This window comes from Apteryx rowi, unplaced genomic scaffold (assembly GCF_003343035.1).
Source record: "Apteryx rowi isolate R43461 unplaced genomic scaffold, aptRow1 scaffold_77, whole genome shotgun sequence".
Classification (NCBI taxonomy): Eukaryota; Metazoa; Chordata; class Aves; order Apterygiformes; family Apterygidae; genus Apteryx; species Apteryx rowi.
This window is the reverse complement of record NW_020451060.1, coordinates 1178608-1250696: the sequence shown is the minus strand read 5'-3', so window position 1 is coordinate 1250696 and position 72089 is coordinate 1178608. Positions and strand designations below refer to the sequence as shown.

Below are 72089 nucleotides of genomic sequence, written 5' to 3'. Positions count from 1 at the left end.
AAGATTTATGGAGTTAAATATAAAAGTATGACTCTTGAAAGCCATGTGCTCATAATTAGCTCGTGTTTTACCCCTGGATACTGTAAAATCACAACATGCTGTCAGAGCCCATTTTCTGATCCTGTTATCAGCATGGAATAAAGTTTTCCATTAAATGCAAAACAGATTTACAGGTGCTAAAACAGCTATTTTATCAGTGGGAAACAGACTACCTTTTGTTCTCTGGAAAGGAATTTCACAATTTTACATTGCTCAACTGATCATACAACAAAGGGAAACAATACAATTTTGGTCATCTACTGAAACAGAAGATGATATAATTTCAAAATAAATGCAAAGAAAGTGAATGCTTCTCTGAATGCGGGAAATATGGTTTGCATATTGTCACCTACTGTAAAAGAAAAAGAAAAGCAACACCCTCCCCTCCTTATTACTAAAAATGCTACATAAATCATCAGCCTTCCTACAGGCAAACTGTAGGAAGTGTAGGAAGGATGAAATGGGATAGAGTGAATGTCCTGAGCGGTTCCACTGTACAAGATGCAAACAGTGTGCCAGGTGGTGCTGAATGAATATTGAAAATGATTTTTCTTTCTGTTAAAAAGATGGTCTGCGAGGATAGCAGGCTTTCCTGTGTATTAGTTATTGCCATGGACTGCCATGCAAAGAGACCCCTCTATGCCCACCCCTCAGGAGAGTCATTTCTGCCCTGCTATTGCATTCCCACCCCGTGAGAAGGCGCCTGCTCCACCAGCCACTGGGTGCACGTCCTTCCCATGGGAAGGGTCTAACACGTAGCTCGTATCCCGGCAGCTGAAACACAGCTGAGCGGCCTCTTCCTTGCTCACTACCCCAGCAGCAAGCGAGGAGGGACCTGGCTGTGCAGAGAGCTGCTCCACTGGGAAGCCCCATTCCCAGGTGCTAGCAGCAGCAGGCCTGGAAGCGGGTGGCACGCAGGGAGCCAGCAGCGCGGGTGGGCAAGGAGGGACAATTCTCAGCCCCAGGGGATGACGACGTGAGGAAGGACAACCGACGAGGCAGGAAACCCTCTGAGGAGCACAGCAGGTGGTTTGGAAGCTGGGACTCGCTTAAAAAACATATTGGTGGTGGTGGAGCGCAACTCTCTGCTCAAGAAGAAGCAGCATCCCTTGGCTTCCTGTGGCACATACGGTTCAATACAATGGTTGATGCAAACTTTATTTTAGGGAGGGTGTCTAAATGTTAGGCCTAGACATACACAAACCTGAACTCTGGACTGTAGCAAGGCAGCCATTTGTTAACCAGAAGAAGCCTTCATATTGCAAGAAGTTTGTAAGTGTTTTTAACTCTGAAGCTTTTTGATGGAGGTTTTCAAAGTGCTGTAAGGGCTTCCATACATTTCTTTCTCTAAAATATCCTAGGCAACTTTGAAAAATCATGACCCAACTTTGTATCCAAGACTAAGAGTTTGAAAGTACAGAAAGCAGGAGCCTAGTGCAGAAACAATACAAAGCATTATATAAACATTCAGTCTTGCCCTACAGCCTTGGCAAAACCAGAAAAAAACAAGAATATAAGAACAGCTATGCTGAACCACAGGGATGCTCCATCAGACCCAGTAGCTTATTTCCCGGTATCCTGAGTAACAAATCATGAGGAAAAAATGTAAGGACCTGTAGAAGGTGATCCTTCCTTCTTCATAGCCACAAAGCTTCCAAGACCCAGTGATTAATTCTGAGCTGGAGATTGTATAGTAGCCACCAATTCGTTTATCCTCTATGTTTATCCATTTTAACTCTCTACTTTTAAAAAGTCTTTACTTTTAAAAAGTCTCTTTACTTTTAAAAAGTATTGTAATGCCTCTGCCCTCCACAATATCCTGTGAAAATGAGTTCCTGGTTATGCATTGGCTGAAAAACTACCTTCTGTTTGAAACTTGCTGTGTGATAATTCCTCTAGGTGCCCCTCAGTTATATTATTATAATAAACAGTACGTAGGCATTTTCTTCTTTTTTTTCATATTGGAAAAAGGGGGAAGAGAAGCAAAAAGTAAAGGGCCTAGCAGCCTTTTCTTATGCAGAAGATGGGACATTTCAAACTTGCCAGGCATATCGGTTCAAGGGCAATTCCATCTTCTAAACAGGGACTACTATAGAAGGACTTCAGAGACCACTAAGGCCTCCACTGATGCCATCTGGGATGGTTAAAATTAGGTATACAACATGGGCCTTTCCTTGTCAAATGGAGGATAATGCAATGAATATAATACACCATTCCTACATGGTCTTCCAGATCTGAGAACAAACTTTTCTTGGTAGCATTTATAYGAGCACAGTGCTGTGATGGGGTCTGTCAGCACCTCCACTCTAAAATATCTGACCAGAGGAAGAAAAGAGTTATAGAGCATTGTATTGATCAGGGGTCCAGCACAGTTAGGAGAAAATATTTCTGTTAAAAAATTGGCACAGATCTCATTTACAGATGAACTTGCAGGTTCATATATGTAAGTGGAGGGAACCGTGAGATCCTGAGACCTCTGAAATGGCTAAAAGTTGTGCTGTTATAAAATGAGCTACGGTTTTCAAAATTTCAAACAACTTTTTCTTTTTTTTTTCTTGAAGGGGCCAGAAAACAAGAACCAAAGCCTTTGACCTGACTGGCAAAAGAAAGATACTTGGAGCTGACACTGTCTCCTTCTTCACTGACCAGAGAGCAGATATATAAGGCCTCAGGCTCAACGGAAATCTTGCATCCTCCTGAATTTAATGCCTTATCATACTTCTTTTGGGTTGATCCAGAATCAACAGAATTTCGATCTCTTTGTGTCCCCCAACCCAAGAAACCATTTCTGAAGACTGAACTTCAAAGTGTTTGGCCATTTGTCAGAAATTACCACAAAATTACAAAGAAATAACCCAACAGTAAATCAAAAATCTGAGAGAGAAGCCTCTTGTAAGGACTACAAAGGAAGAAAAAAACAAATGGCATGGCAAGTTGATTATAGCACCAGCAGTTTGCCACGGCGAAGGAGAAACTGATACCAGATGCTGCTGGGAGCCCTTTCATTACCTTGTGCGGGACCTGCCGAGCCGTGGAGGGGCCCCATGCAGCACTACCTCTCTAGCTGGGATAAACGTGCGGTGCTCGGGCACAACAGTTCATGCTCAGAAGAGATCTGCAGAGCCAATTATTGTTTTATTTGAATGATGTACTCAGAGCCTGACTCCTCGTAAGTTTGCCGCATCCTTTCATCACCTCCCAGCAAGTCTTTTGAAGTTAGCCTGTCTTGAAAAATTACACTATGTCAGTGCTTTTAATGTCAGTAGCATTACTATTTAAACAAGTGAAAGTAAAAGATGAAAATTTAATCAAAATTTGTTTAAAATTGGATGCAAGGGTTGCCAGATCCTGTGGCCCTTGGCATGTACTTTCTAACTTTTAAAATCCTCAGATGTTCTTGTCTGGCTCCTTAAAACTTGTTATGATTCTACTGGCTATTCAGAAATTTCTGAATAACAGCAAGCAACACAGCCTTTTTTCCTCCACTCTTCTAGAAAGGAAGGCCAGCTAAAAACTTGATGGTTTATGTTTAGGCATTATTTTCCATCATGTTATTCACTTACATAGTTAGATTGCATCAGATGAAGAAAATGTACAGTTCAGCAAGGGAGGGAGGGATTTTTATTCTGATCTGATTTTTCTGATTAACATAATTACAGAGGGTTGGACGCAGCATCAGCTCAAAGCTCTAAGTGTGCTGCATACCAAAGACATGAGGGAGGGCTGGAAAAAAACACCATGATATTGTCTTAAAAGTCATAAGTTTGGGGGATACTTTTTAATTGTCTTTTTACTTGCCTTGTGGTTTCTGAGTTTTTCAGGTTCATTTGCATTGTGTTTCCAAGGTTTTCTCTGCAACCATGAGGGACACAAATGTTCTTTTACAAACAAGTGAAAGCAGAGACAATATGTAATCACTAGAGTCCAGCAGCTGAGGTTTTTAGCAAAAGCATATCAGATGTAACAACTGCTGTAATAAAACTGTTAGAACTGTYAATACTGCGGTTGAGAATCAGATGGAAGAAGCAGGTGCAAAGAGACAGCAGAAGCAAGCAGCAAACCTGGGGAGAAATGGTAGGAAGGGCACAAAAAATGCCAGCATGGCAACGCAAAAAGGAAGGGCGCAGAACTGTGCAGCAGCACCAAAGGCAGAGCAAGACGTGGCATATGGCTGGGAGAGCGCGCAAGATCCCTGGAGGGGGCGAGGGGGCAATGGTGGCCAACACCTTGGTTGCTGCCAGCAGACCATGGTGAAGCTTAATGATTTGGGGCCACGTGCAGAAAAGGCCGGAGCAGGGAGTAGATGGGCTGCGAGCACCCATGGGGAAGGGRCAGGACTGGTAGGCAAGGCAGGGTGGCACCCAGCAGCACTGCTGACCTGCTAGGTCATCTCCTGTCCAGTTACACTTGTGTCTTGGTGTAAGTGATGGCAGGGCACTCGTCCGAGCTTGGGCTCTGCATTGCAGAGAGGTATAGCAAATCATGGGGCATTTCTGAGCAGAACCGGCAATTCTAAGAGGCAAATGTTATCAGTGTTAATGATCTGTATAATTTTGAGAGACACTCAGCAGTGTTTGTAGAAACGTGAAGCATTAGCAGCTTACTCTAGGACACAGCCAGATTTCCTCCCCTGAATGCGTACCTTATATGTAGCGCTCTTCCGAAAACATCATCTCAGTAACGGCTGCTGAACATATCCAGAACTCCTGAATCTTATGCTATTAACTCACTGAGTGAATAGGGACAAGGACAGGACAACATCAGTAATGCCAGTGCCACCATATACCAGGAATGCTCTGACCCTTGCCAGACTCCCAAATAGGTTCAGTTGTACTGAGTGGCTGGCTGGATGTGGTACAGTATCATAATTTAACTGGTTTTGACAATGAAAACTTCATCTCCAAGTCTGTAAGGGAGGGAGAGATTACGTTATTCATCAGAAAGTAGCATATTGACTAGCGCTAGGTCAAGGAACCTGATTTAAGAACTCGAAACCTGTAGAATATATTATTGAATGATAATTCGTATTGGAGTGAGGAAAAGAGAAAATAAACAAGAATATTTTTTAAGCTTACTGCAGTTTCTGTCTTACCTTGGTCATTGTTTCTGAATAACAGCTCCTCAGGAAACCAAAAGACATCACAGCAACACTGGACTTGTCAACTATAATACTACTAACATACAGTATAGTGAATGTCTCCTATATTGTCTTTCTAAATTATTTTATTATCATACTTCTCATGTTCATCCTCTTGCTGATTAAATAAATAGAAACAAAAAGAAAATGTTTGCCATTTTCCCACTTCGGTTGCCAAGCCATCCTCCTGTCAATTCATACACATTACAATGGTTGTCTTAACACAACACTCAATTTGGATAAACTCACACAGACCAAGCCAGAATGGGTTGTAAATGGTGCTATAAATGTGACCAAAAGCCAGAGGAAAGAAATATAACACTCAGGTTTTCTGCAGTACTACTCAAGTAAATATATGCTCATTCCTTCTGAGGCAGCAAATATGTCTTACTGCTCTTTGTACAGTACCTAACACGTGGTACTTGTGTTGGGTACCCAGTCTTAGTCATGCTTTAGATACCACCATAACACAAATGTTGAATAACAATTAACTTCTGTGGCTGCTTTCCTGAGCCAGTGTGATGTGAAAACAAATCAAAAGTCTCAGAAATAGCTAAGAGGAATTTGTTCTCTTGGCCAAAACAGAAAGCAAACCCCAAGCAAATATTAGCTTTCCATTACAAACCTAAAGCAAGCTATAGAAAAAGATTTTTCATTTTTCTTCTGGGGACTTGTTTACAATGCTTATGAAAAACAATGTCTGAAATGTGCTTTAGCCTTCTGTAGGGTTTTTACTGCTGCTGAAAAACTGTGAGTCTCTTTCTGGGCCCTTCCATTATTTCAGCAAGGATCTAGGCCCAGAAGTCTTCGCCTGTTGAGAGCTGAACCACTTGCCCCAGTGCAATGCAGAACAATAGCACTGAAGGCTATGGAGTCTGTCTGGATTTCTACTGGTGGAACTGACAGCAAAATTTGGCCTTCTTGAAGATGTATCTTCAAAGTTAGGAATCATACAAATTTCATAACTGCTGTAAATGAAGATCTCAGGACTCTTTTTTAAAAGGAGGGGAAGTAATAGTGAAAATGTGGTAGCAAAGTGTAATTTAAAAAACCCTGAGGATTTTTTTTTTTTTTTTTTTTTGTGGAACAATGTCTCTTCAGCAGTGTTCAAAAAAATGGTTGCTTGAGTCCATTAAAGCTGGCTTGCCTGTTAGAGATGAGAAGAAAATTTTGCACTGACAAAAAAATGTGTGACAGGATACTATGATCTCAAAGTGAGGGGTTTATTACGCCAGGCAGCAGGAGGTATTGTGTTTATACAGCTTGCTAATAGACAAATCTGTCTGAGCAATGAGCAGGGGAGGGAGTAGCTGGAGACAAACTCTATGACAAAACCTAATAAATATTGAGAATAAAAAGGAAGAAACACCTATGTGTGACATAAAGCACAGCAGGACATCCTGAAAGATGGGCACATGGGCTCTTGAACGCAATTGTGCCACCACTGTAGAGCAACTCAGAAAAGTCCCACGGTCTAGTCCAGCGCTGCTGGCACCTTGCAATGCATTGGGGAATGGGGTGCACAGTAAACTCGATAATAGTGATTGTTGTTTTACTAGTAAAGATTAAGCCCCTAACCATAATGAAAAGGACCACAGCGGTTGCACGAGCCTGAAGGCCTCAGTATTACAGCACTGAGCGTGAGCATTGCCGCGTTACGCACGACGGGCTCAGCAGCTTCGCTGCTCCTGCGTACCCCAGTGGGCTGACGGCAGCTGTTTAGCATTTGGGCTGCACGGCTAGGTCTGCCTCCCCGCTCGCCCTCCCCGGGGCCCTGCAGGCAATGCTTCAGCAATGGCGCGAGGGCAAGGCGGGTGGACAGCAATATTTCCATGGGTGGAAGCACCTAGCTCCCGGCTTCCCAGGGATCAGGGCCTTCCTGAGCCTGAGGTTTAACAGCTCGCGATGGATTTTTGTCCATGAACCTGTCTAGTTACTTTCTGAACCCACTGAAACGTCTTGGCGTCCCCATCGCCCTGCGGCAATGAGTTCTACAGATAAATTATGTCTTGTCTGTGGAAGGACTTCCTTTAGGCTGTTTCGAAACTCCTCTCTTAAAATTTCTTTCAGTTCTTCCTCTGTGAGAGTTAAAGAACAGCATTTCGTTATTTTCTTCCTCTGTCTCACTCATAATGTTTTTAAAACTTGGTCATATTGCCGCTTCAACAAGGTCAATTTTTACTCTTTTTTCATGGAATTTGTTTCATACTTCCTTCAACCATGTTGCTCTTTTCTTTGCCTTTGTCAATGGGGGGATTTTTTTAAAGAGGGGGGAACCAGAACTGAAGGCAGTATTCAAGAGGTGGATGTACCAGGCCTGTGTTTAGAAACATAATGATGTTTTCCATTATACTTCCTATTCTCTTCCTAATAATTCCTAATATTCTCCTTACTGTTTTGGACCAGACATGAACACATTTATTTTAAGACATCTCGTCCAAGCACAAACATGACTCAGCATTATAAAAGAGGACCAATTTAATTAACACAACTGCAGACAAGGATAACCAGGGGTTAACATTTTATAGTGTGAATTTCAAAAATTCAGATGATTAAGGAGTGGTAGGAAAAAATGCTGTAAACAAGTGCAGGAAATATTTACAATACATATATAAAAGATATACTATAGCGAAAAGGTTTTCTTCTAAAAATAATGCTTACTACATTCTACCAATGGATATCCATGGATAAAACATCCAATGATATCTGAACACAATATTAATAGAAGAGAAATAGGAAGGAAGGAAAGAACATAAACAAAATACAAACATTTGGGGAAAATATTTGAAATATTTGAAAATATTTTTTGCAGTGACACTTGAATCAACCAGGTACTTTGAGGGCCATATTTGTTAGAAAAGCATCGTACTAAAAATATCCAAAGGCTAACAGTGAAAAAAAAGAGAGAAATATTGAATACTGTGATAAAAAAAAAAAAAGCTTTCTACATCAAACACACAGGAACAATACCACAAAAGGAGGAAGCGTCTTGACAAGAAATGAAACTAATCAGTAAATGGGGGGTGGGGGAGGAAATTTTGTTGTGCAGATTTGAGCATGGCTTTAGAGAGCTGATGGAGGTTTGGGTGCTTCAGACAAAAGACTGCAGCCCCTGACAGGCTGGGAACCAGGAGTTTCCATAGCATCTGTAGCAGCTGTTACAGGGTATTTTGGGAAACTAAGGAGCACTATCAGACACATTGACTCAGATATTGAAAGCAGATACAAGGCGAGCCCCATCTCCAATGGAAATTACAGTACATAACCTGTGGGGACACCACAGAGATGGGGTTATGGCTTGCTCCATCTGTGAATCCCAGTGTAATGTTGGGCAACTCATTCAGTTGTCCTGGATCTCAGGTCTTCACCAACAAAGTTGGCATAAGGTCCCTGCCTCCAGAGGAGTAGGTGTTTATTGTGATAAGGGCTGTACTGTACCTATTCTGGTATTTGTAGTGGAAGGTTCTTCGGTCCAACTTTTGTACCTATTCAAACTGGGCTGTGACTCTCCCACTGCCTGGTACATATAAAATGAAAACTGGCAGAAGAATAAAGCAAAATCGGTCCACGAGGCAAAGAAGCCAAATAACCATTTGGCTGTACACTGAAAGTTAAAACACACCTAATGTCCTCAAGTTTTCACAACAAATTATCTGTTCTTTCCCATGAGCAGCTGCCTAGTTAACTCAGTACAATTGAAAAATGAGGCTTTAACAGCGACTCACCAAGCACAAAGCAACACTATAGAAGAGTAGAAAATGGAGTAACAGTGGGAAAATCCCCTTCACGTAGTGAAGTGGTGAGAGAATCAAAACAAAACAGTTTTTCATACTCAAAAATCAAAGAAAAACATGTTTGGTGAAACAGACCTTCCAGTAATAGATTTCAAAGTAGTCAGCTGCTGTGACAGTGTATAACACTGAATTCTCTTCTTGCACAGATACCCTCGCTTCCTCTTCAGTCCGTGTTGTGGAAGCAAAGATGTCTCAGAGTAAAGGTTTCATTATCAACCCACTGGGCTACCAAGCACTGCTGAGCTCTAGCTTCTTCTGCTGACCTTGTCTGAATCCTGTAACTCAAACTGTCTCAAAGCAAATTCTCTGAAATCCTCTACACATTGAAACAAGCACTTTTTTCATATCACTGTCTTTGCCCTGTACTGTTTTACAGTCATATGTTTATATGCTCCAAGGAAATTTCTACTTCATCAGAATACAACCGTATCTGGGGGCAGTTTTATCCTTTTTTTTGTGTGTGTCCATGCAGCCATAAACTGTGAGATTAAAAGAAGAGAACAAGATGTCAGTTTTGAGAATTGGACCTGGATCATTTTCATTAAAAAAATTATCATTTTAATATGAGAGAGAGCTGCTGCTGAGCTTAGTGGAAACTTTGTACTGGGATGAAATAGGACATAAGGATGCTTTGCTAGGGCAGAATCACATCCTGATGCTCAAAATAAAGCTAAGCTGTAAAACTGGTTACTGCCTTTGTTAGGGTGGATGAATTTATGATGGAGACACCACAAAGTACACAAGGGATGCAACACACAGGGAAAACTCCCACACAGTGCTCTTTGGCGTCTCGTCAGACCACAGGTCAGCAAGCTTACAGCTTGCATTGATCACTAGAATGATGATAAGGAAATATGAAGACACATTTTAATATGGATAAATGCAGCTCCAGTGTTTTTTGAAATTTGAAGAAGCAGCAGTGCAAAGACAGGATGGGAAAGGACTAGCCAAGTAGCAACAGAGCAGGAAAGAACCTGCGGATGATGGTGAATGGGAGTCAGGAAAGTCATGAACTCTGGAAAGAGGAATATCAGATGTATGTACTAATAGTGCCCTAATGCACGTCTGTGAAATAATCCACTCCCACTCTTCCCAGTACTGAAAAGACATCAGCTGGAGGGCTCTGCCCAGTTTTGGAAATTGCAATCCAGACACGGTGAAGATCACAAAGAGATAGTCCAAAGGAGAACAATCAGAAGTCAAGAAAAAATGAACTACAAAGGAAGACTGAAGCAAATGGGAGTTTTTACTCTAAAGAAGAGGAGACTACACCAGCTAATATTCTTCAATTATGTAAAAGGCAGCTATAATCAGGAAGGGGATACATCTCTTCCACATCCACTGAACCTAAGTTACCCCAAGAGTGTATTAGGCTGGATCGCAGGAGATGCTTTCTAAAGTAAGGACATGAAATACTGCAGTAGAGGTATGGAGACACCATCATCGAGTTTAGCAAGCGTCTGACTGCAGTACTAGTGAGCATTGCAGCTCCTGGCTTGAGGCAAGGGCACAGACTAGCTGACCTCTCAGGATCCCTCCATAGAAATCCCTTCTCTGATTTTTTTTTTTAAGGAGCAGCAAGATTTTTCCCACCTTACTTTCTCTTTTCTCCAAATGAAGTGCACAAAATATCCTTTTAAAAACTGTTATAGTGAGGGTACCAAGGACACAGGCAGGGCAAGGCACAGGGGACAACTACTTTTGTTGAAGAGCAGTGATTGACTGCAGCCAAAGCCCCTTGAGCATGTTTGGCAACAGCCTGAGCACAAATTTCGTGTTATGTTATAGCAGACGCTATTCACATGTATCTTCTCTAGGAAAATCCTCCTTGAACTTCAGGTGTGGGCCCAGGTCTCAACTGGTAAAAGTTAGTGCAAGTCCCTAACTTTAAAAAGAGGCAGGTTTATTCACACGCTCTGAAGGTCCGGCTCCATAATTTTATCTCAGCAATTGAGAAAAATCATTTTACTTGGTCTTGTCAGAGGCATTTGATGAATTACTGTTGGTAAATAAGTGTTATTTCTGAAAGTTAGTGTGTTAACAAGGCATGAAAGCCTCTGGAGATGGGAAACACTAACACCATGAGCTGTTTCTAGTTCTTAATGGCTCCCTGAGGCTTCACCTGAAAATCTGGCCCCAAAATAACTTGTTCCAGTACAGAGTGATGCAGGCTACTTCTGAAGGAGCTGAACTAAATCCTCCAGGGCTGCAAGGAGAGCTGAGAATAAAAAAATTATCATTCCAAGGAAAAGCTCAGCAAAACAAGCATTAGGTCTTCAGGAGTATTTTAATCACCTTTTCTATTTAATGAAGTTGGGAACATAATGCTGTTTTATGAGCTTTTCTCCCCCCACAGTGTCATTTATTGCTTTGGGGGCTTTTTGTCCCTCTTTTTTTCAAGTGTACTTTATATGACTGCCAATAAAGGGGGAATATTATTCCCTGGCATCCTCTTGCATATGTTAAAACAGAGCGTTTGGCAAAATGGTACTGGAACACAAGCAATACCTTTCTTAAGAGAGGACCAATCGATTCCAGGGGAGGCTATTTGGTAGATTATATACAGTACTCTTGGAAAAAGAAAAACTCTTGAGTGCTCTCAATATGACAAACACTTTTTCCATCATCTGGTTAGGATTTTTGTGCCAGTTAGCTTGCAGCCCTGCTATTTCCTCTGCATGTGTTCTGCAAGGCGTGGGGAGGATACGTTCGTTACTTTGCAGGAGTCAGGAGTGAGATGCAATTACGGGGGCCTAAGTGCAAGACAGATAAAATCTCCTTCCCGCCAGCCAGCATAGAGGGCAGTCTGTCTGGGCTTGGAGGCAGCTGATCAGATCTGAGCCTGGGTATTTGAAAAAAGCCTTAGCAGCCCATGAACCCCCATTTGTTTATTTAGAAAGAAGCCATTGTATCTTTTGGTTATTCTAACGAGGGCTGCAGAGCAAGTACTGGCTTCGATATGATGAATTTCAAACACATCCAGCCTGTGTTCAAGTGAAGTGGCTTCATATTGTGCTGCCTCTTAACACGTATAAAATCCTGTGCGAGCTTGCCAAGGTCTTTCAAATGTACTTTTGACATTGCAGTGCAGCTTATACCTAGACTTCAAATGAGAGGTATGTTTGAATGAGGGCAATTTTTGTTAATTTGCCTGAATTCTGCATTTATACTTTCTTTGGCCTAATCTGTTAAATTGAGATCTGTTCCCTGGCTGGCTGCCAGTATTAACAGAGCATGTGGGTAGCAGATTGGTTTACCTATCTGCTGCAGAAGGGTTTTTCTTTTCACACTCTTAGAGTTGGACTTGCATGTTAAGCTACCATCAGTTCAACAAAAAGTCCCCCAAACCAAGTATTTACCATTTAACTCTTAATAGATTTCATTTTTCAACATGTGAATGTGGCTGATATAACATGTTTTAATGATTTATTCAATAAAGCCAAGTTCAGCGTCTGACTTTAACAGAGTTGTTGGTGTCTGTACTTAAGACCAGAGAAATCAACAGTGACATTTTGTTTTACTAGGGTATTGAAAAGCTAAGAGTCCAGTGTGAAAAGTATGGAGCACTTGACCATCTTGACTACAAAGTCACATCAGCCTGTGTGAAAGACTACAATGAATGTTAACAATCTGGCAAGTTTGGAGAATGTGTAAAATTCTTTCCTTGTAACACCGAATACCCATTTTCTTAAATGATCTATTTTAAAAATAGTTTTAAACTCTAAGCTAAATCATCTGTTCTCAGTCCCTGAGGAAGATGTTTCTGTCAAAGTGGAAGTTGTCATTTTGGAGCAAAAATATTGCTTTCCCCATGTCTGACAAAGAAGTCTGGATCCTCTCAGTGCATAAGTTAGATGATGGGAAATGCTTCCATTGTCAATTTTTTCAAAGATTTCTGAAATCATATGACTTTCAAAACATCTCTCACCACTCTGTTAAAATAAAGACATGACAGTCAAAAAAAAGATGGAGAAAAGATGCCTGAGCATGAATGCACCAAGGGCTGTGCATTGCCTATCTCCCTATTCCAAGGGAGCATCCTTCAAGCCCCTGTCCTGACCTATGGGATTGGCCGATGCCTCTAAATATTTCATATTACTTGCCAAGGCATTGGGAATAATAATATAGGCAGTACAATTTTAGCATGTGCTTTGAAAAAAACAGCCTGTCAATAAACTGAAAGTGAAGCTAACCTTGCCATGTCACAAGGACACCAAGCCTCTGCAGGATGATATGCAAACAGAAACACCGTATTTCTTTAAATGATCCAGTATTAATTGGCTCTAACCATTGGGTTAATAAAAATTCTCAAATAAACCATTCTACATTAAAGAGGAAGATGGCAAATCTAGTGGCTCTAATATAGAAATTGAATCCCCGCTCTAAGGGCAAAATGAACTCATCTCCAGTGTATACCTCCACATTGGTGTCTCTATATGAGCTAGGTTTGGGCAAACCCATAACAAATGGGTGAATAATGAACCAGACTTGCTCCGTCTTACCCACCCTGCCACTTTCTCCTCCTCCTTCACACTGAGCTGGGCCCAAGCACCCTGTGAGCCCAGAAACGCTTGGCTAACACCTGCCTGTCAGCCTTTTCCAGCAAAAGCTGCTCCTCCTGTTCCCCACCTTCAGCTGCAAAGGGTTCAGCGAGGTTTTGGAGAAGATGAGATTGCTGGAGGCCTTATATCTCCCCCTGACCTAAAAATGGAAATTCAGAATTGGCTGCAGCAAAATTTGAGAGAAGACTGCAGCTGCCTGATGATGTTGGGGACAGACAGCACAGCTTCTCTATTTAACTGGAAATACACATTTCTGTCTCTCTAGGACAATGGGTCACAAACCAAGGGTTCAAGGTATCACTGTTAATATGCAAAATTTCTCATGGACTGTGCCTTTTCCTTACTGTCTCCCTTGGAAACATTAACAGTATGATTGTGGTTCTGATGGGCACTTCCCATTGTCTGGTCACCTAATGGAAATCCGGAGCCCACGGCCTGTGAGCTCATTGTCAAAATGTTTGTAGGGATCCCATCCAGAAGGGCCAAAATCAACCTTAATTTATACACAGTGTAATTCAGGCAAAATTGACAGGACTGTATGACAAGGCTGTATGACATATGCTTTCTAGATGGACAATTTTGGTTAAATGCACTCTTTCTATAGGCATTTCATGGTTTTTATACTCTTCTATGTTTTCCTGTTGCCATTAGTGAAAACATCGCTGTTTGATTAGAGGGCTAACTATTCCCCTACGTAGCAGCCCTCCCATAAAAATGGGTGTAAAATCACAGAAAATGACCATGGAAACATTTGTGGACCTAAAAAATGTAGTGGGACTGTCTGTATCTCTCCCTTATTTGCCACATTTCACGTTCAGAACACTTCATAAACGTAGATCCTTGCAGCTCATTTGTGAAGTACAGGAGGTCTATTCATGACCTCATTTCACTGGTGAAGAAACTGGTCAAGGACAATGTGCCTTAAATGTTCACAGAGTCACTATAAGTGCGCTAGCCAGAACAGAGTAAATCCTGGTCGTATGCTCAGAGCATCAGGCAATGATTCCCCCTGCCACAAATGGGCCTATAGTTAGCGAATATCACCAAGAATATTCTGAAAATTAAGTCAAGGTATGAATGAAGACAACATGTAGTATTCTGATTATCTCCCTTCAGTGAAAAACCCTGTTTTTCAGTCTGAAGTCTTTCATGCAGTCCAACAATAACAATGATCTGGAGTAATTTCTACCACTGTAAACTGGATACCACACGTTTGCCAAAAGTTTTACATTTCTTTCATACTGAGTGCTTAGATATTTCAACTAGCCTTTGGGAAACTACATATTTAATAGGAAAATGCCATAAACTGTGATTTTAATAACTAAATCAGGCACAGGAGTAAAGAACACACAGTTCTGAGATTAGTCACAGAGCCAAAACTTCTGAAGGGCTTGATGAATGTGGCTTCTTGAAAGATTTAGAGGAGCCTATTGATCTAATTTCAATACACCCATCCAAAAATCAGAGCAATTTGCCAAGTATACCAGCACTCAAGTAGCAGTAAAGCTATATGGTTACAGAACAGCATTAGCTGAGTACACGACCAGGTATATCAGATAGGAAAGGAGGGTACTGGGTTAGCAGCAAAGGAGATTTGGAGCCTGAAGTCCCAGTGAGCCTGTCTATGAGCAAGGAGGTGAGGCTGCATGAGAGATGGGCAGCCTTTTGGATCTAGGTAGAGAGAAGGAAAAGGCCCAAAGCTTGACTGTGACTGAGTGACCCAAGCACAGCAATCCAGCCAAAAATGCTGTTTTATATCTTGTTTTTGCTCCTTGAACCATACAGGGTTAACCGAGAAATATGACTTGGGACTCTAATAAAAATAAAGTTGACCAAATTTCAGTTCTGCACCTAGTGTGGCTCACAATCACCTCAAACAGCACTGCAGGGCCAAGGATACCACACATTTGAAAAGAAACCTTGCCATTGTTCAGTATTCTTGGTGACTTTCTCCATGAGCACACTGGAAATCCTTACAGATTTCATTTTGCGAGCTCCAAACTTCTTCTAAATGTGGATGTTTTTCCTTGCTCTCTGTTCCGCAGTTTAACTGTCAATTAGCATCATCTTATGAGTGTTATTTGTCTGCGAGTAACCTCTCAAGCCTACTTGTGCTGTGTGCTGGAGCAGAGCTGTGCGTGTTTTAACAGCTGGCATTCAACCATCTAGTGAGTAAACATTATGTCCAGGGGTTAAAGTGGATTGGAACGGTTCCAACTTATGTATGCTAGAAAGCCCCTGGGTTAAATATTTGGTCCTTATCCTCACCCTTCAGAAAAGTAAAGCATGTCTAAAAACTGAACAACAGCTATATATTCCCATCATCTTGGGAAAAGCAGTATCCCTTGCACTCTTCTGTATCAATGAGCATTTCAGATGTTCAGTGCTTGCTCAGATGAGGAAATATCCTTTAAATGTAAGAGAGCATTCACTCTGTGTTCAGTGAATACCACATAAATTCAGCATGATATAAGCCACATCAGAATATTAACAATATATGAGAATGTATGAAGTTAGGTGACATGCTAGGATGCTCTGGCCCCTGCAGAAGTCTCCTGATCTCAGTCCAGAGCTGGGTTTGCCTTGCTAGCAGGCTAGGGTGACCCTGAGGTTTGCAGTCCCAACTGGCACGCATGCAAGGTATGAGAAGGGGCTGCCCCAGAAATAGGTCCTCTCTGCTCAGGCAGGGTGTTTTGCCTGACAGGAGGCTCTTGCAAGCAGAAAGAAAGACGTTCAGAATGGAAGTTGGGCAGCAAGTGTCAAGTGTGGTGGAACTGACAAGCAGTGCCCTGCAGAAAGGGGACGCTGGTACTGAGCACAAGGGGCAACCTGAGGACCCTGAGATGAGCTTCATCCTCAGGCAAAGAATAATGCATCTCTTGTCCTGTTCCTGTGTAAATCATGAAATCACTTACAGAGATTGTATTTGTTAATTTCAGAAGTTAAACTTCAAAAGAAATATTGTGATTCGGCATAACATAGGTGTATGTTATAGGTATCTGGTTGTTTTAATTACTGAGCTAGGAATCTGCTTTATTCCTCTGAATGCACACTAAATAAAAATTAGGACTTTTACCCAATCTAGCAATTCTGTAGTAGTCCAGAGGCAGCTTTGTGGTAGCTTTTTTACCACTTTTTTACCACTTTTCTGTTCTTTCTGGATATCCATCTGGGGTTGTTATTATTTTTCCTCCAATTCAAGTTGCTTTTACACTGTCATAGCATGTTTCGTTTTGGGCTCAGACTGATTCCTTGCTGTGTCGGTGGTAATCTTTCCTCAGCTTCACTAGAAGAAGACTGGAAGACAGAAGGGGGATACTGATGCCAAAACCATCACCTTGCCATTTTTTGTCTTTTCTTGTCTTATACATCTTTGATAACTGCTAAGGATTAAATAACTATAAAACGTTGGGACTTGAAAACCCTAGTTTCCAGCCAACATCATAATACATATTACATTGAAAGTCAGAGACCTACCCAAATCAGAGATGCTGATCAGGCAGGGGAGAGTCTGCCTGAACTGTACTAATTTCTATAGCTAAGAGCCCAACAGGGAAGGCTGAAACTAGCATCCACATCCGGCTTCCTCTGCGTTGCCAGCACTAACACCAAGGTGCCCACACCTAGCTGGCTTGATCTCGGGTGGCTTCAACAAGGAGGCTCGCACTCATGTTTTGTAATCCATGGCTGAAACTTTGCTATCAGCCCCCAATATAGTATGTATAGAAGAAGAGAGAAGAGATTAGAGTGGGAGCACGGTAAGTGTAGTGTAAATCATAGCAATTTTTAATACATTAGACATTCAGGAGTGAATTCAGAATGTAACTTTTTTACTTTTCTACTCCATTTTTAACAGCTCTCAGAAACATGCCTTCCCCTTGGCACTCACAAAGAACTGCTGTTAACACTAATATCAGTCAGATGCATCCATGAAGCAAGAATGAATGAGAAAATAATTTACAGATTAAAGATGCTTCTGATGTTGCATTTAAGTTTAGTTATCTAGAATAGGTTGCGGTATAAAAAGACTGGGACATATGCATGTGTCCTTAAAATATTTCCTTAACTTAAATCATATAAGTCATTTTCAATGATTGGTATATATATTCAGTGAAAAACAACCTCAGATTTAAAAGGCCTTTTTCTATCTAGACCTATCTATATGAATACTAATAGTCAGACGTTTTTTCCTTAACCTGTGCCTCAAAGACAGTTCAAAAAATACATTCACCAAATGGCACATCAGCTCTTGACAATGGACATACTTCAGACGGTCAATTTGCTGTCATCAGAAAGACATTTAACCCACAACACAGTGAGATCTGTATCTGTACCCTCCTTAAATGTTGGAGTGTTTCCTGTCTGATGTTCCAGCTTATACTCTACAAATCAGAGAGTGGATAACCAAACAAAACAGCTAAATAACACCTACTAGGAAGACAATTGATTAATCAAATTATTCCAGTAATATCTGTGAATAACAAGAATGTTCCAAGAAAAGACCTCCAGATGTCCGCTTCTGTCTTGCAACTGATGTTATTCCCCCCCCCCCAAAAAAAAATCAGTATTATTTTGCTGCTAATATTACTTTGTGTAGTCTACATCTTCTCATGTAGATCAATGTGAAATCAGTTTTCTGGTTTTGTAGGAAAAAATGATTGAACTGGAGAAAGCAATCTGTTAGTCATGACACACAACTGTAAGTCAGGAAACTGAGATTTTATTGGCTACCAGTTTTTGTTGCAAGTTGAATAATTTTCTTAATTTCTAAAAAGCTTCTGTTTCATTGCCTAAAAAAGGGGACTTTTTTTAGAGACTTAACTTTTGTTTGCAAGAAACTGAACTACTACAGTAATGGTCATCACAGAGAGGCTCTTCAGCAAATAAAGCTTTAGAGGAGATTGAGGCTTTATCCAACAAAAGAAGATTTAATCAGCAGAATTCAGACAGAAGGATGAAGACACTAAAACAGACCAGAGAAGAATGAAACACAGACAACAATATGTGACTCATTTCCACAGGGATTCTCCTTATACCTGCCTCAGGGTAGCAAAGGAAGAGGAAGGAGAGGTAAAAAGGGAGAAAGAATAAAAAGTGGCAATGAGCAGGATAAAGGGAAGAAAAAAGTACAAGAAGGTCAATGGCAACATAATTATCTGTCTTGGGATAGGCTGTCAACTAAAGTGATAATACTCAGCTTTCTGAAAATCATAAGCTACCTTAATTCATTAAGCATCTACTAAGATGCTTTGCAGATGCTAAATAACTCTTCTGGCTGCTCTGGTTTCAATTATAATATAAATGCTACAAGCTGCATGAGACAGTGCGTGGCTTCTTTTGCCCTGCATGTGGAGAGGTGCCTGAAACAGTCTTGTGTCTCCATCTCACCCCAAATCTGAGGTGTTGCCATGCCTTATTTCAGAGTCCCATAACACCGCAAACTTTACATAACCCAGGCCAAGCACTGTTGTGCAAACTGTGCCTAATTTGTACTCCCAGGATACAAGAGTGAACTACAATTTAAGGAAACCAAAATGGTGCCAAATTTTCTGTATCACATTGCCCAAGTCTGGAGCTTTCATTATAACTGCTAAAATCTTATATAGCATAAAGTCTTTGAATCCATCTACCTTGCTCTCTGGGCATATGTAATGTTTCCTTGTCCTAATCTATCTGGATTATTTAAAATACAAAATCAGATTAACTGTAGGCATACATTTTACCAACAAATGGACACCATGGATTACGCAGCATAGCATAATTTGGGCCCTCCTAAGGCTGTGAGCTCTCCTTATCTTCTTTACCCAAGTTCCCTTCAGGCTCAGAGGACTACAGTAATACAGTGACCTTCACTTTGCAAAGTCAGGTCAGCAATGTGCCCCTTCCTTACACTTTTTGTGTAGCTACTTGATAGATTTGTGTGTTGAAGGGGAAGCAATCAGCCTTTTCCTAGTGATTTCCCAATGGATGCTAAGGATAAGCTGATGTGGTAAAACATCTGACTTTGGACTGATACCTCTAACTTTGATAATAAGCAAGTTCACCAAAGAGCTGATCAAATATTGGGCAAAAATGTATGAATGTAATATGTGTGTCAGTGTCATTGCTTTGATTCCTCCCTGCCTGAGTCTCCTGGAGCTCCCATATTCATTGATATTCAAAGCCTGTCTGGGTGATTCTGTCAAATATATATTTTGGCTTTCCAAATACACAACCATTAACGTGTATTTGCAACAGACTTTGAGCTTTCACTTTAGTGGTGACCCTAGGCTTGGCATTTTGAAGTCTATACACAGAATGCCACCCCTTGCAGCATGAATAATGCATGAGCAGCTGATTCTTTATTAATAATTTCCATTCAACAAACATTTTCAGATCCTGTATAATTTTCAAATAATAGCACTTTTTCCAGAACACAAGAAAGCCAAGACAAAACTGGGGAAATCTTTAGTGTTTTCATGAAGTAGAAAGATATTTTAGAGGATTATTCAGCCTCTTATTGATAATACATAACATCTCTGAAGCAGCTACAAAAAAATCTACATAGAACAGGTCACATTTATAAAATTACCCAATAGCTTTTAAATCTTTTTGTTTGGAAATCCTTTAGACAAAAATCTGGACACCAAAACCTTTTGGGTGTTCATATTTTCAGTATTTAGATGAAAGATTGCTTTGGCAGAACTACAGAATTCTTTTTACAAACAAGTAATTAAAATCCAATTATCAAAAAGTAACTACAAAACATTTCCAGATATCTCTATTCAGAAGTCTGACCCCAAAATAGCTCTGACAATGTTGACCAGAATATGTCTTCATCTGTCTTCAATTATGCAAGTCAGCCACTGAAGACAAAAAGAGTCAACACTCTGTAACCAGCCTTCTGCATTCCATTACAGTACTGTGAACTTCTAAAACAAAAAAGTCATGAGTCATTCCCCAAAATCATGAGGTGGGCTTAAAATTACAAGATTTCAAAAAATAGTTTTGGGGAACTTTAATTTGTATTTTCAAAGGATTTTTTTATTTTATTCTATGCTACCACAAGAATAGAAACACATATTTTTTGAACATAAGGTCAGATTTTCGTAAGAACACATCTTAATATCTGGGTGTTTTAAGGAGCACCAGATATGGCAAGACTTGTGCTGTAATCACAAGAATTCACAGCACTACCAAGGGCAAATTCTGCCTGGCTGACCTGTGGTACTCTCATCCTGTCTTGAGATCAGCATGTATAGTTTCAAGAAGCCTGATGTCATTGTCCAGAGTCAGAGGCTATAGTGAAAGGAAACCAATAAATCACCTGTAGAGAAAACATGGGGCAAATGGGAAAATACAAGATTGCCAGGATGAATGCCGGAATTCCCTGGATTGATGTGAAAGTGATATGCAGTTCTAAAAAATCAGTGGAAATGTCAAAGGACCAGACACTTCCATTCTTCTTTCTTGATTTAGGAGGACAAAGTAAAACACTCAGTTTTAGTGCAGGGACAACAAAAGGGAAAACCCAAATTAAATCATTGTTTTTTGAAGATTACTTATATTGTTCTTCAAATAACAGTGCCTCAGTCTGTAGGACATCTGCTTTCTTTCTCTGTCTGCTCAGACTGATTTCTGGGATAATAGGAAGATATCACAAACACTCAATTCACTTGTTTGCAGCAAAGAGCCTTTAAAGAAAACAGCTTTTGGCTATCATTTTTTCCCAACTTAGATTTGAATGTCTAGCTTCCTAATCCAGAAAGCAGATGTTTTTACAGTGCCTGGGAAATGATTTTTAGCATGTTTTATATGATCTAAACATAATCCAACCAATAGAAATGCCTACTGAGTCTTTAACCTTTTCTTTGAGATTCTTTTCTCTAGTAGATTTAGGGTTTAACACAGAACAGCTGGAAACTATAACATTTTTGGCACAGGAAGACAAAAAATGGAAAGTTTTTTCCAGTGCAAAATTGTTTGCTCTCTTTGTCCTGACAGTGCCACCTGACTCCCTCTGGAAGGATTAGATTTCTCCACATTCATCATATCCAAATAGTGCAGTGTCAAGAGACCGGCAATACCCTTAGTTTGCCCATCCATGACTGACATTCAGTACATTGTTGTTTGAATAGACCAAGAGGTTGACATAAAGGTAAATTCCAGACCAACATCTTAAGACACAAGCCCTTTTGTGTACTGACTTTTGCTCTCACTTCTAGACCCTCTGTAACCTCATTTGGCATGTAAAGCACTTTCAAGTACAAGCTTGTATAATGTCACTTTTTAAAAAAAAAATCCTACTCCATAACCTACATGCATTCAGCTCTTAGTAAAAAAAAAGATATTCCAGCAAAAATGCCAAACACAACAATAAATGTGTCAGAATCCAAAAGTGCGTTTTGCAGTACTGGGTCATATTACAGCTGATGTCAAAGCTAACACATTGCTAATGTAATAAAAGTGCGCTGTAATTTATCAGTGCGTGTCTGCCTTGCCTGTCCGAATATTTTATTTAATCATTTTGAATTACGAAAAGAAAAGATATGAATTTTAACTGGTAGACAATCTAAATTAAACAGTGATAAGCAAAATCCAAGAGTCTGGGAGTGTTAATAAACATCAAAAAGCTTGCAGGCTTAGCTGTAGCTTTCTTGAGTCTGTTAAAATAAAAAGAGTACACAGAATTTTCTAATTTCCAAAACTTACAATACTCTACTTCCTTTTGGACTTTTTGCGTTCTCATGTTATCCACTGAAAAGACTATATTTTTGTTTCAGTGGATGCAAGTAAAAAATGATTACAGTTTTACTACTTGTTTGTTTTCTCTGGAAAGCACCCATAGGATTTCATAGGAATGTAGATAATTCAGAGTATGTCTCTCTAGGTGCTCAAAACCAGAAGGCAATAAGAGTTTGCTTAACTATTTTGGAAGATAAAAGACAGCTTCCAGAATCATACCTACTATGCTCTTCTAAAAGAAGAATCTTTACTTTCCAAGCAAAGCTACAAAATATTCCTGTCTTTTTTCTACAATGTACAAGCTTTAGTTCTCCTTATGTGCATTATACTGTCCTCTTTTAAATTGTAGGTTAAACTGCAGCTCATTAAAAATATGTGGTTTCAAGAGGATTTCGATGCCCAGTTATTTTGAAAATTTCACAAGTGTCCTAACACTTCTAAAAATGTGTCTCTGAATCTTAAGCCCCACTCATTTGCAGCTAAGCTGAGGATCCCAATGGACTGTGCCAGGTCGAGAAATGGGGCATAGCCTCACAAGTCACACATGCAGTTTTAAAAAAATAGATTCAAAGGCACTCCTTATAACTGTGCTAAGGACATACCTGCATTTGGAAGCACAGAAATTACTTGTGAAATTGTAACTTTTATTGCCCTGATCATTTTAGTTGGCTCCTTCATCCAGGTTCTCTTCAAATTTTTATCCTCATAAGGGGTCTCAAGTGTTTTTTTCTCTAGCTATAAGGTGGGCAGTTTCTTCAAGAAAACAAACACATAAAACAACTTTGTAATGTTTCAAAAATATTTTAAAGTGAATTATAAGCATTCCTAGACATATTGGACTGAATCCTATATATGACAGTCCGTATTTTTTTCCAAGGTAAGGAAAGATCTCTTGTTTTGTACTTACTATAATTTAGCAAACAGATTAAACATTCCATTATTTTTTTTTCTCCTCTTAGGATCTACTTTTTAATTCAAATGCTTATTCTCCTTCTGGAGGCTCAGGATACCTTCTTTCAGCACAGGTGTAATTTGGAGTTTCCCTAATGCCTCATTTTTTGGAAGCATCCATGGCATGATTAGCTTCTTACTCAGCCAACAGTTTCTTAATGAATAAAGCAGACACAGTTGTTAGGTTCCATGGGTAGGAAGGCAGAAAGAACGTGTCACAGCACTTTGAAGTTTTCAAGTGTTTTTTCCTTACTAATGCAGTCGAGCAGCTGCAGTTTTCTTAGAGATCATGTAAATGAAATCATTTATTTTTACTGTACATTCTGGGATAATACACCATGGAATAGATTTACCCCCTAAAGAACCAGCTGTGGGCTAAGGTACTTGCCATGATGAAAAGGAAAACAAATTCTGATGATGACTGCACTTGATTTGTAGAAATATTTCATTCCCAGCATTGTGCACCACAGTCCAAGTAGAATAGCTCCACTGTTTCCTAAAGACTCACTGTGAATGTGATCACCCAATAGCTGGAAAAAAGCCCAACCCAGATTTGCAGTTAATATATTTTTTAATTAAAAACAAAGTCTAATAACTGAATAGATTAATAAGTGCATGTGATAAGCTTCTAAAGGCCAGTGTCACCTCCCTGCCAAGATCCACCCCCCAAAAAAAGGCATTGTTCTATGTACTGTCAGTATAGAAGTGTATAACTTCAAGGAGCAATTCAGGCCACCCCACAGAGAAAGACACCTAATGTTTCCATGAAAATATACCATTTGCTAATCAGTTATAATGCATGTGTGTATGGGACTTTACCAATGTGAAGCCCCTGCCAACTTTAGTGAAAGGCTGTGAGCTACATGGCAAACTCAGGCAGCCAATGCAGCTCACAGTGGTCATTTTAAGACATCAACTAATTTCAGCAGAGGTAACATCAAGCTGTATACAGATGTATTTTCTTCCTTCTACAATCTAAGGGTATCATCAGTCACATCTTCAAAAAGGGGACTGGCCCTTTGGGTAACCTTGCTTCCGAAAATGTCAGACCTTTCCTATAAGACGATAAACAGCAGCATGGTGGGGTTCTACTGGGAATATCTCCTTTAGAGACAATTTTAATACATCTTTTGCTGATCTATCTTCCCTCTCTTTTCTTATTAAAATGTCCGAACAGCAAGCTAACAAGGAGCAAATGTTAGATATTCCTGAAAGATGATTATTACAAGGTAGAGGTGATTTAATCTATATAAGCTTTTTGGTGCAGATTCATTGATGGAAATTAGCTGGACTAGCACACTTCAGCCTGGAAAAGAGATGTCTGAGGGGGTATATGATGAAAATCTGTCAATTTGTAAGTGCTGTGGAAAAGGTAAAGAGAGAATGACAATTCATTATTTCCCATAATACAAGACATGTGAACGTACCAGGTAGCAGGTATAAAACAAATCCTTTGCATGCTTCTTTATGCAGTGCATAATTAAGATGTGGAGCTCTCTGAGTCACCTGCCAACCCTTTAAGAGATCACCACAGAGCTAATGCAATAGGTGGCACCAAGTTCTCTGGTATCCAGAGAACCATCCCCAGTAGTTTGGTTCAACATGAAGAGATTATGGTAAACAGATATAACCTGGAAACACAGTCACCCTGATTTACTAAATTGTCTTTAGCAGTGGTGAGGAGAAATCTTTGTATTCCACTGTCTGACTCCTGACACAATTTAGAGCAACTTTTTTGACATCTAAAAGGAGTGGGACTTCCAGGGAGTCAGACTTTGGTTATGAAGTGCAAGTGTGGCAGTTCCAGCTGTGCTTCCCAAGCACACGCTGATTTTCAGGTTGAAAACTGGGGGTGGGGAGAGGTGGCTGGCAAGTTTGGAGGAAGAGTAAGGACCAATTGTAGAAGTTGTATAAACACAAGGGAGCTTACTTACCAGCTAGGTGAGTCTAAGGGAAGACACTGCCTACTTTACGCTACGAGCTCTCACAGAAGTTGGACTGCGCAGAACACAGCTATTGAGTAGTTAGCCTTCAGAGTAGTACCACTGTTAAAAGTCTTAGCAATATTTGCGTATTTAGCCTTTTAAAATGTTTTGCTAATTTTTTCTATTTTTCTTTCATACAAGCACAGTGAGGTAGTACTCAGATATTAGTTGTGATAAATCATAAAAGCTAACAAAAGAACAGAAGATGAAAGAGCACTGAACTGTACAGCAGTAATAATATAAAAATAATTTAAAATAAAGCAGCTGTTCAAAGGGCTAATTCAGGTTAATCAAACAGAAGGATTTCACATGAAAAAATATCCAGTGGCTGATTAGATGATAAATCTCAGATTTCCCCAGTGGGGTGTCCTAAGCATGGGTCATCTTTGCAAAACATTCTATGATCTGCACTGAGGTAACTTGTCTATTCTCTGGCCTGCTAAAATATACTTCTGTTCCTTTCTTTCAGAAAGGAATTAGACACAGGAAAAGAGCAGAGAAAGCTGTAAAATATAATCAGAAGTTGTTGTACATACCAAGACCCTTAGGACGCTGTGATCAAAGTACAGCAATAGTTGCATATGCCATTTCCCTGAGGTCCAGTGTCTATATAATAATCCCTACCATTTTTACCAGGCAATAACTCATTGTTAACTGAACACTAAAGTTCAGTGATAATAGTCTGGACTAGAGTTAATGTTGGACTGTTGAAGGTATGAATCAACTTTCTGCAGTGACTCCTCTGCAACACAGACAGCAAGACTAAATCACTGCCACCGGCTTCCACGACATGGCTGCTTTCAGTGCCCCTGGAGAGTCAGGCATGAGTCCTCCTCAAGGCAGTTGTGAAATTCCCTTAAATGCTGTGCTGGTGAGGATTAACTAGATTTCCTCTCACCCACTCTTCAGTCTACACTGAAGGGATGCACACTGCCCAAAATAGCTGTTTCCTGAAACATGATTAAGGAGAAAGCAAACAGAGAGATGGCAAAAGGAAAGGGCCTCTTCTTTGGGGAGAGCAAAAGGACGTAGTGCTTCTAATTTGGGGATTACTGACTTCTAATACTAGGCACCTGCTCCCAGCTGAGTACTACTGAAGTCAGAGTTCAGTATTTAAGCTTCCCCTCTGGTCAAAAGAAAAAGTGGGAGCTCTCCAAAGAGAGATTCAAAAGACCCAAAGGCTGAGAAGGCAGATGTGAGCACTTCATGGGAAGTAATGAGAGAAAATGGGTGCTTAAATGCACACTCACTTCTGCAGCTTAAGTGTCCAGCTTCAGCTTGCGCATCACTCATCTAGACTAACAGCTAAGACTGCTCATGTTGAGGGACAAGCTGACTGGGACTTCAAAAATAATTTGGCTAGCCCTTTTCGTATAATGGTTCACTGGTAAAAGCAATTGGCCAGGAAGGGAGGTGATGGGCTCTCAGCTCTCTGAAACCACGTTAGATGAAAACCCCACAGCTCTGACCTACCAAGAAAATGTGTGTTACCAGGTGTTTCTGGAGAGGTCATTCCCACCTTTCCTGTCAAAGCTGTACGATCATGCAGAGAGGAATGCAAAAGTAATGAGGTCAGAGAGACATCCAACAAGAAGGTGCATGCTCCTGTTTCTCAGCTCCTGCACAAACCCTTTAACTACCAGGCTGTTATGAAAAAGGCCTAACCACAACCAGCAGAATATTTCTGAGAAGGAATGACCAGAGATGCTTTCCTCTGGGCTAGACTGTCAGCTGCCCCAAGTCATGCCCACACTGTCATGTGCTGCCTCAAGCTGAGATCCTTCTGGGGACATATGGGATGTAGGTGCCACTCTGGTTTGTAAGGGTCTTTAGAGCAGAGCAAGATGATATGTGCTACTGGTTAGGTTTAGGCATACTAGGAAAATACTTCCAGACCGAAAGGCAGGAGTGGAAAGATGTTAGGTGACTCTTACAGAGAGAAAGCTCTGCAGCCTGGACTCCACAGAACTTTTGGGGACTGATGTGCCTAATTCTGCCTAGGGTTCAGCACAGGTGCTGAAATAGGTAGTATAGGTGCTACCTAGCTGGCAGGTAGAGAAGATAGCCTGGGTGACTCCCAGATGGGTTAGTCAAAGATTTGTCAAGGGTCAGGTCCTCCAAAATGTCAGACAGTGGTTACCTGTCCACATACAGAGAGAAAGAGGGCTCCTGCCATTGAAAGCAGTGAGGGTCTGTTCTTCCTTTGGGTGGTGAGTGGATCAGGTCCTAAAGGAAAAATAGTTGTAATTTGTCCAAATAACAACATTGTAAACATTCTTTTTGCCAAAAGTAACATTCAGCTTTGAGTATAACAAGCTCGTAAATTAAACCTGCCCTGGCAAATGCAAAACTATGCATTAATTACAGCCTCCAGTTGATCTGACTTCCTACTGAATATGTCAAACACTAATTAAATACAAACAGTGGCCTCAATCTGGCAAACACTTATGCAAGGATGACTCCCTTCATTTTGGTGGTGCAAAAAGTTGGTGAGAATGGGAAGCGAGGCAGGGGATATGTGGACATCTGTGTAGAAGTTTTAACAGGATAAGGACCTTACATACTAATCAAAGGCCAAGATAGTCTGTTTGAAATGGATTTATCTCACAGTCTTTCTTTCAAGTTTTAATTAAAATGTGTTTCCCTTTCAGCTTCATTAATGAGATTTCACTTGAACGAATGCTTTTTAAGCATACCTTACTTCTGGCTCCCAGCCAGCCCTAAAAGCAGTTGCGGTTTCTTCGCAGAAATACAGAGCTTCACAAAAAATAAAACTTTTCAGCTTGTAATTCCCCAGTGGTTGCCTCTCCAGCCAAATCACCCTTGGAAACATATTTTAAACCATTTGAGCAGGGAAAAATATTTGGAACTGTGCCTGTTTTGTTAAGGCTCAGCATCAAATTACACAGACAGAGCTTCTGTTTTTTTAAAAAATATTTTATGTCTATACTATTTTAAAGCACATGGAAAGTAGTATTTTTTTAAATAAAATAAAGCTTACTGGCGCCAGTATTACATCAGTGACTGTAACCATTGTGTGCGTTGTATCCCTGGTAAGGATTTCTCAATCTCAGTGCAACTGACTCAGGACATCAGGTTAGATGCAGTAGGAGATGTGAGCGCAATTAAGTCCTTCCCTGAGTTCTTTAGGAAAACAACAGCACTATTACTATTTGATTTATGATTCTCAGGTGATGTATGCCACATCCTTCATCTTTTAATGGAGAGTATGACTGAAAACTGGGATCTAAGCCCAGTTTCATGTTAGAACATTTTTTTTTCATTAGCAAATAAGAGCCAGAAACTTGCAACACTTAAGACGAATAATCATGAGTTTGGTGTGCAGCTTGGTGAACACAAAGGGGCCAAGTCCTTAGCTGGTATAAAATGGCACTGCTCCAGGACTCAAAGGGACTTCAGGGGAGCTCAGTCAATTTACGCTTGTTGAAGATCTGCCCCAAGACGTGGGCTAAGTGCAAGTGTGATATCCACGTGACATACCATACTGCAGGGCATGTGAAAAAGAAATATCCAAGCAATTTATCACATAACTACAATTGCATCACCTGCCCATTAATCCATATCCCCAGATCCAGTCTGGCATTCCAGGCTCTTGAGCTGTTTCAAACAGCACCATGAATATTTTAAAGTCAACCTGCCATGGAAGTATTTCCTCCCTCCCCTCCACCTACAAAGTGGAATTTCCTCAGAAATTATACCTGCCTGAGGTACAGAATAGGCAAGATTCAATCTGAAAAATATAAAATTTTCTCAGCTTTAAAGTCCAAAATGTACTGATCTTGCAGGTCTAAAAGTATTAGTCAGTAAAATGAGAAGAACCTTAGCAGCTTTCCAGCAGATGCCAACTCACTGAAATGTGGAGAGACTGAGATATTGGACTTGAAAATGGTGACATTTTTATACATGTTGTTACAAAATACAAAACATACAAAAGCTATTTTTAATTATTTTAAAATATGCTTTATATGTATTAGTTTTCATTTTTCTCTTCTTCATTGTAGTCAAGGCACCTTGTTTAACAGGCCAAGAGACACAAGGAACAATCTTCTGAAAATGTTTTTCAAAGCTCCAAAACATTTTTAGAAGAGTTTTTATATAACATACATGGCATGAATGGCAAATCCCAGACTTATGCTGATAAAACTGAGCTGCCATACACTCTACATGTCTCCCTACACATCCTTAAACACCTATGTCAAAAGTTTGTTCAGACTGGAAAGGCAAGCTCTCAGATAGAAATAGAAGGTCCACAGTGGATTTCCCAATCTTAATGACATTTGTCCAACAAGTTTTATATATGTTACCATGTAACAAAGTTTTTTTAAAAGGGAATTTTCCTGCTCCTATGACTGTGTCCAGTCACACAGGACCCAAATAAAGCCCCAATGGAGCAATCTGAGTAAAAAGGTGTGCCCACCCCTGCTGCTTAGGGCTGGGCCAAATTTAGTAGAGATAGACTCTGTGGAGAACTTCTTTGTTTAACTCTGAAGTTTCTGCTGAATGAATTTTTTGAAAAACATGGCTAAATATGTCAGGTTTTTCCCATGCACACAAGTAAGCAAAGGGCACATCCTGGCATCAGGGCGACATGCCCTCTTTTTATTTCCCACCAAATTTAAAGGCTTGCTTCAAATTATAGGGCTGAAGAGTGAACCAAAAATAAGATTAATTTTAACATGAATAGCTTACTATATTTTTTCTAAAACCCCTCCAAATTCAGTCTGAAGCAGATACCCAAATGGAAAACTTTCAGCCTGCACAGTTAAAACAATTTGGCAAACTTAGGAGCAAGCAAAAGAAGGGGCCTTATAATGAGAAGCATACAGAAATCATAGGTGTAGTTAGCACATCTGTCTATGTAATGTGGAACAGGAGATAGATGTTAACTATAACACCAGATTCAGACTTGTCCAAAGTGTCATCTGTATCTCTTTAAGCAGGGTTTATTATTATGGCCCAACATTTTTTTCCTTCATTTATTTCACATCCTGCACTAAAACTTTGTTACAGACTGTATGGAGACAAAACAGAACAATACAACATTTTCTTGAGGAAACTTTTATCCGCTTAAATGTGGTCTGCTAACAGAAGAGGGAACAGGAGAGCCTGTAAAGGGAAAGGGGCAAGGGCTATCAGTGAAGACACTGACATGGTACAGCCAGTTTATTTGCTAATGAGTAAATTCTACATAAAGAAATACAATGAAAAAGTGCGAGGGGCACAGGCTGTGTAAGTTGAAAGAGAGTATGAAGGCATGGTAGATCTTGGAGTGATCAGAGAGGAACAAAAAGGGAAGTGGGTAAGAAGATCTGAAGCCAGGGGCAGAGGAAGTGAAGATTGACAAGTTGGACCGGATATAAGTACCAAACTAGAACACCATAACCGTCCCTGCCCCTCCTACTCCTTCCCTTCTCCCTCTCTCTCTCATCTCATCTCTGAGAGAAGGAACATAACATTTTATTGTGTTCATTAATTTGTTTTCAGGAGTCACAAATTATGCTGTGATTTTATCTGCCAAGTCTGTACATGGATTTGGAATGCTACAGTCAAGGCCCACTTTATGAGAATGTAAATCGGCAACACCCAAGTATTTCAGCTAATATGAGTTTTCCTTAGTTTACATCACTTCTTTGTTCAGGAGGACAGAGAGGGGAAGGTTCTACATTTCTTCACCATTTTTTTTTCCTCACTGCCAGGCTGAAGAACACACCAAGGAATTCTTTGTACAATTTCCTCCACACCCCATCTGCTTCAAGTCAGAAAGAACCTTCTTCCTTCAAGGTTAATTTATTGCATAGACTCTCTCTGATGAATCAAATATTTCTTTATTACTTCTTCTTTTCCAACCCAAGTTCCATAAAGGCCAAGGAGAAAATAACATGGCGTGTAGAAAACCTATTCAGTGCTCTTCTTTTTAACCAAAATGTAAACAGTCTACTGCACAGCCCACCTTCTTGGCTTTCTCCCTGCCCTATATTCTCTTGTTTTTTTCTAATCTGGGATTGAAACATAGAAGTAGCAAAGCTTCCATCACCCTCTAGTGATTTTCTCCCAGGTTAGGATGTCTTTCCTTTCCTAATTTCCTCCCACTGCTCCCAGCTTGACCTCTGGGTACTATCCAAAATATTCTAGTCTTTCTACAAACCTGTGCAGATGCATACAAACCCTGGAAGTCAGCAGAGTTCCACCAACTTATGCTTCTTGGGGCCTGCACAAATTGCATTATGCCAGAGGAAGATTGGATGTTTCCAGTATTTGCAGATGAGGTGCTCTTCCTTCCCTTACACAGACATTACTGCTTTATCAAGCTAGACATTCTCAGTTTTGCTGGTGCCTTGGTGTGTGCACATGTGGTCCATATGGGGCTTCTCTAGGTCACAATTGGCAGTTTAGGTCACCTTAATTGCACCATGGTAGATGGTAAGACATTACTGTCTCCACAGGTGCAAGGGAGGCCAGCTCTTCTTCTGCCTTCATACTCAGCCCTCAGCAATGAGATTGGGTATCCAACGTCACTATGTCCTGCTACGGACTCCCATGTTTTCTGGGGTCTTGCCTGGCCAGTTAGTATGGAGTATGTGGAAGACAGACAACTGATAGTCTGGGACAGGGGTCAAACTTGCAAGTCCCCAACAGTTTCTGACATCTCACAAGCCATTTCTTTTTAGATGCCATCATGTCCAGCCAACACAGATAAAATGGTTCATCCCCTGATGATGGCAATTAAAAATACATGGTGGCTGCCAGACAGCTTTGGTTGCATAAGCCAGCTACTGTGCCAGCTACCAAGCAGCTGTGCACAGTTTACCCAGGCGAGTGCAGCAGCAGATCTCCTGTGGCCATGCAGAAACACGTACCTATTTCCGCTTGCAAATCCAACATCCCACTTACTGACAGTCAGAAGAGAACCAGTTTGATGTTGGAAGACGAGCTGTGGAGGCTGTTGCCCTGAAGTGTTTATCACTTCAGTTGCTATCCTACCTTCTACCCTATCTCAAAGGGCTTGTCAGTGCTCGGAAGGTTACTGAAGGCTAGGACCAGGCTACACTTGGTCTCTCTGTCATGGATGGTATTCTCCCATTGCACTCCACAGCCTGGTTGATGACTGCCAGATCCCATTAATTACGATCATGGCAATAGTTCATTTCAAGGATTTCCTGGTTCTTTGGTTCTCCCCAGATGGCAAGCAGAGGCAGTTCCTCTTTGTACAGGGCAAGTGTAGAAAACATGGTACAGCAATACAGTGCACAGATATAAATGGACTGATCCTTACCAGGACCAGCACTTAACTAGGTATACAATATCTCACCACCATGTTAAGAACAGTAGGTACTGGTAGATCCTGGTAGAGATGAAAAATGGAGGACTGCCAAAAGAGCACTCAGAGCAGATGCACTAACACAGATGTCAGTGCACTGCAACTCAGTAAACCAACTGCGCTTCTGAAAAAGGAGTATAGAACATGCATTATCTCACCAGCTAGTACATGTTAAAATTGTGTCATGTAAACAGAGGTCATTTCAAATGAACCCTCCATCCCCTCCCACCACCTTGTAGACAAGCCTTTAGTGTATGGTTTTCCAAACAGTCCTTGGCAGTTCTATCTCCCAAGTCTTAGCACTTTTACAAAGGACAGAAAATTGTTTTGGAAAAGGACCAAACATTAACTGTTAAAACTCAAACAAAGGGGTATGAGTCAGAAGACTAATCTTTTTTTATATATCTGAAATGAGAAATGAAATTCAGTTTGGAAAACATTTTTATTAAAAACTGTAGCTGTCTGTGCTCTGAAACACCCTGGAGGTCTAAAGATGATATCAGTATATAAATATTCAGGGCTTCCTGAATATTATTTTTCTGAAAAGACTTTTTTTTCCCTCCAATTTCTTTGACCTTCAGAAAACAGTCATTATTTGTAGCTTGATTTTTTCAAGATGTTCTCCGGTACATAAAGATGGCAGAGAATTCAATTTAAAAGTCAGCTCATGAAACACAATATAATAGTCAGAAGATAGCATTGCTTTAGGCAATATTTTATTAAGTGAACAGCCATTCAAAGCATTTTACCTTGGAGCATATTACATCCTATTCAAAGGAGCTCACTTCCTTCAACGCTGCAGCCAAATCATTTTACAAGAGATATGATATTTGAACTATCCACAGGCATATGGATAAAATGCACAGTACCAGGCTGTAACTGAGATGATTCTTCTGCCTTGCCGTTACAGAGAACTGTCAAAAAGACTGATATATACAAAGATCTTTTTTTTTTTTCTCTCTCTGTCTTTATAAGGAACAACACTTTCATGATCTCCCACAGAACAGCTGCAAAAATACCTTCAATCTGGCATCTGGAATTCTTGAAGGTGACTTGTGGATTTGTGGCTAATGAAACATTGCAAAATAACACCCACCATGTTGTAAAAAAACTACCCCTAAAGGTTTATTAACCTCTTACAGGACAAAAATGAAAGGTGCCCCAAGCATGTTATTCTGTCATAATTATATAAAGCACAAAGTTAGAAAGAAACAATGTAAGCTCCTGGACATTCCCTAACAGAATCAAACACAGCGACATTTCTCTATGACCTCAAAAGTGGATTATGGATAAATTGTGATATTACAAAGCAAAGCATGATCATTGTAGACCTGGGGCCCAATTAAGAATTTTCACTGATGAAAATCAGTAGACTTTCTCCTGTCTTAGAAATAAACAAGATTAAAATTTGGTGACAAAGAAATTATTCCAGTTGACCTTATCCAACACAATAATTTGTTCCTAAAATAGGACTAGCTCATTCCACAGAAAAGTCATCTGATAAGAGTAACAGTGGGTAATAGATTACTTAGGGTTGAGAGCAAGGAGAGGGCAAGGAAAGAACTGTTCTTTTCAAGGTTCAGAAAACAGAGCATGCATTATATATTATATAGTCTTTTTGATATTTCTGTTTTTCTACCTTTACAAAACAAGACTGAGCAAAGTACAGGAAATTATCCTATTTCTAAACAAATGACCTTGTACACTATCTCTTAGCTTAATCAAGAGAGAATCTGTTTCCTCCTAAACAACACTACAGCTTAATAATTTGAGTTTTGAAAAAGAGCAGTTCATGTATTTGTATTTTTATCAAATACAAAGCAGCTTTAATAATTTTCACTTATTGCCTAGCTTTTTAATTGAATTCCAATAAAGAGTTCTGCAGCAGACAAAAACAATCCAGTGCAAGAGGAGAATAACCAAGAAAGCTGGCAAGGACATGACACATGGCATTATGCTTCCGGGGAAATTTTGACCCACATCGCAGCAGAAACGGTACTGTGCTTGCTGATGCAATTGGTGCCTACAGTTCTAGCAACCACAACACAGTTGCAACAGGGTTTTCATCATGTTGCCAATGTGGAGAAGGGTTTCCCTTCTCACTGTTTCCAGGGCCATTCCATGAAAAGAGCCATTTCCACCAGCTTTGCTTTGGGACAAAGATCCGTTGACTGCATAAAAATCCCTCCCAGTACAGAGGGACCCCATAGACAGACCCCTTCAACCTTAATTCTGCCCTGTTTTAAGCAGTTAAGTTGCAGTTCAGGTAACGGGATGCATGGGGGGGGTGGTTTGCTGGCTTTTTGCACATTTTCAATCAATATGGGATTCTCATCCATAAAGATCATAAACGCCTACTTGTTGCAGAAGAAGAATAACTTGCATTCTTCCTGTGTCTGTTCAGATGTGCAGTCTGAGCATACTAAATTACGAATTGAAGTTTTCACACCCAGGGACATCTTGCAGATTTGAACATTGCTGGGATTGTACTGAAACTAAAAACCCCAAATGGAGGAAAACTATGATGCTTTTCACCTGTGATTGGGACATTTTCCCTATAACATTTATGTTCTCTGCAAAAAAAATCTGTTTCTCTTTTGCTGAGTTGTCAAATCAGAATGTGTAAAAGATACAGAGGTATTTTATTCCTTGCTAAATGGTCTAGCACAGTCAATGATAACATGATAATGATGGGAGTGATAGTTCAATATATTTTAACTATGCACTCAAAACCAAGGAAGGAGACAGGAGAAAAGTGCAACTCCTCTTTCCTGTCATCTATATTGTTCCTGGATTTTCTTTCCTATCTATTTTCATCAAAAAAAATTTTTTTTTTGGAATAGATGTTTTGTCACCTACTGCCCATATCTTCAAAATATTCTAATATGTCTAGGTCTCACAGGTTTAAAACTGATTACAAAGTAAGCCTGGTCTGACTGAAAGAAAGAGTTTGCACCAGTCACTTATACCCTACTGTCTCAGGCTGGATGAACTCTGTCTGCCTAATTCTGAATCCCGTTGAACATCAAAGGTCTAACTCACACTTCAGGGTTAGCAGGGTCACATTCCACCTAAAAAAAGATGAATACTGCCTGAACGGGTCACATCAAGCATCTTGTTTGGCAGTTTTTTGCCCCATTTTCTGTTCTCAAATGATGTGCAAGCAAACTTAAATTTTGACACATTTTTTAATAATTCACTAAACAGTTTACGTGAATGCATTCAAATAATGGCTTGCTCTGAATTATGTGCTATGAGCTGAGCCTTGAATATTTGTAGTTGCCACTCAGGCTGCAATTTTCCACCTGGTGGTACTCCTGCTCTCTGGAAGGTTCCCAAACCCACAGAAAGATTTCAGCATAGCCACCCAAATGTTCCTGATGCAAATTCTCATGGAAATACATTTGGGTATGAGTTTATACAGTGCTCTGTCTTTTCACAAATAACTTTGTAAAAGGAATTTCAGTTAAGAAAGCTGATAAAAGGCAACAGAAGGGGCCACAAGAGTGTCAGTAATTATGGCCTACAACATGGTCATATTGCAAGTATTCCTTCTCTGCTGTGTTTTCTAAATACCAGCAGGGACAGAAAAAAACGCAATCAAGAAAGGGCATGAGAGAGAAAAAAGCAAGGGAAAAAATGGAGGCATAGGAAAAAAATAAGTATATAGAAGTTATCAGAAAGGGACAACCATTCTGCAACGGTCACAAGAACAGTTACAAAAAATGTACAAGATAGAGGTACTACCTATATGTGTATATTATCCTTTGATCCCATTACTTGAGGACACTAACTGCTTTCAGCAGGAGTCAGAATATCCACACCAGAGCACATTGCTAAGCTTTTCAGTGTTTGAGAGTTTGCTCCAGTTGAGGAGAAATAACCTGGTGGAAGATACAGGGTCCAGCTAATCCAAAGCTAGCAATCAGTTTAATGATCCAATTTTTCTATCAAAAACTACATCCAGAAGAGATATTTATCTCAAGTTAGGCTTAGGTTAAAAACTTCTCTAAAATAGACACATCTTTAGAAAACAGACTGTTATACAAAGTTCTCAAGCAGAACTAGCTTTGCAATCCCAAAGGTGCACCACGAGTATATTGTAAAACTCATCTCTATAGCATCTTTCTATCAGTATGAAACATATAACAAAAGCAAGTGCTCTGAGAACTCATTCAGACCATTGCTGGGACAAACAAATCAGAAAGAGGTAGGCAAGAAGTAGGAAATTTTCTCTTTTACAGCTAAATTAGAGAAGCAAATGCCAAATGCAGAAGGCAAGGACAGGACATAACTTTGTAACATTATTTTTCTGCTAAGATATGAACCTTCATTTAAGGAATACCTCTTCCACTATTTCTGAGCAGTTATATTACAGCTTACAGCCCATAAGCACAAGCTGGGTATCCAGAATAGGGTAAAGATTGTGAATGAAAGGAAGAAATATACACTAGATAGATTTGTGGAGTGGGTGTATAAAATTGGTGGAAAAGAAAATGCAACAAATGTAAATAATACTGACTTGCTTTTACAAGAGTATTTGTGATGGTGTTGTACTAAATCCTAACCCTACATGAATTTAGCTCAGCTTAAGGTCTGAATGCTAACACATCAGATAAAAATGACTAGACAACACAACACAAACAGCAATTTCACCTGCAGTGTACCAAACTGAACTGGGGTGAGTATATGTGTTATGATTATCACAGGAATTAACGTTGATAAAGAATGACTTTGGCAGGAAAATGGAATAGAACTATGCACAATGGAATGGAATTTAAAGGAAATAAAAATTTGCGTCAATTATCAGAGATGTTTCAAATAAAGAAATCTATTGAAAGAAAGTAGTAGAAAGCCCTTAACTTACCGCTTAGGAAATCTAAAAATAGGCCAAAATAAACCACTGGAAAATTTAACACAATGACTAATCTCACACTGACTGCATAACCTTGCAATATGTGAGGAGAATGTCCCCCAAACTCTTTTCCAGCTCTAATTTCTCTAATCTCTAATTCTGTGGACTTGTTTGGGCTAACCAACATTGGATCTTAGGCTTGGCTCCAGAAAGCAACATGAGGCCAGCGTGCAACTCAGCTCCTGGGGCTCTGGATATCTCCAGAGCATCGCTGTTGCTAGCCACATTCCTGAAAGATGTGATATTCCCCCTTCCATCCAGCTATTTTAGCATCGTGACAGTCTTCCTAATCTGATCCATCCTTTTTAGAGAACTGTGAAAAGAGCAGTTGTCTAGCTGAGCAGAAAGACGACAACTTAGCTCACTGCTAAAATGTACCCAGAGAATAACTGCTGTTTGTTACGAAAAACAAAATGCTCATTTGCAGCATGCCTGGTAATAGCTGGTAGCTCACTATATTATGATGTATCTAAGCTCTGAACACAATACTTCACCTAAGAAGAAAACCACAGTTATTATGTGGTGTTGTTACTGGGATCTCCCAGCTCAACATTTTAATGCTTTTTACTGGCACTGTGACAAATCTATGCTGGCTGTGTTTCTCCATCATTTCTGAAGCCCTTAACTTGGTAAACTACAGAAAGGAGCTACATTTCCAAAGCCATCAGTAATAACGGATAATTCATTTTTAAATATTGAACTAGAATATCTGATTTTCGAAGGTTAGCTGCTCAACATCTTCTGAAAATCAGGCTGTCTGAAAGTGTCTCAGACATTGCCCCTAATGTGGAAGTACCCAAATCACTCATCACTTTTGGAAATTAAGCTTTAAAGACACAAAGACATTTTTCTTTCAGCTAATGGCGTAGTATAAGAAGTGAACAGAAATCCACTAACTGCTTTGATATCTTTTAATTTTAGGTGAAGTGTAGGAAGAAAGATGCATGTATCTGCATGAATGTGACTGCTGTTCTTGTCAAAAAATCTGCTAATCATCCAAGCTATCTACCTCCAGTTTCAGATGCATTAAAAAAAAAAAAGTTTTAATCCATTCTTCTATCATTTCAAGCAAATGAACTAAAGGAAGTTGTTCTTTCTGTCATTAGTAGGCTGTTGACCACACCAAAAGTTGCACTGAAATGCTAGAATTTCTTTTTATATGACCTAGTTAAATCAGAGCAAATCCTGGTATGGCAGTGCTTAAATTATCTTATTTATTGAGTAACACTGATTTATTTGAATTTGGTAATCTGGGTCAGGACACTGAAATATTTGCATGCTTACTTCATGTTTACTGTACTATTTAGTCTATTCATGTTTTGTTTTAATACAGTGAAAGAATGAAGCTCTTCTAAGAAGGTGTAATAAACAAGTCTGACACTCTTTTACAGCAGGTCAATTCAATAAAGCCATCACCATTTCTTGATGACGTGAAGCCAGCTGTGCTTAAAGAAACACACTGAAACACACCCAAAATCAGTTAGCTAACTCCAAATTTATGTTGAATTAGATTCTCATTGGTTTAATCAAATTGTTTTAAAAGAGTTTTATTTCAACCACAACCGCTTTTGTGTGTAAACAAGGCCTTAGGCTAATATCATCACAGGATACATCAAGTATACCTACCAAGTTGAACAGATTGGGGACATGCTTTTGAGTGGCATCTTTCACCACAGCCATCTTCAAATTCTATTAGTTGAATTTTGGGGTAGAAGAAATAGGAGACCAAATTAGTTATAAACCTTCCAGAGTACATGTTGGAGCTGTTGTTATATTTGTGCTGGGGTAATCTGAAACCATAGAAATGAAACTACTAATCTCATTTTTGTTCTGCAGACTATATGGAGTGGAGCTTTGCTTATCCACAGAGCTACTTACTTCCTAATACTTGTCATACAGAAAAACTCAGAATTTTCCTATTTCTTTGAAACTTATATTATATGAATTTCAAAAAGGCACATCCAAAAAGTGAAACACAAACCAGTTGGTTGTTTCAGGGAATATGATGTTGTGAATATCTGAAAAAATCAACAAATTAAAAAAAAACAAAACACAACTGCTTTTGCATGCATATATGTTGACACATCCAGCAAAGAACTCCCATAATACTGTGATGTTTGAAATTAGTTTGATATAGTGACAGTGTGTGTGGTTTAAATTCATCTTTGTAGTACGGTTATTTAAATCCACTCTCTAACTGACTTAACAGGTGACCAGAAATGTGTTGCCTTCACAATTACTTTTGCCTTTGTCAGGACCAAAAAAGGGGTTGGAGTCCAACTCTGTTCTTAGATTTGTTTTAACAGCATGTGTGGTCTACTTTGTAGTTTAGATTGGAACAGAGTTCAAAAAAGCAGAAGTCCAGTAAAGCATTGTGCAATATTTCCATATTTACTGTACTGGATGCATGGGGTAAATACCCTCAATAATACTTACTATTTCATATATAAATAACAATCTCCAATTTTATAAGGATGCTACTCAATTTTTAAGTAAATATTATAAATGGAAAAGACAAATCAAAAAAGAGATACTGAATTAAAAGTATATTTAAGGCAAGTTTATGTATGCAGTTAACCCCTACAGCACTGTATTTGCAGGACTCAGATCATGAATATTCCAAAATAATTAATAACATCCTGCCTCCAACACCTCCAAATAGGCCCGCCCCACATTCTCTTTATATATCCATCTGCTTCCTGAAATAAAACAAAACTGTCTTCACTTCTGCTTTTCATTTCCTGCTCCTGCAACCCCTCAGAGATTGAAGTGTAGTTGGTTCCTTACTGATCAATTCACTCCACTTCCATCCTGCTAGGCCACTTCCCAGTTCCCTTTCTCTGTGGGTTCTCTAGTACGTCTTCTACGAACAAGAAGCTAACAGAAGGTCTCACTCTTGTTTTCCAGAAGAGCTGGAGCTCATAGGGAACCCAGATATATAATCAACCCTTAAACCCACATGCGAATCATTCCAAGTTAACTCATTCCAGCCCCTCAAAATCAACTATCAGCTATACATAACAGGCCAGAATAAAAATAGACTTTGCTGTCCCAGGAGCCTGAGGCAGCAATGTGCCAAGCCAGAATGCCTAGAAGTATCTGTGTCCAACAGGGATGGAGGTTCCCTGTTTGAGGGTAACTCCTGAGAGCAACCACAACTGTTTGTCAAGGAAAACCACTAATGCTGCCAATGAGCAGTAACGGTTAATGTGCTCAGGATGGACATGACTGCAGAGCCCATCTTACAGCATGACAATACCATCCAATATCTCAGTCCTCTGGTTTGCCTCTGAGTAACAGTCTCCTGATCTTCCATCCTGCATATATGTTAGTTCATCCCTGGGCTGTCCTCTGGGAGCCAACTGGGTTGCACCTCCATGCTTAGATACACAGATGCAACTGTGCCACCCTGCATAGTCCTCCAATGCTACATCAGCATGCTTTGCTCTCCTACATGTTCCCCAAACCACAGCCCACGGCATGCAACACATAGTCTCAAGCACCATGCTCTAAACAAAACACTCTAGCAGTCTGCGACACACTTTGAGTGGAAAAAGGCTGAAGTGTACTATAGGGAGTCTAAAGGATCCTCAGGCTGAGTGGTGTGCAAGCATATATGGTCAGCCTGCTCCAGAAGGGATTAATCAAGAATTACACATATATGTGAGTCAATTCAAAATAATTGGCCTGAAGGCCAGGTGTTGGATGCCCTTGGTAATGTTGACAAGGCTGTACACTGGCAAAGATAATCTTAGAAATGCACAGCCAATGTAGCAATGTCTAATGATTCTACAGTGTCATCTGCAGTAGTCCTACCAGCCATGAGCTTCAGCTCAATGGGGTGTTTGTTCACCAGCACAGTTATTTAGTATCATCCCTGTTCATTACTTTTCTTTCTGGCTACAGTGAGTAAGAAAGAAGAGAGACAATTACAGTGGAAAACTGTACATATTCTACTGAATGAATGACTATTCTGGGGAGTTTTCACTCCTAATTTAGGTGGCCAATTTAAAAGACCAATCTCCCAAACATTCCTCTACAGTGAATAAAAAGATAAACTACTCCAGTTTTGAAGCAGGACCTCACTTAGATGCCTTCACTTGCCCTTTTCCATTGACGCAGACACCACCTGGGAGAGCATTAATGCTTGTTTCCTCCTAGTCTGACATGGGAATCTGGTAAGTCACAAAAGAGTTTTATTTTGTAACTTTGGAGCACAAAAGTTATTTATGGCTCTCTGAGGGCATGTCAAATCCAAGAAATCAGCATATGCACATGACCATATTTACCATCGTCTCCACAGGCTACTGTGAGTGACATCACATTGCGTCATATCTACGGATAAAGCTTGATCAGTGAGTTGGACCTTTTTCCGCCCGTGATCCCCTGGCACCATCATTCCAACACTCCCAGAACTACTGAGAGCATTCAGTAAGAGGCTACCTCTCACTGACAGGTGAAATCCACTATTAGAACATAGTTTAATCAGTTCCTTAGGAACAAGAGTGTTCCCTCACTGGGGATCTCTGCCAGGCACAAACTGAGATATTACTGGACTCACAAACTGAAATCTTTATCAGCTAATTTACTCAAAAGACTCCTGCCAGACATTTTTAATAGCAGCTGTAAATCTCTTGAAATGTAGAAAAAAGCAATATAATCCAATAAAAGAAATATGCTTAGAAATCATTTGAGAGGAATTAACCCAATATATAAGCCATGTATTTTTAATTACATATGAATGTGAACTGCTAAATTTTAAGGTCAACTATTTTTGTGTCTGTCTGATTTTCTTATTTATTTTCTAAACACAATTTCAATGTAAAATAGATCAGAGAAAGAATAAAAGAAAATATGAGAATAAAGAAATAACAAGCTGGAAAGGAGATCCATCAGGAAAGAGAGTGAAATAAAAAGGGGAAAAAGACATCAGACTTAAAAAAAAAAAAGGTGTTCAGGAGTGTTTCCAATAAATCCAGATTAGAGACACATTGGCTTTTCTGGCTTACAAAGTAACCCTTAGTGATGGAAGACTGATGCTGTATTATATTTGGGGGAGTGGTATAAAGAACAATATTAATTGCTAACATAAGAAAGGGCAACAAACAGAAAACGTAGCAAATCTGGGAATCCAGAAGGCACTGGCTCTTATTTTACCACCAATACATCCAGTCATAGGAATTAAACATTTCTATATAGCACTTTGTAAAAAAAAAAAGCAAGAGTTGCATTCCTGTTCAGTCTAGAGCTATTCCGAAAACTGAAAAGCTGAATTTGACAAAACCATTTCTACTGTCAGAAAGCCTGCATTCAAACAGAGAGGCTGGAGAGTTATTTCCCTAGGTCCAGTTCCACAGAGGAAAAGATTTCCTCCTTCCAGCAGAGCACTGTAAGCCCCAAAGTCCTTACCCAGAATGGCAATTACAAATAGGGACAGGTTCCAAATGCTTATTAAATAAACAGACAGACTAGTATGTCTCTAATCCATGTTAAGAAGTTAATTTATTGACAAAGGATATATAAACTTGGATGTATGTGACTATATTCTATATGGCTAATAGGTCTGGAAAAATGAAGCGCCCAGCTATTCTGTGGCAGTATTTTTTGTCAGCTGTATGATACCAAAGATAATAAATTCCATACTTTAAAGTTGACATGTCCATTATTATTTTTACCATATATTTCTTTACCAGAATACATATATTTCTTTACCAGAAAGGTGTATGTGAAAATCTCAGCCTACAGATAGTGCCATGCTGTCAGACTAGCAGGCCACGGGAACGCTGTCCCCAGGGTGACTGTCCAGGGAAGCCTGTCGGCACTCGCGGGACCATGCACTGACTCTCCTGCTCAGGCAGTATTACACAGTCTCTTCCCAGCCAGGCAAGGAAGCCAGGTCTGCAGCGAAGGCTCCTCTACTCCCCCTCCTGGGAGGTCCTGAGTTCAGCTGCTGCCATTCCTCACAAAGTACGGCCTGCTTGCTGCTTCAGAAATGAAACACAGCAGAGCTGGATGGTTTTTGCAGAGGAACGGGGGAGCTGGGAGGTGGCAGAGCTCACACCCCAGCTGTCCGCAGAGGGCAGCCCCACGGGGACAGCCAGCTATTCTTGCTGCCGCGGTCGGGAGGCTCAGAAGGCCCCTGCCCCACAAACAGGAGGTGATTTTGACTCATTGCAATTCCCCCTCTCAGTCTGTTTCTGTACGCCTGGACCAAATATACCCTTCTTTCCAGTTGCACATCCAGCACTGATCTGAACTGGTTTCCCCAGCAATCAGGCAGGGCAGCAGCACTCTGTACAGTGCATGCAAGGTCTCCACCTCAGCCACCCCAAACTACCTGACTTCCATCAGTAACTGAGCATCATCAGTGAATGGGGCTGCGAATAAATGCATGTACAAGCCCAGCTTAGACAGCGATGTGTATTTACTGCACCCTGACTGAACAGTGCCTGGCATTTTTAACAACATTATCAAACCAGATAAAGCTTAAAAGAAATAGCAATAAAGTAGGTGGATAGCAGCTCTTTAGGTCAGTTTTCATGGATTTAAAAACCAAGCAAACACAATTTTGCACCAGAACAGGCAGAGCTGTACTGAAGGAGAAACACAAGCTGAGCGTAAAACTGATCACAATGGAGCAAATGCTTATGAATGCTTCTCAACACATCAATCATGCTGACTCCCAGCCATACCACACCACTAGTCCACCTTCCATGCACTTTCAGACAGACATCAATCCACATCGTGTAGGAACCCAAGCTCCTTTAGGTTCTGGAAAACAGATTTCGTCCTAATTTTTGTGACAGATGGAGTTGATATAGTCTAAGGATGAAAAAAGCGCCAGTTTTGACAGGCAGCAGATACTGATGCCCCTTGTGGTCAAAGACTATGTTGCTCTGGAATTAAGGTAGCACTAACAGGAAAGGCAACGGGTAAATGCACCACTACTTATTTTGTTTTACTCCTCATATTGTGACTGAATATTATATTTTTGTGTCTACTTCCTTATAAAGAAAGTAAAAAGAGCAGAGAGTGTAGCAGGAAGGCAGGACATCAGCAATGTATTTTTCTTCCAGTGAAAACAGATCTCATCCTCTTAGCTAACAGATTTCAAGCAACTTTTAACTAGTTGGCAAATCTTCATGAAGTATCAAAGAACTATACTGAAATTTACTGTTTGTCTGTGAGCAAACATCCTTGTAGGTCAGTGTGCTAAAACCCACGCACAAAATTCTCAAGCAAGACACTAATGCAAGCATGCTTAAAAGCAGTGGGGATGCACTATGTGGAAAGTAGCAATCCTTGAAGACATAGCAGTACTTATATGGTTGCAGTACACCGGCACTAGATTGAGCTTTGCTCTTCGTGCACTACCACACTGAAACCAGGAGCCCTGTTACTTCAGTAAAAACGAAGTCAGTCTCATTTTGAGCCTGATCTCCATACCTTTCAGAAAGCAGCTCTGCCCTCACTTGACTAAGTGGCAAGTTTGGGCGCACACACAACACAGGCTAGAGCCTTTTTTTCTTTTTCTTTGTGGAGGCAGCTGGCTCAGCGCAACAGCAACGTTGCTGCAGAAGCCGTACGGGTCCGTACCCGGGTCCGCTGGCAGCCGGCACGTCTGACCGCCGGGCCGAGCGGCGCGGCCCCCCGGCGAGTCCCGCGGAGCGCCCGAGCCGGCCGCCGCCGCTCCGCGCCCCTCGGCCGGCCGCCGCGCCGCCGCCGCGCCGCCTTAACGGGAGGAGGGGCTCCTCGGGGGGCTGTCACTCTCCTTAAGCCTTTCCTTTCAAGCTTTGAATGTGAGCTGCCCTCCAGCCCCCCTCTCTCCTTCCCTCCCTCCAGCAGATCGTAAAGAGAGGAGGGGAAAAAAAAAAAGTTTCAACAACAGGCTGGACCAATGGCAAGTCGCAAAGCAGGGAAAGGGGGCCGAGCGAAGGGAGAAAAAAGTGGAGAAAAGGAGAAAGAGAGCGAGAGAGCGCAGGCTGGGGGATGTGTAAAAGAAGAAGCGTTGCTAATTTTTTTGTTTGTTTGCTTTTCCATGCATGCATAATGAGGCCTAATCAGAGCACGTTGCTGCTGCTTGGAGGGCACTTTTGTATTTAAAGCCTTGCAAAGAAAAAAGATCCACAGACGGATCCGCAGAGCAGCTTGCGGGGCTTGTTGACAACAGAAGCGGCATCAGTCGCCCCGAGAGAAAGAGAGACCTTGAAGCCTGACTTTTTTCCTTCCCCTGTGCTATCTTCTTGCTAACAGGGAGGGACATTTCTTCTCCCTTCTACCCGAAAGTGCAACCTGTACCGAGAGGGAGTGAGCGGAGCCGGGACTGTGAATGGGATCGGAGCGGCTGGCATGTGCAGAGATGCTGCGAGCGGAGAGTTAAAAGCTCCCGAGGAGGCAGCAGCAGCAGCAGCTGGGCATTTATTTTGTGCAAAAAAAAGAGGAAAAACAGAGAGAGAGACGGATCTGCATGAGGAGCAGGGCAGCACCATGAGCTCTCCCGGCGCAGCCTGCAAGCCCCCGAGCGCACTCCGGAGCCGCTCTCCTCCAAGCCCCCGTTTGCACTGATTCCCCCCACCTCTCCGGGCGCCGTCGCCGCCGTCGCCAAGCCGGGAGCAGCTGGTGGGGGGCACGGGACGGCCCCGGGCGCGCCTGCTTCGTCCCGCGGCCCCGCAGGTTTCAGCTCCCGGGGGCTGGAGGGGCCCGGAGCCCGCGCGGATGGATTGATGCGAGGAGACCTCATGCACACGGTTGGCAGGAGTTTCGCAAACTTTTCCACGGGCGGCAGCTGCTCCTTCTTCTCCTCCTCCTCGTCTACCGGCGCCTCTCCCCCGCGACTCTGCGGCAGCAGCAGCCGCCGTCGCCGCCCGCGATGGTGGCCCGCTCGCCCGCTCGGCACGGAGGCGGCGGCGGCCGCCGGTGGCCGCTGCCCGCCGCCTGGCTGTGGCTGGCGGCGGCGCTGGGCGCCGTGTGGCCGCCGCAGGGCTCGCTGGTGCAGGGCCGGCGGCTGATCTGCTGGCAGGCGGTGCTGCAGTGTCAGGGGGAGCCCGAGTGCAGCTACGCTTACAACCAGTACGCCGAGGCGTGCGCCCCGGTGCTCCTGCAGCAGCAGCCCCCGGGAGGCGGCGGGGAAGGGCCGGCGGCCGCTGCAGCCTCCGCCGCCTCCTCCAGGCGGCGGTGCCCCAGCCACTGCATCGCGGCCCTCATCCAGCTCAACCACACCCGGCGCGGCCCGGCCTTGGAGGACTGCGACTGCGCGCAGGACGAGAACTGCCGCGCCACCAAGCGCGCCATCGAGCCCTGCCTGCCCCGCACTAGCAGCCCGGCGGCCGGCGGCCCCGGCGGCCCCGGCGGCCCCGGCGTCATGGGCTGCACTGAGGCGCGGCGGCGCTGCGACTGGGACAGCCGCTGCAGCGTGGCGCTCAACCGCTACATGACCTACTGCGGGAAGCTCTTCAACGGGCTGCGCTGCACGCCGGAGTGCCGCGCCGTCATCGAGGACATGCTGGCCGTGCCCAAGGCCGTGCTGCTCAACGACTGCGTGTGCGACGGGCTGGAGCGGCCCATCTGCGAGTCGGTCAAGGAGAACATGGCCCGCCTCTGCTTCGGCGCCGACACGGGCAGCAACGGCGCCGGCAGTAGCGGCGGCTCGGACGGCGGCCTGGAGGAGTACTACGACGAGGACTACGAGGAGGAGCCGAGCCAGAAGGGGAGGGACGAGCTGGAGGACAATACGGGCGCCGAGCCCGGCTTCCCCATGCAGACGGATAGTGCTGGCCGAGCCGCCGGCGCGCCCGCCCGCGCCGCCTGGGCGCTGCTGGCCTCCATCTTGCTGCTGCTGCCGCGGCTTTAGCGATCCCGCCTCCTTCCCCTCCTCCGCCTGTATTTTCGTCCCCCATTTGCTTCAGGGCTCGCCGTGGCCGGCGGCTCGCGGGGCTCCTGCTCGCCTGCTGCAACACACACACGGGGGGGGGGGAATGTCTGCAGCGGCGGGGGGAAGCGGGAGGCGCTGGGGCTGCCCGGGCGGCGGGCGGTGGGGGCCTCAGAACGAAGTGGGATTTAAACTCTTTGACCGTTAATCCTTTGACCGTTAGTTCGGGCAGCGCCCCTCCACGTGCCCCGCTCCCCCCCTTCACCCAGACATCTCCCTAAAGGTGGACGTTTTCTCCCTCTTTCTCTGTTGATCTCCACAGCGCCTGTCCGGACACTTTTTCCCGGCCTCATGCCTGTCCCTCCCCCAAGAGCATTTTGCTGATGGTGCTTTTTTTTTTTTTTTAAATTCGCTGTGGCCTGGTAAGCCAGCAGCCGCGGCGTTCGCGGCACCTAAAAAGATGGAGGGAGAGGTGCAGAACTGTGGGTTTTGTTTTTGTTTGTTTGTCTTTAGTGTGCACTATGCAATTTCTTCCACCCTGGCTTCTTGTTAGCAGCAAGCAGTTGAGCTTAAAAGAGAGACTGCTAGCGAAGCTACTGTAGGTTCCTTACCACCATCAGCCCCAAAAGAAAACAAATAATGATATGCTAATAGTTGTTTTTTAGCATTTGACATGAAGGTTAGAAAGAGGTGAGCTATCCCAACTTGCTGCCAAAACTGTTGCAATACTGGTTAGTTAACAACTTGATTATCATTCATCCAGTATCACTATTCATGGTAAAGTGATGCCCAGAAGAGGGTTATACCGCATCTGCCATTAATTAAATTTAAGAATATAACAGTTTGAATGAATTTGGTGGTTTACAGTGCTCCCTCTTGCACACACATCTTCCCTATAACAAAAGCTTGCCAGCAGAAGTCTCTTTCTCTTTAACCTAAGGACAAAAAGTGCTGATTTTTTTCAGAGTTGTTGGCTATACTGAACAATGCAACTTTTGTTTTAAAAGAGCTCTGCACTGCCATCTTTGAAAGACACTTTTAAACTCAAGAACATGTATGTACAAATATCCTGAAAAGTTATATTGCCTCTCCTCATATCAGGGTGCTGACCTCTGGTAAATCTTATATAAAAATGTATTTAAGACTGGGATTTGTTACCAGTTGCTCTTCTTTGTATATAGAATTTTATAAATTGTATGCTTTGGGAATAATTTATTAAAAAAAATAAAAATTTTAAATCCACATCCTATTTGCCAGATAATTGCATTTGCTATTCTTTTCTGGAAAGGTACAGATTTCATTTTATGTTTAAAGGGATACCAGCAACAATGAAGTATTCTCTAGAACATCAAATGTACAGTGTATTTTATAGATTCGAAGTTAACTTTCTTATTTGGAGAGACTTTATGAACGTTGTAGAATTGTATAAATGCATTTCCGAGCTGCCTTAAACCTTGTATTTTTATAGAAGGCATAAAAAAGGCCTATGTTTTAAATATCTGTGGCTTTGTGTATTTTTTAAACGTGTAAATTAGTAAAGAAAGAGCTTTAAATAATGGATGTGGTGAAGTTGTTTTCCAGGGACACTTGAACTCTCAGCACCCGAGGTTGGAGGGAGGGGGGAAGTGAACCACAAAAACAAACAAAAACAATCAACAAACACAAATCTCTGTCTGCCTGTAATGCTTTACATAGATGTAAATTACTGCTATTCTTTCTTTAATGAATAATTACGTGCAAGAAGTAAATACAGCTTTGAAAGTACTACTTTAAAAGAGTGGTTGATTTTATAATGCGTTGGCATGGTAACATGCCAGTGCCAGAAGAGTGTAAAACAATTCAAAGACACTGCTTCTATATGTATGTAGAATTTATCCGTGTGGCGCGCTTTCTTCATGAAGTGGAGGCATGTTGCTCTCACTGACACTGAGAAATGCTCCTGGGCACACAAACAAGTAGATGGTGAGAAATACATGCGTAGAGGTGGCGAGTGTTTCAAACAAATCTTGCAGGCTGTCGTGCATGCCTCAAGTGGTTTGCAACAAAATGCATGAAAGTTTGCCATTCAGCCTGCTTTTTCCCACAATGAAGAATGCAAAAGTCAACAAACTGGGGTGATCAGCAATTACCAGATCTTGCAATATTGTTCTTAGGAGTTGCTTTGCATCGTGCTGAAGCCTGGTTTGCTGCCAGAGCTACTGATCTACACTCAAACGCCCTTAGATAAATAATTACACTCTTAAGCTGTGTCGAGTGCTGATACACTTGACCTTGTAAATAGAAATGTTTGCAGTAGGAATAAACTCCAGCATTGGAAAATCTTTTAAACATTAACACAAAAGAGAGAGCTCAGTCCTCTGGGGATTTGAGTTTGGACTGTGTCAAGCTAGGCACTCACAAAAAAAAAAAAAAAAAGGAAGAAGGGGAAAAAAGGTTTATTTATCTTTTATTCGTGCTGTTTATTTAAAGCTTTTCATTTTAAACGCCTTGATTGCAAGGCAAGTCAGAAGTTTAAAAGCTACCACAAATAAACTTTGACTGAGGGGGCGACAGATTAGCAAGATAGTGCCTTTTTCATTTTACCAGATCTTGACAGAGGGCAAATCCACATCTGTCTGTTGTATAAATCAACAAAATTAGAAATCCCAGCTTCTGGGATTAGTTATTTCAATGACAGATTATTTTAATATTTATTTAGGGTGTGAATGTAATTAGGTTGCCCAGAGATACACATACACAGATGCGTGTGCACACACATAAACCAACCCTGAAATCATTGTGATACCAAACAAGTGTATGAGCATGGTGTGTGGCTATGATCTTAAGTTTGTTTTTAAAGTCATCTGAACGGTTGAGTAATCTTATTGTTAAAACAAAGCTGAAAACATTGTTTCTTTAGGAAGAGAACAAAGAGTAGTAGAGTGAGACTTGTAAATGGAATCAGCTTTCTTTACAAAATGCTGAGTTTGCAATTGTTTAGGGATGATCTTAAATATTTTCTCCAGTTCCTTGGGAGATGCTCTGAAACATATTTTCAGTTTGTCAACGTTTTGTGCTGGCGAAGACTCATTTTTGATGAAAAATTAAGTCCCAGTAAAAAGCCTCTGTTTTTCCTCAGCAAGGAGTAAAGACATTAGCAGTAGAAAAGGACTGATAATTAACTGCTACAATAAACTCAAGGCTTGATTTTACAGGCTCCTGTCAAAAGCATCTGCCTGGAATAAATCAACACTGAGCACCAGTGGGGAGGGAGGACTCATCTTTATCTTCCTTCCCCACAGAAAGTGGATCATTTTAATTTAAATAATTGTACAATAAATACAGCTGAACTAATTCTGTCCTACAAGCCCCTCCTCGCAAAGATATAACTTTGTGGAATTAGTCGTGTTGTCAGAGTAAGCACAATTTCCAGGGGGAATGGCTGCGTCTATTGGTGTGTGTCCCAGCCTACAGAGGCTGTACAGATGTTGGTGTCCATCAAATTTATATTTCTCTCGCTTGATTTTGAGACGAATGGAAATTCTCAAAATGTCAAGGGATGTAGTAAGGATAGCTTTAAACAAGGAAAAGGCTTCACATTCCCTGAGAGAGGAGATTTTCCACAGGAAAGGAAGTTCTCATTTTTCTGGATATTTGAAAGTGCTCTTTGCCAAGGTCCTGTCCAGACAATCTCTTCTGGGGGGAGAAGGAACCCTCTACCATTTCATGTAAAATAATCCAGTAGGATCTGTTCCCTTTTTATTCTCAGTTACCAGGTTTGAATTCTTGGTGACAGTTTATTTGTCTTTGGAGGCACTTCAGTGACAAATGTTTAAGGGAGTGTGGGACAATAGTGGAGAACAAGGAGGCAGTTCATTGAACTGACAGTGACCATACAGTAAATAGAGGGAGATTCAAGCTTCACTGATCACCCAAGCGCACAGCAAAGCTTTTGTATGCAATCACAATGGACATAACATAAGGTCTCTGTTTATTTTTAACAATATACACCAATGTATACAGGCAGGCATACATAACTTTCAAAATAAATATGAAATGAAGCCTTACAAGGAGGGATAGGAAAGCTCTGGTTTGGTCAAGTCTTTTATGGTCACATAGGAAAGTCTGATGGATTTTAGTTACGGTCTCCTCTCCACTCCTTGTAAGAGCTGTTAGGGTACTGGACCTCTTACTCCCAGCATGCGCGTGTAACGAACATGTGTGGTATGGGTGCAAAGGTGACTACAGACAACTTTGCACGTACAGAACAAGAAATCCCATCCCAGTGTAAGGCAAAACCATTCAGTATTACATGATTACTTGCTTTTTTGTTTGTTTTGTTTTGAGTATACTGGAGGGGGATGGGAGGAATTCCAAAATAGCCAAGGTGCACATACAAAAAGTGGTGGGACACAAAGTCATCATCAGCTGAGTCATGGAAAGCGCTGCTTGGCTGACTTAGCTACATTGCATCTTCAATGCCACTAAAACAAATTCAGACTGTTCAATGGATATTGTTCCTGTCCCCAGTAATAACATCACAGAATGCCACACTGCCCTTGATGACATACCCTTTGCAAACTCTCAAGAAAAATAGGTAGGCTTGCAGCACAACATGATTTTAAATGGGATAGCAGTGCTTCTGTGTGTGATTTCAAGTCTGTGATGCAGATTTGTAAGCAGTAAAGTCGAAAGTTACTGTATTTTATTTGAGGCTGTGGTAGACAGTTGAAAAGGCTCACATTGACTGTCTGAATGACATAAGTAATGCGCTATTAGCATAAATACTTTCTAAGACATCCATTTAATCAATTTCTTAAATAACAGAATGATCTACTACAAAATAGTGGACTGTATACACTATATTTTGGCACAAAGATGGTCATTCTCCCACTAGTAACCAGGGGCTCTAAATAAATGATTTCAACAATGTTTTATTAAAGGAGGACAAGAGCCCTCGAGCTGCATTAATCGGGGAGAAGTCGAGTGGCACTTTTGTTATGGAAATGTTAAACACATAATAGTTCAGGCAAACAATGTGGAGCCACTTCATTCTCTCAGCCGTGCTGACACCTCTTAAAGAGGAACTGCAGGGAAGGATGTGGGAAAGATTTGCTTTCTGAGGAAGCTTTCAGCTAATATTTTGGATATTTACCTCCAAAACTCAGGCAGTGCAAATGTAACTGAAGGGCATAAAAATAAAACAATAAAGAGGGATGATTTATGTAGCTACTGCTAGTGATAAACATTTGGTGTCCAAAATCAAATAAAGATACTCATTGATGAAACAGTTTATTAAAGGTCTTTTCATTAGTTTATTATGAGCCCAGTGGATATTATTGTACAGAGTGAATGTGCATGAAGAGAGATTTTTTAAAACAAGTAGTGACATAGTATTAACATTATACCTTCGATATACTTCAGGGAGGGGAGAAGGGAGATCCTAGAGTAAGGAAACAGATGAACTGAGGTTTAGTAAAACGGGATAGAAATTAAAGTGTGGGGTGTAGGTAATCCAGAAATACATTAATAAAGTGGTACAGGAAAAATGATATTGCTGTGTAGAGAGAGAGATACAGTTGTAAAGGTGGCATTTTGAATAGGCTGGAGGAAGGAAAGGTGAGGAAATAGGATGACCCTTGTGTAGAGAAGGTTTGGAGAATGAAGAAATAGTAGACTTGCTAATAAGGAGAAAGAAGCTATAGAAGTCATCAAGAAGTTAGCTGAGACACAGATGGAAAATAACAGAAGGGGAAAAAAAAATTAAGATAACAGGCCCTGATAATGTCAGTAGGGCCAAAAAGGAAGAGGAATTTGGAAGTAAGGTGAGTATTCAGCTTTGGAGAGAGGGATTTTTCTTTCCCTCTCTCTGGAACCTTGAGTAGGAAGTTATCCTCCCCCTGTACTTGGTGTTCATGAGGGTGCACCTGGAACACTGTGTCCAGGTTGGAGACCATCTCCTCACCTCCAAGTTCAAGAAGGATATTGAGAAGCTGAAGAGGGTGGAAGGCTGCCAAGATGGCTAGGGGCCTAGAGCTTGTGGTCTGCAAGGAGAGGATGGGAGCTGAGCTGTCAGAGAAGAAACTACCAGTAATCCAACAGCCACCTACAGCTACTGAAAGGGACATTGCAAAGACTACAGGTTCAAAAACTTCTTGGTACAGGTGGATGGCACAACAAGGGGAAGCAGGCACAAACTGCAGCTGGGAGGTTCAGACTGGGCATTAGGAAAGCTTCACCAGGATGGGTAGTGCAGCACTGGGATGGATTGCCAGGAGAAACTGGGATGCTTATCTTTAGAGGTTTTCAGCCTTGGCTAGACATGGCCACAGCTGGCTTGACCTTGTGTTGGCTGTAGTCCAGCTTCTAGTAGAATGTTGGACTAGACGAACTCCAGAGGTCCCTTCCAAACAACTTGCTATAGTTCTGTGATGTTAATATGGGAAGGACAGTGGGAAATCCAAGATGACTAGACCTAGAGTAAGATTAGGCAGAGGAGCAGATATGGTGCACTGCAGTGGAGATGCTGGGGCTACAGTGCTGGGGACAAGATGAGGTTGCTACTGTCCACAGGGGCAGAGAGACAGAAAACAGTTGGAAGGGATCAATGAAAGTTTAGGAAGAGGCTGGAGACCAACATATACCATTTACTGCAGGACTTGGAGACAAGAGGGAGAAAGGAACTGTCATAGATGGGAAATATGGAAATGTAAGGGAATGTAAGGAGGAAAAGGAAAGTGTCTGATGGTAACACGAATTGAAAAATGGGTGGTTTGACTGGAAGACGGAAAGACAGTACTAGGAAGAGAATTTGGAGGAAACTGAAAGTGCAGAAGAGACCTCCCTTCCCTTTCTGTGAGAAATAGTTGTTTATAAACATGTCTTTGGCACTCATCACCACAGTATCTTGGTGACTCAAAACAACAGAAATACAAGAAAACTGGGCCTTCGCCTGTGCATGCTGACAGAGTCTATATTTTTAACATAGCGCTATCTGCGAGATTACAGTATTCTGTATAGTCACAAAACACACATCATCATGGAAATAAAGATAGCTTGTTAGATGTTCTCACTTAACACAAAAATCAAGCCACACCTGCTTGTAATGTCTTGTACTAAAATAATTCAGTCACCTACTACTTTTGTGTTGTGAGTGTGTATTTGGCTTAGGCTAGTTTTCATTGTTCAAACATGTAAGAGGTTAGATGGTTTAAACAGAACAAATACAGGCACTGCAGTACAGACAATGGCACTAAGCCTTCTTCTAATTGAAATGATAGCAGTGAAGTGCTATTGTAGACATGATCTTTATATTTTTAGCATGATGGCACCTAGATCTGTGAATTTCTGTATCAATATTCCTTCCTATCTTCTGAAGTCCTATTGCATTCCAGCACAGGAGAGTGTAATTATAAAATGGTTATTAGACTATTTGTTGAAAATAATGTATGATCAGAATAGTTACTCGGTAGTAACAATCTCCCTGTTACTCTTTTCAGGAGTTATGGTGTCATTCTAAACTTGTTAAAACATTTTGGGCAGCATGCAGAAGTGGAGTATATCAGAAGGTAAAGCAGGAGTCCATAGAAACTTTTGTGCAATCTTACCTTCTTATGCATATTAGTGTATTAATGAGCATATTGTATGTTTGTGTATCAGTATTAAGATAAAGGAAATGGGAAAATCAAATACTGACCAATATGTCTTGGTCTATGCCTCTCAGGAACTGAGGCCATAGATGAGTATGAATTATAGAGGAGTGTATTATATAAGAAGGACTGAAAGAACATTCATGACAAATATCTTGTCCAAAACATCTAACTTTTTATGACTTAGCATTTTGTTTACATAGGACTAAATTATTGACTCTTGTTAGAGGTAGTATGAGTTTACAATAGGGTAAGTGATGCCATTATTTGGCCTATGACTTTATTTCCATTCTTAGAGTGAAAGATTGATCACTGTAATAGATGGTGTTTGAGAAGACAATTGAGAAGAGGTTGTGTGAATCAACAGGCTTTAGGTCAAAAAGTAACCCTTGGGATTAGCCTAGTGTAGCTTAGACAGTTGGCCAAGAACCAACTGAGATATGTAAACCTGAGTGCCTGAATGTGTTAAAGAAGGAGTATTAATATGCAAATACTATTGCTCTAATGCAGATAACATCTTTCGAAAAGAAGCTGATAGGAAAGATAGGGAAATCTGAGAAATTGCGACACCTTTTTCCTTTTGAGCTATATAAACCTTGTGTGGTTTCATTTCTGGCAATTTTAGACTAAATTTCAGAATATACTGACTGCATGTGGAGTCCAAATATAACTCCCTTTCATTACATTCAGAAATAATCATGACTGTTTTCAGAGCTCATTGGAAATATTGTGGTCAGAATATTGTCTGATTTGCCTAGACATATGTGTAATAAGCAAGGAAAAGAGCAGTATCAACCAAATACCTCCTCTGCATAAAAAAGTGTCCCATCCTATAAGCTCTATCTACGAGCCAGCTGAAGCTTGCCTTTTTCAGAAATTCACTGGAGCAAAGTTTATTTTCTCAAAGTGCTTCTGAAGGGAAAATTTGCTGAATTTATCAGCACAAAAGAAAGCATGGTGGGGCAGTGCTCTCTCAGGCCAGATTTTGAGCCTGGGGAGGCCTTAGTGCTCTGCTGTGCAAATTGAGGCAGACGGTTGCATTGTGGGACCTGCAGCTCTGACTCATCAGATTTTGTGGCTCTCGGGAGAGCTGAAACAGAAACTACAAAAGCTCTGTTTGCCCCTAATCTGGGGCCTGATTCTATCTGGACTCTACCCTTGGAGTAAGGTATAAAAACTGCTTTAAATTACACCTGCTTCCAGTTGTCTCCTGGGATGCTGCGTTGGCTGGGGAGTAGCAGTTGGAAATGTGCTCCAGCCTTAATCCCTTTTACCCCTGCTGTTCTTCTGTGTGAGAAGATTAAGAGAGGGTGCAGAAAGCTGGTTAAACCATCTCAGCTCTGTCTGAAGAGCTTTCTACACTTGGGCAGTTTTAACTCTCATGTCTGCTGTCAAAATGGGCTGGAGCCCAGTTCATAGTCTTTTACTGACAGGGCTTCCATTAAAAAAAAAAAGGGAATAGCTGTAGTAAATCAGATGCAGCCTTTGGCTTCTGAAATGATACAAATGACATTGACTCATTGTAGCCCATAGGAATCCTTTCTTTAACTTCAGTTTGTCTGGACTGATTTTGTGATCCTTTATGACAAAGCTTTATGGTAAAAACAGTTCTGCAAGCAAACAGAGCTACTTTATATTTTGAATTTTCTTTTTTGGGGAGAAGTAGTGTGAGGAAGAGATAAAAACAAATTCCATTTTTTTTGCCTGAGCATTTGGAATACAGTTGCCTAAAATTGGGAAAGCATTATGGTACACCTTTTTGTCATCATCCTTTGATTCTTAATGATGATAACAAGCTAAATGAAAACAAACTTTGTTTTGGAAATGTTTCCCTAACTATTTATAAGTATGTTAATATTTGAATCATCAGGAGCACATAAATACCAACAAAATTGCAATGAATGTGTCAAGACTGTAGGTCAGAAAAAAATTAATGAAAATGAAAGTTCTGTTTCCTGCAAATGTTACAATATAAATTGTTTGCCTTTGGAGATAACAGATAAGTAGCCCTCAGCCAGCAAGGCAATCTCAAGTATTGAGGAGAAAGATGTTATTTCAGATTTAGTATACTAAAAACATAAACCCTAAGAAGGGGATGTGATTTCAAAACTGATTTAATCTTTAACATACTAGCAGTTTTATTACATAATGCATTTTACTTTTCTGAAATTCCTTCAGTAAGTCTGAGGATATCCATATTTTAAAAGAAAATAATTTGATATCAAACCAAGGCTGGTGCTTTAAACATAAAAATCTTCAGGAAATCCTGGTCTAGATGACTGATTTATTTATTTTTTTAAAGTAACTATCTGTATTTAACTATAGCTAAGTGCTTAGTGTGAAAAAAAAAAGTGATAAACAGTATAATATATCAGCCAGACTTGCTTTCTCCTCAGATTTCTATTCTTTCATTTGTTTCAGATTTGCTTAAGAAAAAGAATGCGAAAGACACGGTTTCAGAAACACACTGCCACTTTAAGAGGATACAACATGCCTATTAATAATTGTATTACTCCTCTATTATTGTTAAGAATAATGAAGGAATGGGAGCATTGGCCCCCAAGCTGAATTTATCCTGAAATGTTTTCAATTAACTCTTGGCACCGGCAGGAAAGCATCAAACCTTTCCCATGCTGAAATATGGAAAATCTGCAGGGAACATCCCAGCAGGAGTGGAATTTCATTAAAACAAGCACATCATAATTCAATGACTTCTGCACCCTCTTTAAGCCCTTCTATTGATAAGGAGTCTGAGGCGATTTTTATGGATTTGCAAGGAGAAATGATTTCATAAGATCTTTTCAGAGAGTTTGTTTTGACTGAGGCTTTTGAGTTATTATCTGATCCCTGATGAAAAAATGGTAAGACATTTGGCATAACTGTGACTACTAGATAAGAGGCAGAACTGAAGAGACTTTAAGCAAGATTTTATCCTTCACATAACTCCTTTCTGTAATCTCTGTAGGAACTGACTCCCCAGCTATTTTCCCAGATCTTTTAAAAAATGAATTGCCATTATAACCTGCACTTTTGAATGACTGATGTGGAGAGTGAATATGCTTGGGGGCTAGTTGCACATTCAAATACACCCACATGTATTTTAATATTAAATCTATATATATTTATTTCATATTAAAATATTTAATTGATTTGTGCATTGATTTAATAAAATGCGTACCCCTTTGCCCAGTCATATATAGTCTTAAAACATTTGGCTCTACTACATGTAAATAAAATTAACACATATGTGGAATTTGGGGAGTGGGTGTTTTTAAACACTGGTGAATGCTGAGCACTTGTTCGATATGAACTGCTCTATGATTTTATCTTGACATCACTCTCCTAGCCCCTGCAAAATCATTTTTCCTGTCAGGATATAGACAGGATAAAGAGACATCAATTGTTGCGCTTTACAAAACACATTATTATTAGTAATTCATATTAACCCTTATTATAACTGAGTATTTAGATAATCCCCACAAAAGACACAGGTAGCCCTGCAATTAAACCATAAGCTTTAATATCTGTGTCTGCCTATTTCTTTGTTCTGAAGTGGTATTGAAAACTTACAACAATATCTGTGATGCTCCTGGTCATACCACCAGTCCTCAGGCAGCGTGAGTGTTATGGAGAGTTTGGATAGCAAGCGCTTGAGGCTGGCACTACAAAGAGAAGTATGTTTTGGGAATACAGCATTGATGAGGGAACTGAAGAAGATGGTACCTGTGCAAGGTTGCTATTGGTAGGGGATCCTTTTTCCCAAAACACTCTACTTGAAAGAAGCCCCAAGACTCTCCAGTGCTCACTTGAATACACAGCCTCTCCTCTCTGAGTTTGGACTGGTACCTGTTAACATGTTGCCTCAGCTTTCCAAATTTCACGAATATACACACATTTTTGCAGTAATCTGATTCTGTCTTCACCAACCAAGATTTACTTTGAAATTTTAGTAGAATAATATTCACACATAAACCTTACAGTTTTTCTTTCACATGTATGACAGTTGAAGAGGCAGAGTAAGAATTAGAGTAACAATGGTTTTGGTTTTTTGGAAGTACTTAGTACTCCTGACTGGATTTTTCTATCGTCACTTTGTCAGGTTACACCTACACCTTCTGCATTTTCAGTATCCTCTGGCAAGGAGTTCCACTGTTTAGCTATGCTTCATTTGAAGAAGGCTTTCCTTTTCTTTTTTGGGACTTCACCACCCGACACCTTGTTTTTTGCAGCAGAAAAAACAGTAAAAAATTGTTTCTTGATACCTCTCTCTTGCCACACAGTGATTTCATAGAGCTTTTTCACATCGCTTCTCAATCTTCCCTTTTCTAAGGCATCCATTCCATGCCTTTGATCATGCTTTTTGCTTTTTTTCTGTGCTAACTCTAGCTTTATTACAACTTTTTGGTTACAATAAGAGGAGCAGATCTGCACGTAACATTCGATACAGAAACACTCTTTTCCTTTCTTTTAGATGGTTTCCAAATACAAGAAAATGTGGATGGATTGAACCTGTTCATTCAGGGAATTAGTCATGAATGAGTGTTTCTAGCTCGAGGTATCTGAGTTAGTAATGACCACAAATGGTTACTATAGCCCTAAATGCAATGGATTAAGTATCTCAGTTCAGTGTTCAGTGGATGAATCTCTCTACATCATATAATCAACAAAATAAGTAACTATTAACTGACACTTCTTGGGCAGTGTCAGCAGAGAGATCATGAATAGTAATAGAGTATAATATATTCCTTTTTCTCAATAGGAAGATAGCCATTTTCAGGGTAATATTATGGGCATTACTGCTTGGTTGTTACTGCAAGTAGATAGTATTGTTTCTGTGGACAGAGAACATCATGATGTAATCAGTAGTTAAAGACAGGAATATAATGCACTCAAGAGGGTTAGATTTTTCATCTCTGAGAAAGTTTGCTGCATAATAACCACTTAGCCCTTTTCCATTTGATTTCTTTAAAAGATAGTTAAGATGCTCTGACCTATACAGAGATGGAAATTTAAATTCACCAAAGCTTGTGATGCTTTGATGGTCAGTAACTGGGAATTTTTACCAGGAAAAGGATCACACTGCACATTCCCTGGTTTGTACAGATTCCCTAAGCATATATTACTTGCTGTTGCTGGAAGCAGAGTACTGGGCTAGAGAAACCAATCCACTATGGTTCTTAATGCAATTATAGTCAAATAAAATCTAATTGGTAACAATACAGTTAAATTAATTGCAGACAGGTTAGCAATAATGAGAAAGAAGTCTTTAATGAGAAAGAAAAAAAGATAGGAATACTTCTTATTGCCAGACAACAAAGTTTTGACATTCTCAAGGCACCTGTTAGAAAGTTGACATTGGTTACATATCTTTTATACAAAAAAATGACACCCTATCATCATTTTGTTCTATTATTTTATCATACTGACTTGTTAGCTTTGGCTTGTTACAGAATGTCATAGTACTACTCAGTCCTTCAGAGTTCCTTGACTTCTTTCCATTTGTTTATTTCATCTAAGAGCAGCTTTTTTTCCATTATTGCCCAGGCCTTCTGCAGGCCCGATAGCCTAACTGTAGTTCAGTTCAATGAGCATGATATAGAGTAGGAGGGAAACAAATGCTGAGCGCTCCAAGTTATTAGGGACAAATTCGACTTTGATCTCTCACCTCTTTAAAAGCCCTTTTGTGCCACTCTCATCATTACGATTCTTACAGTGTACTTACCCATAAGGCTTCCAGCCCTGCCACCCTTTCCTCTTAAACTCCTATCATTATATACCTACTTAAATACAAAAACTTGCATTTTATCTTTTCTGCTCTGGGCTGTACAGCATTCTGGCATCAAGCCAAAAGACCATAGTGCGGTCTGCTTCCTCCCCTCTGATTTCCCACCATAAGGAGAGTTTAAAGTAGTGCTGTGCCTCACAGAATATTCCCAGAACTCAGTCACTCCTTATGAATTCAGCATTATTTTTAGCCTTATTAAGGTTGGGCCTTATGATACCAGATCAATGATCTGCATTCTGATCTATGAGACAAGTGTTCAAAAGGCATTTCTTACCAAGCCAGAAATGCTTTCTGGACCAAATTCCCCAGGCCTAGAACTCTTGATCTGGCCTGTTGTTGTACACAACAATATGTGCATGCAAACCTTCATGAAATTAACAGCACTGCTTTTTACATGGTATCATTGAAAAGCTTTTCAAAATGATGACTGAGATATTGGTAGTGCAGTTGCACTGTCAGCACAGACAACAGCGTTTAACAGCACTTAGATAAACATCAGCTGGAGCTTAATTCTTCAGAAAAGTCAGGTATTCACAGTTTCTGTTGACACCAGTTGTCTTTTATAAGGCACAGATCTCACGATGTCTTATGAATTACAATCATACCCAAGGTCCTTAACTACCCTGCCTTGCCTTCCCCCCAGAGCTACTGGGAGCATGAAGGGAAAATCCTCTCCCTTTTTTTTCCTACTTTTTTTTTTTAATAGGTTTTGATTTTTGACCCCTTAGCAGTGTAATGAAGTATTAGCCTGGGGAACGTCCAGGATTTGTCTTGTCAGTGAATCTTCTGTTTTAAAACAGTTGTAATGAGACAGATTGCCAAACTATCTCACTGAGGAGCCAGAGTGGAAGGACCAACAGGAGCAATATGGCCGAACCACAAGATCTCAATGGCCTCAAACACAAGGAGGAGCATGAAAAAACGCAAATCATCTCAAGTGATTATAGCATAGAAGAACAGCACAGAAATTCAGGAGCAAAATCAGAAAGTCTGATGTATAAACTAAGAGATAAGTAACAAAGGACATAAGCAAAATATTCTGTAAGTGCATAAGGGGTACAAAGGAGACCAAAAAAGGCCTTGGCACACTGCTTGAATTTGAGATGTGATAGTGAGAATGCCAGAATGCTTGGTTCCCTTTTTGGTTTCTATTTTCCTTAAAAAAATCACTTAGAATCAGGATTAGTTGAAATAATATGAATAAATAAAGGGCAAGATCTCAGGCCAGAATAGGGAAATATGCTTGATACAATAGTCAAATAAGATATTTTAAAATCAATAGGAAATTAATCCTATAGTACTTACAAAGTTGAATGGAACAATTTCAGAACTTTTAGCTGTTGTTTCCAAGAACTCATAGAAAGTACATAAAACTCCAGAAACCAGAACGTGACGAACTGCTTTTGAAAGGAGAGCAGGGGGAAGGAAAAGGCAGGGAGTCATAGGTCATTCTAACTTCAGTTCCTGGGATGATACTGGTACAAATAATCAAAACAAATGAATTCTAAGTAGCAAGAATCAGCTGAGGAGATGAGTAACAGCCAGCTTGGATTTATCAAGAGCAAACCACTTTCTATCCATCCATCCATCCATCCTTTAATCCTGTGAAAATATTAAACTTTGTGGATAGAGGAGAACCAGTAACATCATATCTGGACTCTAGAAGTTTGTTACATGCCTCACATGAGATTTGCTTAAGTAAGCTAGGGAAGGATATTTTAGACAAATCTGGATGAGTGCAAAACTGGTAGAAAGCAATAGTCAAAGAGTGGTCATCAATAGTTCACTGTCAAATTGGATGGCTAGAGGGATGGATGGATGGGGTAAGGTTCTGCAGGGTCAGTCCTGGGTCTTGTATTATTTGTTTCTGCTGGGCTTATTCATTTTTCTTAATGACTTGGTTGATGGATTGCAGAATATTCTTATTAATCATGAAGATGGTGTGAAGCTGGGGGAAAAGGGAATTTCATTGTACAATGTGATAGAATATAAATTGATCTTGGCAAACTGAAGAAAATGTTTGGAAAAATGTATTAGAACTTCATAAAGATAAATGCAGTATCCTTCGTATCTCTAGGAGTACTCAGTGGCACAAAGTAACATACTTGAATACAAGCTGAATAATGTCATGCCATCACAAAACATGATCATCCTCTTATTGGACTTTATAAACAGGAATATTGCCTGAAATGCATTTTAGGTAGTAACTCATCTCCAATAAGCTCTGCTGGAGTCTGTTTCTGGTTTGAACATAAGACTTCATGAAGAAGAACAGCTGGAGAGTCCAGAAAAAGGAAGTGAGAATGATCAAAGATCTAGGGATCATGGTTCACCTGGTAAATTGAAAGAAACTTATTCAGATGAAGCTCAGAATACTGAGAGGAGGCAATAACAGTTCTCAGCAACATAAAAGCCTGCTTCAAGGAAGTAGGGAATAAGTTGTTTCTTATGATCAGAGGAGACGATATATACTCATACATACTAAGGACAAGAGAGCTTCCCTCACTGACAAGTTTTAAGAACATCTTACAAAATGTAGTTGATTTTGACTAGGCACAGAGAGGGGGACTAGATGACTTCAGAGGCACTCAGGAAAATTTGGGGCTTCTCCATAGTAAGTGTTTACATAGGGAAAAACAGTTAAAAGACACAACTGTAAAACGTAGTGGCTGAAGTAGCAAAGAGGCATTATTAATTCAGCTACAGTCAGACAGTGTTGTACTGTTGAGTACATCTAGGTCATGCAGGCTACAGTGAAGCCCTTTTCTTTCATTGTTTTGCCTAATTTGTTTCAAATTTGTAAACAGTTTATTAGCACCACAGCATATTTGTCCTTTGTTTTGGATATTACTTTGCATAGGTTCTGTAACACTGAATTCTGTTTACAGATACACATGACACACCACTACTTTTTGTATGCTATTCTTTATTTTCTTCTGAAATTAAATGTATTAGTTAGTATATTTCAAACACTGGTCTGGATCTCAGTCATCTTACAAACATCACCAGATTTTCCAAGGCTTTCTCAAGAGTGCACTCTGAGTAACATCTCTTGTGTGCAATTTTCCATCTTTATTTTGCAGAAGGCACCCTTTATTCATTCCCCTTTTGTATATATTTGTACATGTTCAGATACTCATATACATTATCTTACACTATGTGTTTATATTAGCAAGAAAAAGGTCAAAGTGAATCTGCAGTTAGACTTGAAGGTACTGAGGTTTCTGCTGGTCTGGTATTTGTGGGGTTCATGGTTCCATAGTCTTGTGTTGGTCTTTGAGAAAGGTCTGTTGTCTGGAAAGTCCACCTGAGCTGGGCATCTCTAAAGTGTGGGCAATGCAGCACAGTTGATAATATTTTCCATTCTGATACAGAGTGAACTTTTCAGGTTCTCTTGATAAGCTTTAATGGTCTGTCATTATAGATTTCTTTCACACCTGAAGGATAGATCTGTACAATCCATTCATTATGCTATATCATTCAGCCTAAGTGAAACAGAAAATACCTGCTGGAAGGGGCTATCTCATAGGATTTTTGCCTTCACATTTACCAGAGAATGGGCGTTATTTCTTCCATATGAAAGTTATGATTCTGTACCATTTGAAGACAGTGGCCAATTTCAGCAGGTATAGAATAGTACCTTTGGCTAATGTATTCCACACAGACATTATCTGACAATTATAGAAGAAGCAGCATTGATTTCCTTTTGTTTGCCTTTACAGTAGAAACAGAAAATCACAATCTAACCTTTCAAGGTTGAAGAATTTTGGCCCTTTATATATGTAGCATAATTTATTTCTGGGTGCCTACCTTTTAAGGGATTATATACATATTTTTTGTGTATACTTACTTATAAATGTATAACTTATTAACTCCCTCTAAGGTTGTACTCCTAAATGTTTGTGACATTACACCAGGAGGTATAAATTGTTGTTTGCTTTGATGGAGCACTTGATGCATGTTTGATTTAGAAAATACATGAGCTTCTTGCAAGGCTTCATTGCAAAGACATGAATGCCTCACAGCATTGCAGCACACTTGCCTCAGAAAGTCTTTGTGAAATAGCAATGTTATTATTATCCCCATTTTGTAGATTAGGAACTGAGGCAGATAAAGAGGGAAGGTGACTTGTTCAAGGTCACACGGGATCTGCCCTGGCCTGGGATAGGTCAAGGAATTGCTGTCAAGTCTTCAAGGTCCTCAAACACTAGATAATGACAAGGACACCAAATAACAGTAGTAATCACCGTAAAATACACCATTTATTATTATTATTATTATTATTATTATTATTATTTTAGCTTCATCTACATTAAAACAGAGTCTTCTGTTGATACCAGTGAGGAGCTCTGTTAACATCAGATAGCACAAAAGCCACTCATCATTAGCTGACAATTTTATTTTACTATTATATTATTCTCATTGTAATCTGTATTATTTTAGAAATGGAATATCTTTGTATTTCCTCATGCATGTATTTCCTCTCTTTTATAAAGGCATTAGTGCAGTAACCATACCTTCATACCCACCCCAGCCATTCCTTCAGATCTAGACTTCAGGAAGTTCAAATCCAAATAGTTTTCAAATCCAAGCTGCCACTTTGATTTCTTCACATCAAACCCGTGTTGAGATCAAACCTTTGAAATGAGAAAAGATTTTTAATCCAGTTACCTCAGATGGGGTCCAACTCTCCAGGTCATGAGAGCTACAGAATTAGGAATTCTCAGACTCCCCTCACCCACCCACCCACTGACATGTACGCACACATACAGACACAAACTGCCCAATTTTGCATGCTTTCCTCACAAATAATATTCCAAATAAGCCAGTGTGTAGGAACTGAGAAATGCCTCTCTGTCTTCTTTCTGATATAAAGGAACATCCACACCCACTACATGGTCAATTCTGTCCTTATTTTGCAGGTCTTGTTTTTATTATTCATTCAAATGATTTTGAGACTGGGGAAAATTCACAGTAACTATAAATGATGCAATTCACTGTCCATCTGCAATATTATTTGCAATTGGATGGAGGGAGCTTTCTATTTCAAACTTTATTTGCTTCATTTCCATTAAATACTTAGGTTTTCATTCAGACTTCAAATAACCTTCTTTTTAAGGTAAATGTTGAAAGAATATGGATAATTTGATTTGCATGAAAAGTTGAAATTCACAATTCCATTATCCTATTTATAATTTTCGGGAGTCAGGAATTATCTTTTGTGCTCTCAGATTCAAATTATATTGTGGGGTAATTTGTGGAGACAAAAATTACATTTTACAAAGATAAAGCTGGATAATGCATTCTTACGATGACAAGAATTCACATGCTTTTGTAATGTTTAATAATACTCTATATTCTAGTAATTTTGGTGACATCATATTCAAACTATATCCACAAAGTATGTGTGTACTGCTCCTAAATGGTTGGTATGTTGCTTGGTGACCCGTGAAATGGGATCAAGAAATTAGTCATGAGCAGAACGGCAGAATATGATGGGTAAAAGCATCAGTGAGAAAGCATAAAGCCATGTTTAGTTTGTGGCAATTGCAGCTGGCATTCCTCCAAAGTATCTTGCATGTGTATGTGCCTGTGTTTGTATGTGTATGTGTGCGCGTATGTATTTACATATGAAGGAAGGACTTGGTTTCTGCATATTCATTTTTAGATTATTTTTAAATTATTTTGCTTCTTGCTGTCTTGGTCTTCCTAGGAGGAGTAGCCAAAGGAACTGGCTGTTTTATAATATATGCACCCAAATGCTGGGTGGCCTAATATAAGTTCCAAGCAGCATCATATGCAACATAAGAACAGAGAAATTATGAAGACTAGGTAATGAACAAAGTAGAAGAATTGTGTCAGTAACTTTTCTACAGGAATAATAAGGAAGGAAACAAATACCTTTGAAAATGAAGAAGAAATAAATCAATATCCATAAACCTCAGAGACTTTTTTTTGTGTGTGTGTGTGAATGAAAGTAAAGCAGTCAGACCTTCGTCACAATGAGCAGCAGCCCAGAAGTAGAGAGACAGCCTCCTCTGTATAGGGAAGATTTATAGGGACCCCTCCTGGGCCCTTTGCAAGTCCAGTTCATGGGCTTCCCTGACCAAGGCTCAGAGCTGTCGCTCCAAAAGGGGAAGAAGCGAAGGCTTGTCTTTTTTTTTTTTATTTATTATTAGAACACAGGCTTCCAAATGATGAAGGAGAGAGAGGGTTGGGGGAAAGATATTTCTCCCTTCTCCCTTGTGTGGTCCAGGGTATTCAAAGTTGGGGCCTGTCTAGATTTACTGAGAAGGAGGAATGAGCTGATTTAACATGGCTTGCAGCACCACTGGCAGAGGGGGAGAGAAACTTCCAATCAAAGTGTGAGCTGTTTTGGTGTCTGCGTGAGCGTACATATGAGCAAGAGAAGTGGCCAGTCTCTAGGCACCTTCTTTCTAACAGCCCAGGGGCAGATAATTGATGTGACAGACAATTCTCCTTAACCCCCTACCTACAAAACAGCTCTCGGGCAGCTCACAGTTCTCCTCACTCAATAAAGGCCTGAACCTATCATAAGAAACATGGGAAAGATTTACTTGTGAATGACAACACCACAAATAGCAAAAGAAACCATCCCCCCTCTCATTCTAACATGTGTAAAGAAACTGAGGCACGTAAGAACACAAACACAATGGTAATGCTATGGAAGGAGTTGGCCCAAATGTCCTTGTCTTTGCTACTGCCCAAGCACAAATATAGTAGTTCTGTGAAAGTTACACTTTTTTAATACCTATATAACACCTGTGTAAGAGAGCATTGCAAAACCCCTATTCTGTCCCCACCCCCATCTAATGGTATCATACAAATTCAATTCTCAAATCATTTGTGCCAGCTACAAATGGAAATAACACGAGGAGGGACATGGCTGCTAAAAATTCCCAGTCAATATTTCCTGACTCACAGTCCTCTGGCTGAAAGCCCCCTCTTCTCATAAATATATCATGCCTGTCAAAAACATGGCAAGCAACCACTCAGGAATAAGGGCAAAGTTTTCATTTTGTGCTGTATCTGAACACTTTCTGGTGGACTGGTGAAGTTTGGCTCATGCTATGTTGGTGGATGTCCTCAGAGTTTTGTGTTCTTGAGCCTGTGGTTTGGGAGATACAAGGCGATGTACAGATGAGTTCATCCTGCAGTGTTTATACTAATATTGTTATCACTTAAAAAAAAACTTGCTTCTAGCATGTTGGATAACGCATTGGCTCACGTGAACAGCAAGTTGTACTTAGGAGCAACAGAGGAAAGCAAAGAAAAATTGCAAAGTCTCGTTAGCAAACTAATTCCAATATAGACCACTTTAATACCTATTAAGCATTTATAAACTAGAGGTGGCTGAATATGCAGGTAGTCAAAAATCATTCTGTAGTGTCAATACAGACAGAAACACTGTAACAAATAAATAGCCTAATCAAAATGTCCTTGCACTAGTGAGCTCTGGCACAAATAATCCCATTGAAATCATTGCCCTGGGTTGGAATAGAAGGCTGACTGCAAAGTGTGCAAGTCTAAAGTCAGAAACTCTTTTGCATAAATTGCTATATATGGTGTAGTGCAAGTTCTCTATGTGGACAATATTGTTTATATGTAAAGTAACTGTATATCCATTAAAGATAGGCTCAAACTAGGAGAGATGAACTAATCTGTTACCCTGCAGTAGTGGAGGACATGTAGAGTAGGAACTAATTTCTTCTTCATACCTGTTGAATGTAAAACAATGACTATGTAAGGTCAACAATAAGTATAAAATACTGGCTTCACATCAGAAAGGGTATTTCTACCCAAAGTCCTAACTAACTTACTAATTTTCCATAATAAAGATTTACCAAATAGCTCTGACTTGATGAAGAGGGATAACGAGGGTATAATCTCCTGTCATAACTGACTATCTTGAGTTATTCAAAATATCGTATAGAATCATAGTTTCCAATTGGTAGCCAGCTGTAGTCTATGGGTGGGGGCATCTCTCAGGAGGTCCCTGAAGGAAATCAGACTAGCAAGCCCCTGATCAATAGGTTTAAATTACTACTCAGAGGTCCATATCTACTCTGCAAATTTTTAAGGTCAGAAAAATAAAAAGGATTAGAAATCATTGACTGAGAATATCAATTGGTAGGTTTGCAAATTAGTCTTCCCTTTCTCCTTCCTCATCTCTTTCTTCCATTCACACATTCCCACTCTGCCAGACTAAATCCTAACATGATTCATATCTCCCTGAATGCAGACTGAAGATAGGGAGCTGGAAGAGTATGGGGAAGGGGGGGTAGTGCCTGCTTGAGTTGCTATTGCTGTTAATGCAAAAAGCTGTGTTTGTGCCTGGGTGTTTTTGTGCGCGCGCGTGCGTGCAAATGCATGAGGCCCTGACCTGCGAGAAAAAGGCATCTCCAGCAATGAGAGAATAAGGCTCCCGTGACAGCCTTTAGCAGTGTGAGGGAGCCGGCTGGCGCGGGAGCCAAGCAGGGGAGGGGTGGGCAGCCCGGACCTGCTGGGCTTCAGAGGAGAGGGATGTCGCACAGCGGGTATCTGGCGGCGCGGTGAAAGCAGAGTAGGTGCTTGTGTGTGAGTGAGCAGGGAGGGCTGCCTCTGCCACCGGGCCTGGGTGAGAAGAGAAGGAACAAAAGCCTCCATTTTGATGGCTCTTCTTCACCCATCAGCTCCATTTACTGAGTCTCAATAGCTGGGGCTCAACAGCAGCAGCAGCTCCCGCCAGGCTCCCACCTCCTCCTCGGATGTGCACTTCCCAGCAAAAAGGAGAATGAAGAAGGGGACAGGGAAAGAGAAAGAAAGAGGGAGAGTGAAGGGGGGAGGGTAGGGAAAGAAAAGGGAAAAAAACCTTGCTGACACGGGGCATAACTTAATTTTCACGGTGCCGGGACAGCTGTATCGTGTAATCTGCCATGGCATGCCATTAAAACTTCAATGCCTTTACTGACCCAGAAGGGAAACTCAGACCGTGGAGAGCCTTTTGAAAAGAAGTGGTGATCTTTCACGATTTATGAGCTTGTCTTAAAGAAACAGACTCCACTCACTTTAAATTAATCACTCTTTTCAGGGTACATTGAAATCTGGGGTCTCTCAGCTGAAGAGTGTGGAGACCTGGTACCTTATGAATGCCTGCCCTGTCTTTATTATTATTATTATTTTATTTTGTTTTTATGCCCACCAAAAAGGATTGGTTTTCAGAGGAACTGTATCTTGCAAATTGAGGTGCAAAATCCAATTACAACAAATCAGTGAAAGTCTGAATAGGGTAGCTGTGGAGCTTATACATTCTCGTCCCTGCATACATCGTGCAAAGGGGGAAAGAACTTGAGAAATATGAGGAGTTAGGGACTCAAACACTAATGAAATGTGAGACATCCCCTACGATTCACCAGCTAAAAGTAAAATAGCAGTGAGTCCCCCCTGCTTTCATTCTTCACACAGTCCAGGGAACAAGGAGTTGTAAACTCATACTAATAAAATCTAAGCAATTTTGAAATCATTAAAAAACCCTGGGTGTTAAGAGGAAGTACAGATAAAACACTTCCTTACTATGTTCCAGAAGAACTGGTGTGATTTACAAGAAAAATGCTTGGGCTGAATTCTCAGAGGATGTAAATCAGCATCCTTCCATTGTCTGCCATTGGTATAATATCTGATTTACCCCAGCTGTTTGTCTGGACTCCTCTTGCAAGCCCTTGCTTTGCTTGGCCAGCAGCATTTCTTAATGGGCATGTTTTTAATGCAAAGATAATAAATGACCCTGCACTAGAAGGGTTTAAAGCAATGTACCAGTGATTTTCATATCCTTAAAACTTTCCGCGTCTAGCAACAGCAACACTCTTTTGGTTCCTACAGTGAACTAATTATGAAGTAACTTAAAACAAAGCAAAAACTTCATGAAGTCACAGTCAGTGATGGAAATAAAGTAACAGATGGAAATAAGATCTGAGATCAGAGTGGAACTTGTATACGCAACCTGAACATCTGAATTAATTAAGCAACCTCCTGCCTTAGAAGACTGCACCCATGAATCCCCTAATGCACTGAAATGCCATTCACTCTAGTTTTGCTAAAGTCTTACTCCTGTCAATCTTTTGAATTGTTACTTACGATAAATAACAGAAATGACTGTTCAAAGGAAAAAATGCCAGACTCTGGCTTCCTTTTATCTATTCTTTTTAGGGTTTAGAAGTTTTGCCTGTTTCTCTGGAGTGTATGTCAACCAGAGGTAGGACTTGCAATCTCTTTTATATACTTGACTGTTCTTTAAACACAGTTCTAAAGAACTTTGTATTGGTGTGTATACCCATACACACTCAGATATATATACACCCATATTTTTCTGAGAGGGGGCAGCCTCCAGAACTCCAGATTATATGAAGTAGGTTTGTTTGCCTTATCCATCTCCTTATATGTGCATTGACATGCTCCCTAGTAGCTCTGATAGGCATTTCTACTAGTTGAGGTGTCCTTGTTTTCATTTTTCGAAATGTCAGCTGTTGCTGGTGCAGTTTCTGTAAGGTAGCTATGCTACATATGCATTAGACTCTGGCACCATGTCTCTTTTTAATAGATGGTGTATTATTTTGAAATAATTTTCCATCAGCTTGTTGAACTCAGAATAATGGCACTTGACAATCACATTTCTAAACTTATTTCAGTAGCCTACTGTGAGATATTATAATAGCAGATACATCAAGTCTAGGAAAAAAAAAGATATGTGCATTTACCTACTTGCTATAAAATGCTTTAGAAAGCTGATCTCAGGTAAGTAAGGTTAACAGTGCAGAGAAAAATCAATTTTTCCCATTAATATTAGAAAAAGTGCCTGTTTTGCTGCAGTGTTCTTTTTTTTTCTGTCCCTCCAGACTCTTGTGTGATGGTTGTACTTCTGGTGTGCACAAAGCTTAATAACATCAACAACAACATTCTTCATTTGGCAGCCTGTAGAAAACTAACTGAGTCCTTGGATTTTTGATCCCTCTATCATTGCTCACATTTGTACTTTTCTCAAAACCTTGGGTATTACTGTGGTGATGCCTTTAAATAAGACAACTTAATAGAAGTCTCCCAAACACTGATTATTGGAGGTTAGAAGTTGCTATCTGGCTATCCTTTGTCAGTACCTTTAACAAGGTCTCATCCTGAGCAGTCACTACAGCAGTCACATTTCATCTGAGTGCAGAGAGATTTTTGAATCAGTCTGACCTGTATATAATATAGTTCTGGCCTATTACTATACTTGACGCTGTACTTCTGTCAAGATACAGATACACATCTTTGCTCGTTCACTGCATAAAAAGTGAAGATCTGGCCCATTAAATGAAGATAACTGCCC

At 40.5% G+C, this 72089-nt stretch overlaps 1 protein-coding gene across 1 annotated transcript; it reads left to right on the top strand.

Annotated features, from left to right (window-relative positions):
• Positions 1-45940: 45940 nt before the first annotated feature.
• GAS1 (growth arrest specific 1) lies at positions 45941-48867 on the top strand. The gene has a single exon (XM_026088514.1). The coding sequence runs from the start codon at positions 46316-46318 to the stop codon at positions 47294-47296; it is 981 nt and encodes a 326-aa protein (XP_025944299.1). The 5' UTR covers positions 45941-46315; the 3' UTR covers positions 47297-48867.
• The last annotated feature ends 23222 nt before the right edge of the window (positions 48868-72089 follow it).

What these genes read in the sequence shown, in the direction of transcription:
- GAS1 (XM_026088514.1), top strand. Translation starts at nt 46,316, where the DNA reads ATGGTGGCCCGCTCGCCCGCTCGGCACGGAGGCGGCGGCGGCCGCCGG.